The following is a 62,593-nucleotide window of genomic DNA, read 5'->3' as shown; positions in this document are numbered from 1 at the left end:
ACAAAGAGTTTATATGAAAAAGAGTTTAGGCTCCAATAATAAAATGAGAATAATCTCACCGAGTGTAGGTTTGCACAAGGTTCTTTTTCCTCTTGAGATGCCTTGAATAAGATCTTCACCTCCTCCTTGAGATGGATTCCACAAGCACTTCACCAAGACGGCTACCCTCTTTTTCTTCTCATCCATCCTCTAATAGAATAATAAACCCTAACCCCTCTTTTCCCTCTTTTTGTTTCCTTTTTTTTCTCTCTTTTTTTCTTTATTTAAATTGCTGGGTCCCACCTCACATAAGTTGGGACTCGGCCAACAATTCTTCTCCTCCCACCTTATGTGAGAGGCTCCACCAAGCTTACCTTAAGCATACAAATATTATGCTTCTTCTTAGGCAAAATTTTAGTCATCATATCCAATCCAATCTCATTGGTATGGATTTTCTCTAGATGCAAAAGCTTTTCTTCCAATACATCCCGAATCCAATGATACCTCACATCAATATGCTTCGACCTTGAATGAAAGCTAGGATTTTTGCTAAGATGAATGGCACTCTGATTATCATAATAGAGAGTATACTTTTCTTGTTTCAAGCCCAATTCTTGGAGGAATTTTTTCGTCCACAACATTTTCTTACATGCCTCTGTCACTGCAATATATTCGGCCTCTGTAGTGGACAAAGCAACACATTTCTGCAATTTGGACTACCATGAAATAACTACCCTTGCAAAAATCATCATGTATCCCGATGTAAACTTTCGAGTATCAATATCACCAGCCATATCTGCATTTATGAATCCTTCTAGCATAGTTTTTCCATTTTCAAAGCATAAGCAAGCTTTGGAAGTACCTCTAAGGTATCTAAGTATCCATTTGACTGCAGCCCAATGTTCTTTACCAGAATTCGAGAGAAATCTCCACACAACACCAACTGCATAGGCTATGTCTAGTCTTGTACACACCATGGCATACATCAAACTTCCTACTGCTGAAGCATAGGGAACATTTTACATCTCCTCTTTCTCCCTTTCATTTGTAGGACATTGCTTGTTTGTGAGTTTGAAATGATTTACAAGTGGAGAGAAAATCGGTTTAGCCTTTTCCATATTAAACCGCTCAAGCATCCTTTCAATATACCTTTCTTGTGATAGCCAAAGCTTCTTGATCTTTCTATCGCGAGAAATTCTCATGCCAAGCATTTGCTTTACGGGTTTCATATCTTTCATGGTAAAAAACTTGCTTAAGTCTTTCTTCAACCTATCAATTTTGTTAGTATCACGACCAATAATCAACATATCATTTACATAAAGCAATAGAATGATAAAATCACCATCACTAAACCTTTGCACATAGACGCAATGATCGGATTTTGTCCTTTTGTAGCTGTGGCCCATCATGAAAGAATCGAACTTTTTATACCATTGCCTTGGTGCTTGTTTAAGCCCATATAAGCTTTTCTTCAACTTGCAAACAAGATGTTCTTTGCCCTTAGTTTTAAACCCCTCAGGTTGCTCCATATAAATTTCTTCCTCTAGGTCTCCATGCAAGAAAGTTGTCTTCACATCAAGTTGTTCAATCTCAAGGTCCATACTAGCTGCCAAACCCAATATAATCCGAAGAGATGACATTTTCACAACCGGAGCAAAAATTTCATCAAAATCTATACCTGTCTTCTGACCAAAGCCCTTGACAACTAATCTTGCTTGGCACTTAGGTTTTAGGCCGCTCTCATCCTTCTTTAATCTGTATACCCGTTTGTTCTTGAGTAGTCTCTTACCCTTAGAAAGCTTTACCAAATCAAAAGTATGATTTTCATATAAGAATTTCATTTCCTCTTGCATAGCTTGAAACCATTTATCCTTGTCCTTATGATTCTGCACTTCTTGGATGCATTCTGGCTCCCCCTCATCTGTAAGAAAAACATAATCTGAAGCAGGATATCTAGATGATGCTCTGTGCTGTCTAGTAGACCTTCTGACCTCTGGTTCTGTCATTTCAGACTGACTTGATAGCTCACCATGTTCTGAAGCTTCACTGTGACCATTATCACCTGTAGAACCCTCACTAGCATCTGTATCACTATGCTCACTGTCATCCTGTACATCTCCCCTATCATCATCATGTACCATAGGTGGAGGAACTGGATCAAGATTAATTGGAGAACTGTTCAAATACTTCGGCTTCTCTTGGAATCACTGTGACCATTATCACCTGTAGAACCCTCACTAGCATCTGTATCACTATGCTCACTGTCATCCTGTACATCTCCCCTATCATCATCATGTACCATAGGTGGAGGAACTGGATCAAGATTAATTGGAGAACTATTCAAATACTTCGGCTTCTCTTGCTTTCCAAAGTTTTCAATAAACTGATCTTCAAAGAAGACAACATCTCTACTCCTGATCACCTTGTTGTCTTTTGGATCCCACAACCTGTATCCAAATTCTTCATGGCCATAACCTAAGAAAATACATTCTTTAGACTTTCCATCAAGCTTAGACCTTTCATCTTTTGGAATGTGAACAAATGTCTTGTATCCAAATACCTTCAAATGACTGTAGGATACATCTTTTCCTGTCCAAACTCTTTCTGGCACATCACCATCCAAAGAAGTCGATGGAGAAAGGTTGATCAAATCCACTGCAGTCCTCATAACTTCACCCCAAAATGGTATTGGCAATTTTGCATGAGAGAGCATACATCTGATTCTCTCTACAATTATTCTATTTATTCTCTCTGCAACTCCATTTTCTTGCGGTGTTTTAGGAACCGTCTTTTGGAGCTTAATGTCATAGTCTTTGCAATATTTTTCAAATGGCCCTCTGTACTCACCTCCATTGTCTGTCCTGATGCACTTTAGTTTCTTGCCTGTCTCTCTTTCAACCATGACATAAAAATGTTTAAATATATCCAAAACTTGATCCTTGGATTTCAAAGCAAAAATCCATACCTTTCTAGAATGATCATCAATAAAGGTAACAAAATAAAGTGCACCACCAAGAGTTCTACTATCCATCATGCATACATCACTATATATCAAATCTAGAATGTTAATTTTTCTAGATATAGGTGTTCTATGAAATGCAATTCTATGTTGTTTTTCGGTTAAACAATCAACACAAGTTTTCAAAGACACACCTTTGGTATTTGGTAGCAACTCCTTCTTGGCTAGAATTTGAAGTCCTTTCTCACTAATGTGCCCAAGCCTTTTGTGCCAAAGCTTTGTAGAGAAATCATCATCAATTGTATTCACCTCTTCTTTCTTTAGCTTTGCTTGCATCATGTAGAGAGTATTATTTTTCTTTCCTCTTGCTATCAACAAAGAGCCTTTCGTGAGCTTCCATTTTCCTTCACTAAAATGATTGCTATAACCTTCATCATCAAGCTTGCTGATGGAGAATAAATTGAGGCGGATATCCGGAACATGTCTAACATCTTTGAGTAGCAACTTACACCCTGTATTGGTCTCTAAACATACACTCTCCATGCCAACAATTTTGGATAAACCATCATTTTCCATCCTAGCACAACCAAAATCACCGGAAGTATAGGATGTGAAAAAACCACCATGTGGAGTGATAAGAAAAGAAGCACCGAAATCAATCACCCAGTTACTATCTTCATATGCACGGTTGACACAACCATCACTAACAACAATGACATCTGCATCAGCTGCAACTGCTGTAACATCCTTTTTCTCTGTCTTTGCTTCGCTTTTTTCTGTGTTCTGCTCTCTTTTCAATGCTCTGCACTCTCTTTGAATGTGTCCTAGTTTGCCACAATGATAGCATTTTATGCCTTTCCTTGACTTTGACCTACTCCTGGATTTATCTCTATTGTAAGGATACTTGCTTTTGCTTCTACCTCTTCTTTCCGTCACAAGAGCCTCAGCTTCAGGAGATATTCCCTGTTCCTTTCTTCTAACCTCTTTATTTAGCATGCTATCTTTTACCATATCCAAAGTGACCTTGCCGTCATGTGCAGAATTACTTAGAGACACCACAAGAGTCTCCCAACTATCTGGCAAAGAACTAAAAAGTAACAAAGCCTGCAACTCCTCATCTAGGACAAGCTTCATAGTAGTCAACTGATTCACCAAGCTTTGGAAGTCATTCAAGTGTTCTGTCACACTTCTCCCATCTTTATACTTCAAGTTGACAAGCCTCCTAATCAAAGAGGCTTTATTCTATGCAGTCTTTCTCTCATACATGGCCTCTAATTTCTTCCACAAAGAGAAGGCATTGGTTTATTGAGCAACATGATGAAACACGGTTTGATCAACCCATTGTCTAATTTGTGCAATTGTCTTTCTATTCATTATCTTCCATTTCTTGTCGGTCTTTTCTTTTGGCCTAGCCTCATCTCCATGAATAGGTTCATACAAATCCTTACAATAAAGGATATCCTCCATCCTAGGTTTCCAAATGGCATAGTTGGAAGATGTCAATTTGATCATGCCTTCCATAGAATCCTCCATTCGAGTCACACAAGAATTTTATCAAACACCTTGTAGGCACAAAACCTTGCTCTGATACCACGTGTTAGGAAAGACCCCTTCACTAGATGAAAACTTTCCTATCTTTGTGTGAGTAAAATAAGAATACCACAATAATTAATTGATGTAAGAACTACCAAAAAATCAAACCACAAGAAAGCGACAAGAATTTTTAGGTGGAAAACCCTTCAATATGAGGGGAAAAAAATCACCGGACCTAAGTCCACCACAAACCTCCACTATCTACAATAATGGGCTTACAAAGTATCTTCTCTAGGCTAAGCTAGAGGATCACATACATCAAGGATCTCTTCCTTGGATCACAAACAAAGAGTTTATATGAAAAAGAGTTTAGGCTCCAATAATAAAATGAGAACAATCTCACCGAGTGGAGGTTTGTACAAGGTTCTTCTTCCTCTTGAGATGCCTTGAATAAGATCTTCACCTCCTCTTTGAGATGGATTCCACAAGCACTTCACCAAGATAGCTACCCTCTTTTTCTTCTCATCCACCCTCTAATAGAATAATAAACCCTAACCCCTCTTTTCCCTCTTTTTGTTTTCTTTTTGTTTTCTCTCTTTTTTTTCTTTAATTAAATTGCTGGGTCCCACCTCACATAAGGTGGGACTCGGCCAACACATATGAGGGCACGATTCATACTTTGACTTGTCCTACCCAGCCCACTCCTAGGATTTAGCCTAGTTACATAGACACTTGGACTAATGCTCGAGAAAAGAGGATTTAATGGGGGCCAAAATACATGAGAGATGGCACTTTTCAAGTTTTGATTTTTGAACCCTACCTCTCGCTTATAAAGCGACAGCTGACAGGGTATATTACTGAACTAGAAGCTCAAACTTACATTCCACTAAGCATAACAAGATTTGAAATAATAACAATTATCAAGTTCTTGGGGTCTCCTCGTGTCCATGGCTTTTAATAGTAAAAATTTACAATATGTGGCTTTTATTCTATTACAATTGCCATTATGTACAAAGAAAAACTAGTGTTATTATATTTTGCCTGTTTATTAATGAAATAGTACTTATAAATTCAAACTTTCAATTAGCTGGAAAATATTTAGGTTTTCCTAGGTACTTCCTTGAAATCCGTATCCCATTTTTCTTGATGATGCAAACTGTACATTTGTTAATGGACAGCCAAGATAACCGTTTTGAAGGCAGGCTGTCGCCAGTTCAAAGGATAGGTGCCGAGTGGCAATTATTGTGATTACAAGTAAAGAAGAAGGGTATTTCAGTTTGGGTGCCCTGTGCACCTCTCCTCCCTTGACCTGCACGCATGTCCAATGCAGTGCTCTAACTCACTCCCTCAATCTCGGTCTGCAACCGTCCCTCAATCTCGGTCCGCAACCGGCCCTCTCTCTCATCTCCGTCCATGAGAAATTATATCATATATTTGGTGTACCAGCTCAACGGTACATTCATTTTTACCATATGGACATTCTGGCCGCTGCAGCGCAAGATAAAAAAGGCCAAGCACTTCGCCCCCTCCTCCCGCGAAAGGAGAATAAAAGAGAGGTATGTTGTTTTTCTTAAGGTGAACTTCGATAGCGATGTCAGTGAGGTCGGAGATAATGAAGATGCCAGATTTGTTATCAGAGATCAGGAGATTAGACTTATGGCGGCCAGAGGTCGACAGATCTTCGAGCAGACGTGGTTGGGGTGAAGGCCAGAGCTATGTAGGAGGGTGTCTCCTACGTGAGGCAAGTGCTAGGTGCGGACTGCATTACTCTTGAGGAAAATTCTGCTACGATGATTGAGTGGATCCAGAATTCGGACGATGTAGCCGGTGGGATGCGATTGATCCATGGCATCCGTCGACTCTTGGGTGAGTGCACCTTTTATCGGACCACTCATGCCTATAGAGAGGCAAACGTGTGGCTAATTGAGGGCATCCTTTGTGGCTCAAGATTCCGGAGGTTTTATTTGGGACAACCACTTCTTGGTTCCAGCGTTATTGTATTCTCTTATCCTCTTTGATTTTAATGGCTACACCCACATTTGTTGTTTGTGAGTCACCGTTGTACCAAAAAAATAAGAGGTATGTCGTCGTAGCCCATCGGCAGCAGAGGCGGCAACACTAGAACCAATAAGACTGCTAGTTGGTGGTCCAAATCATGGCTAGACTTGTCGGTCTCCTAGCTATGGTGCTCGCCCTCCACCACTGCCAACGCCTTCCTCAAACCAGTCACCAATGCCTGCACTGTGAGCACCAAGTCCATCGGCTCCCTCAACATCCAGCCTTCCCCCCTATGCTACACCTACTCTTGTCTCTTCCTTTTTGCCTCCAACTCTCTTGAACCCTAGTCCACAGTCTAGAAATCCCCCCTTCCTCCATCTCCATTCCTCCATGAGCTCTCTCTCGTCGTAGTCGTTGTCACCGACCCTCTATCAAATGCCCGTAAAGTGGAGATGGAGGAGGATATGTCGATCATGGATAGAGTCTTAATGAGCAACTCCGACTTAAGCTGATTGAGGTCATTGACCTCTGAGTTTGGATCGATCAATTGGTTGTAGTCCTCATTTTTGACTCATAATGACAGCGACAATAGTCTTCGCTTGCACCATCTGTGACAGCGCTGCCACCAACCACACCATCACAATTCTTCGACAAGTTGAGACTTATTCGATTTTTATAATTGCTTTATTTATGGATATGTGGTAAGATATTATTAGTTTGGTGTACCGCTGAGCTAGCACTATTTTGAACACCTATCATAGCTACCTCGTTCGCTAATCTAACATTCTCGAGATATTATTAATTAGACCGATCTACCAGCTCAGTTATACGTCGGGCCTATAATATCTCACCACATGTCCACAAATAATAAAATAATAAAAAACCCAAACTTTCTTACTATATCCTACACCTCTTCTCTCAAAGTCCCAGCCTACCTCTAACCGCCCGTCCCCATTCCACTTCCTTTGTGCCTTGCTTGAAGGTAAGGGCCGCCGCTGTTTCCCTCCACAGGCTCTTTTTCCCTATAATGAGCTCGAGCACATGATCCTAATGGGTGACATGGCCCGCCTCTTCACACCTGCGACATTCGTTCAACCATCATCATCACCATGCCACCCTCCTCCTCCTCCTCTCCCTCTTTGTCCTCTACTCCCGCCTCTCCTCCTCTTTCTCTCTCAGCCTCGGCCTCCGCTCCATTCTCCCCCGCCGCGCAGACCATCCCTTCCCCAATCTCACCCTTTCCTCGATGACACTAACAATGATATTACCCTTCCATTTAAGGCACAACCCTCTTCGTTACTCAAGCAGTGTGGAACTAAATTCCGGAATCCGCCCCCCCTCCTCCACAATATCTTTGATCACACCACCAACGACTGCATTAATGAGCTCGATGTTTTCGATAAGGACGACAATCAGTTGTGATCGACCCTCGCCAATGATGCTCCACCCCATCTAGCTCGGTTGCACAAAGGGAGTGAAGAAATGGGAGAGTAGCAACTGGATCTAGGGGTAGGTTGGGTTTGAGAGAAGAGGGGTGGCTCATAGAAGGGAATTTTGGGTTTTCTATTATTATAGGCCAGTCTATAATTGAGCTGGTAGGTCAGATCCATCTAATAATTTCTCAATATTCTCAATGACTTGGATGGCACTATAGCTGACGTCTTCTTTCTCTCAATCAGGAGAAATTATTAGTTAGACCGTCGCTACCAGTTCAGCGGTGGATCGGGCTTATCAGGAAGCATCTAAGCGTCCAGGGATCCACACAAGCCACCTGGTTAAGTAAAAAAGAGAGGGAAATGGAGTTCGAATGCGCTTTGCTTTCCCTTTCTTCTCTCCCCCGGTGGCGCTGCCGTCATTGCCTCGACCTCCACGTGCTCGAGCGGCAGTTGCTTGTAGATGGCGTTGGTGAACGTGGCGGCAATCACTATCACCGGTTGCGATGTGATGAGCTCCCCCACCCTCCCCGCCCCCTCCGACCACTTGCCCCTGCCTGCCCGCCGGCGAGGTAGACTGTTAGCCCAATGGCACCCGGCAGCAAGGGTGCCGGGAGGAAGGCCATAAATAGGGAGAGGATCTAGCTAGACAAGCGGCCATGGAGGTTGACGATGGCCCTGGGCGGTGTTGCTGGCTGGCGAAGAGTTACGGTAGTCACTACGCCACTACCGCTGAGAACAGAGATACCATGCTGCCACCGGCGAGCAAATATGGCGATGGCATCTATGATGTCGGTCCCATTAGCGATCTCAAGGACGTGGGAGTGGAGGGCATTCAAGCTCTTCCCGGTAATAATGATAAACAACTTCGGCTTGTTCTTTGGTCCGAGAGAGCGGCCGCCGAGGAGCACTGCCACCGGTGGATTTGGCCTCAATGACATCGAGGCCACCGAGAAGGGAGCTCGGGATCGGGTGGAGAGAGGGGCTCGAGAGGATGCTGCTGGTACACAAAACAGGAGAATGGAGACGCCGGGGAATGATGTCGCTGTCTATCTCTTAACATCGTCGTCAAGGCTGAGTTTTGCATCCCCGCTTTTCGTCACTAACATGAACTCCTTGACTGCCTATCGTCGGTGCTGACTCTTAAGTGATCGGAACTTCCCGATCGACATCCAGCTCAATGATCGATGGCTAGATCCCTTGCCCCTTGTTCGTCTCTACCCTCGATCTACAGCACCACCACTCTCCGACTCTCGGGCAGTTGACGATATCTGTTAAAACAGCAAGCTGAAGCACCTTGGCACAAACAGTAACCGATCTAGCACAAATAAATTTCTGCTATTTCTGTTAATATGGACAAGAAGATTAGTTATAGATTAACGGTTAGATTAGCTGTTGTAACAGTTTTCAGTCAGTTAAATTGTAGTTAGTTATTTCAGTTAGATCAGTTAGTAGAGTTGCTCTCGTTCTATTTAAACAGAGTATTGTAAATGGATCAAGATATCATCTTTCGAAATACAACTCTGTTTCCCAGACTCTATCCCATTCTTCTCCTGAACTCTCTCCCTTTCTCAACCTTCATTCTTTCCAATTTTAACATGATATCAGAGCAGAGGTCCTAATTCCGAACCCTATCTCCGCACTTTTTAATTCTATTATTAAAAATTTCACATATTGGGTTTATCCATTAAAAAAAAATCCGGCCCATATATGAGAGAGAGTGTAAAAAAATATAAAATATATAAATAAATTTATTTCATCCTATCAGCTTAAGCTTTTAGGATAAGTGGTGTTTTTAACAATATCTCCTCCACTCTTCGCCATGAAGGCTCCTCTATCTCCCTCCTCTCTTCGCCATGAAGGCTCCCTCAACCTAGACTCCATCCACAACAAGATTGTAGCCCATGATTGCTGCGCTAACTCCTGCACGGCCAACGACAACGTCATTGCAAGGCCGTCGGCGTTGAGATGATCCTTGCCAATCGCCACATTCTCTGGGATGCCGGCACGGAGCAGGGCGGTGTGGGAAAGACATAAGGTAGCAGCAAGGCTTAAACTTATGATAAAAAATGCTACCTCTCATCTGCCAAATTCCCACAATAACTTCTAAAAATCAATGGTCATGATTGATTCTCACATCTATTAAAATATTGTTTCTAGTAGTTTATAATAAATTCAAAATATTTTATCAGTTCGAATCCTCTCCGATCCGCATATGAAACAAAGCGACCACTTATTTAATCACAAGCTTCCGTGATTATCGTGACAGCGATGATTGAATGAGCCCTCCACGGTACATGAAGCCGCGGTCATGTGAGACTCTTTCAATCATGGTCCAACCATGAACGGCCATGGTTGGGCAACCTTCACTCAAAAAAATAAATAAATAAATAAATAAAAAGAAGACTACGGTTGGACAACCGACCCTCCACGTTTCGGTTCATATACGAATCTGGACTCATATTTAATACAACATCGCTATCTTTCTTTTTTGACATCTTTTATTCTCAATTATACCGGCATATACAACTGCCATAACAGATTATTTTATTCTCAAATAAATTCTCCCGGTGCTGCGAGGCTTTTTTTTTTGTATATGATTATAAGGTTAGAGCATAAAATAATAGCTTGAAAGCAGGTCCTTTGATCGGAGATTACGGCGTTACTGGTAAGTTGGACCAAGGCACGGGCAACCCAGTTGAGGTGATACCCTGATTTTTTTTAAAAAATCCACGTGTCAACATCATGAAAGCAGATCACCTATACATACTTTCGTCCCGTTACTAGTACTCCGCGATTCAAACTTAAAAAACTATCCCCCGACATGCCCCCGCCTCGCTCGCGCTCTCCCATGCCTCGTTCCCCCGTCCCCGTCTCCGAAACCCGTTCCCGTCACCACCTCCCAAGACCCCTCCCTGTACGGATCCCGGTCTCCCCTCTCTACTAAAAGTTCCTCCCTCCCCGCTCTCCATGGCCTTGCTTTACCACTCTCGCCATGCCTGGTTCCTTCCTCCTCCTCCTCCTCCTCTTTTCCTTACTCCCTTTCGCCTTTCCCCAAGCCTTTTTCCCCAACAAATGCGGCGAGAGGTGCGGCCACCTCCCCATCCCCTTCCCGTTTCACCTCAACTCCTCCTGCGGCCCCGCCATCGACTCCTTCCGCCTCTCCTGCTCTGATGACTCCACCCCGTCGGCCCTCTTCCTCACTCTGGGCTCCACCGACCTCCGCGTCATCGACTTCCTTCCCTCCGGGTCCCTCCTACTCGACTACTCCCCAAACTCAACCTCCTCATGTGACCCCTGGTACTCCAACGTCAACCGCTCCTCCTTCGTCTTCGACCGCAGCCCCTTCTTCGCCGTCACCGCCGATAACGTCCTCCGCCTCTACGCCTGCGAGGACTCCTCCGTCTGCAAGACCGGTTGCGACAGGATCGGCGTCGTCGGGGGTTGCGACGGCAAGCGGAGCTACTTCGGCTGCTGCTACCCGCTCTCCGATGGCAGTGTGTGGAAGCCGGGGGATGGGTTCTCGGTGTTCGCCGAGTACGGTTGCCGGGGGTTCTCGAGCTGGGTGGTGCGGTCCGCGTCCGGGGAGGATGCGGTGGCCGAGAGGGGGATTGAGCTCGAGTGGGCCGTTCCGAGGGGGTATAACGGCGGGGAGGTGTGCTCGGAGGAGGCGGTTGCGGTTAATTCGACGGCGGTGCGGGATGGGCTGAGATGTGCTTGCGGCGCCGGCTTCGTCGGGGATGGGTTTGCTGAAGGAATTGGATGCTTTAAATGTAAGAATAACCAGATCTAACTCTTCTTATATCAAACAAAAAAAAGTTTTTTAAGGAAAACTTTAAAAAAATGTATAGAGGGGCTGAATGATAGGAATAGACTGGATGCATTTCAAATACAGTACAAGTAAAATTCAATCTCTTTTTATTTCGGAATTTCGCTTTCTCGTTTAAATTTATTCTATTCTTCACTCTTGCTTACGTTACTTTCCAAGGTCTGTCTAAATGATGTGTGCGGTACAAAGTTCATGGTGCAGAACTCTTTTGATTCATCCTTTTGTTTCTGCTCATACAAAATAAATATGATCTTTTCCCAATTTGGGAATAGCAATGGAGCCCTTTTTTAAGGCCTATCCATAATACGAGATAGAGTCCAGTTACTCTGTTTCATCTAGAACAAAACGTAAACATGTTCCTTGACTTGAATTAAATCTTTTTGTTTTTTTGGTAGGCTCAAGTCCGTGTGTTTGGTTTTATGATTGAGTGCATCATATGCCTTGGTTAATTTTCTTTAAATGTGATGACTTCAAATTTTCTGATTTTAGATTGAATATATGTATTATCTGACACCTTTTCAAGCATGACGCCTTCTTGTTATTATTTATCTATCATTTTATTTTCAGAGACATTCAATGACTCTTGTTTTCTTTGGAGGAAACCTGATTTCCAAGAAATAGTGTATTTTGGTAGCAGATATGATTGTTAGGTTATATGATATTGTCATGGTTAGATGGTGAAACGGAATTGTGGCAACAAACTTAGCAGGGTAAGGGTATATGGACCAGTAGAACTACAAGCAAAATATATGGTGTTGATTTGGAAATCGAGGAACATGTACAAGGCCTACTCAAACTAGTAGAATTGATAGCTAGGAGATGCATGGAAAGTAGGTCATAACTTGCCTACTCAGACCAGTCAGAATTGACAGCTGAGAGATGCATGGGAAATAGGTTATAGCTTAGAACCTAGGTGCCTAAAGTGGCATACTTATCCAGTCATCCACATATCTAGATTCTAGTCATATGATTTTTCCATGTATTAGAGATAAATGCTTTTATGATGACCAAAATGATGCTGTCTTACGCTCATCAAGGCCATGCTGCAAGAATTAAGACCATAATGTAGATTTTGCTATCTGCTATCCAACAGTGAAGATTGGAAAAGTGATGAAAATGTGCATAATAGAATTAGCACAGGACGGAAGTGAAGGATATGCTTTACAATTATCAAAGCTCCTTTCTTATTTGTGAGAAAAATGTAGGAATAATAATAAAATGAAATTTGATGTTAAAATTATTTAAATTTATAAAATAATACTTAAAATACAATCAGAAGTTTATGATTTTTATGAAATATAGAATTGCATTCACACTAACTTAGCTTTACATTTTTTTTTTCAAAAACAATGACTGAATGCTTTTAAATCTTCACATTGAGTTCAATTTTGCAAAAAATTCTTCCAGAAGGTGTGATCTATCAATCACAATCAATATTCCACTTCTTTAACTGATAGAAAAGAAGAAAATACCTTAAGGATATGTTTGGATAGTCTTATAGAATTGGGTTGAAAATTCTGCAGGAATCGAGCATGTTGGCCTATCTAGCTCACACCTTCTAAGGGCCTATCCAAATCCAGCTTTTAGGTTGTAGGAAGGAATTTTTCTTTCTACAGAATTTGGGCTAGGAGGTGTTAGGTTGATAGAGCCATGCTTAAACGAGTGGCCTAATCCATAAATCTGCAGGATTTTCTGTCAATCCTATAGGAATATCCAAACAGACCAAAAATAAGGTAGGTTTGGCCAAAACCTACTTTTTAGTTTTGGTGAAAGAAACCATGCTCCTTTAGTGGAATTGCTTGTTTGATGCAAGTCATGAAAGTGTCAAGCAGGTATAATGATTTCACCAAAGAAATCTTATATTTGGATATCTATTTAGTTACATGCTTAGACTCTTGATCACACATCCATAACAATCACATGAAACTCAATTTTAATTTATTTTATGATGAATACATGTTTTGACAAAATACATTTAGCAAAAATTTAAAGAAAATATTTGTTTAATGCATAGTCTTCATGTTATGCATGGTAGCTTGAATCTTGTTTTGCACAGCTTGTAGCAATGATGGACAACCAAATAATGGCAAAGATTGCTGTAAGGGAAAGTTTTGCAGAAAGCGAGTTGCCATTCTAACTGGTATGCAATCTTTCATCCATCTTAATTTTGGTATATATATTCTCGAATTTTGTCACTATCCAGCTTGTAATCACGACAATTCCTGCTATTTCCGTTTGTGTTCCAGTTTGTAACTAATTTGCAACCTTAATGACGAGCCATTTGCTGGAAATTCACATATATTGCCTTGTTCTACTGTCAGAAAGATTTAGATGTGTGTGTGTGTGTGTGTGTGTGTGTGTGTGTGTGTGTGTGTGTGTGTGTATATTTGATATGGGACAATTTAATGACACTTCAAACAGGTTTTTGCATTCTTTCTAGCAGCAATAATCGCATTCTGTTTTTTATATTGTTGGCTTAATGCTGTTTTTTTTTCTACAATTGTTGCTTATTGTTTTCTTCCTCCAAATCTATCTGGCAGCATTCTAATTTGGTTTGGTTACAGAATCAGTTGCTTAATCAGCCTCCCTTGAGAAACCTGAAAATGAAATTATACTTTTTATTGTAATTTTTTCTTTATTTGATATAACTCATTGATGGATGACTTCATTACTCTTCCAAACAGGCGTGCTTGTTTCCGCTTTCTTTCTAGCTGCCACAATTGCATTATGTTTTATCTTGAGACAGCCCATCAAGGCAAACATGTGGGATCTTGACCTGTTCTGTCTCCCAAAGATCCTTGGAAAGGCATGCAACACACGACAATTTACATATCAAGAGCTGAAAGAAGCCACAAAGGGATTTGAAGAAAATCAGAAGTTTGTTCATGTTGACGGAACAGTCCATACCGGAGTGCTTAATGATGGATCTCTTGTGGCAGTACAAAAGGTAAAATGTGAGACCCAACAATACCTCAGGGAGATATTGGAGAGAGTAGAGCTTTTGTCTCAAATTTCTCACAGAAATATTGCCCGAATTATTGGATTTTGTTTTGATTCGAACAGCACACTACTTCTTGTTCATGAGTATTTCTCAAATGGGGCACTTGATGAACATTTGCAGCGAGAAAGAGGCAATTGTCTTAGCTGGTATTTTAGACTTAATATTGCTGCTGAAGTTGCATGTGCTCTTGTATATTTGCAGCATGAGATTTCTACTCCCATCTACCTTCAAGACCTCAAATCCAGTGAGATCTTTTTAGATATTGATTACTCTGCTAAAATCGTTGGTTTTAATTTCCTGAACCCTGGACTGGGAAATGGTTCCTGCTCATATGTGGCCAGTCATGATTCAGATGTTGTCTTCAACTTTGGTCTCCTTTTGTTGGAACTAATCACGGGTTCAAAGCATGGTGATCTTTCAGAGCAGGTCTTGCCAAAGATAAATGAAAAAAAGTTCCATGAGATTGTGGATCCATGCATTGGATTTAGTGAGCAATCACAAATCCAACGTGAACAAATAGAAAGGGTTGCAGGCCTTGCTGTTCAATGCTTATCAAGTAAGGAAGGTGGTGGGCCTTGTATGGTTGGAGTGATGCAGGAACTTTTATGCATTGTTAAAGAAAATGTGGGCAGCAGTAGTGGGACAGAACCTATATTGGAAGAGACATTCTCAAATTCAAGCCTACTTCAGATGATATCGATGTCTCCAGACTCTATACATCTCCCTTCAGGTGACAAGATGCGGTCTGGTACCATTTTGAGGATATCATAGGATGAAGGTACCTGTTAAAGAAATTTTATTTTAAGTGAAATGTGTATTGACTTCATCATCTTGAGAGTCTAAACGACATGCCTAGATGAATAGATGCTATATTTCTATATGTATATTAAGTTGTATCCTTTCAGTGACGACAGATAGTTTTAGTTGCCATCTTGTCGTTTGTTTGTCTTCAAAAGATATGGATTTTATCTTTTCCCGAAGATAAAATTATCCAGAACCCAGAAGTACATGAGAACTGATTTTCTTTTTAATTCCTCCCTTGCACCATCTTTCTTATTATCTACTATATGCTTGTGCTGTCTGTTTATTTATAGTTTTCTCTCCTTTCCATTGTAGGGTCATGGTTCATATTGCTGACATAGTAAGAAGTTCTAAGATTTGTTCCGTAGTGTCTATTTATTTTAATGTGTAACATGGGGACCTCATATGCACAACTTGCAGACAAGAAGCATCATTCCCAAACCCTTATCCCCTTTTTTCCTGCCTCCTCCCATCTACAACCTGACATAACCTCTTTATTCTCGTTCCACTTACCAAGCAAAGATTCATGCGTTAATCAGTTCTCTTCCCACATGGCCTTACCCCACTTCTTATTTTAGTGAAGGATTAAGAAACAGGTTAGTTTACGCCTTAAGGAGTGCAAGGTGTTGCATCTCTTCAGGGCCAACGGAAGGAACATGACACAGACCAAGGCTTGTAGATAGTCCTTCTATCCTTCTATTCTGGAGATCCAAATCTAAAATCAATTGAACAAATAAATCGCTAAATCTGGACTTGCAATGAGCCAGTTACATGCTTGGCTGAAGTTGCTCTCTCTCTCTCTCCACACAGAAAAGCACTGATGGTGTATGAACAGCAACAGTGTGCAATGGCTCAAAGATAAAACAAACCTCAAGTGGTCCTGTAGTCCTCTTTAATTTTGTGAGGTCTAATATGTAACCTAACCTGAAATGATGTCGAAGTAGAGACCTATGGGTTGGCAGAATGACATTTGCAGGGTAGATTTTGTTATATGTCAGCTAAGTTGAACGTGCTCGTACAAGTCAGACTAGTGGGTTAATTTGCAGGAGCATGTCACGAGCTGATGATGGAGCTGCTCCAGTATGATCTAAGGCTGCAAATGTTAACGATCAAAAAAATCCAACCCAAGGGTCCCAGCATCGCCCTAGATTCATTCCCGTGAGGTCGAATCTTAGCTGCCAGTGTTCAAATGGAGACTTCAGGTAGTGAAGTGCACGCCAGAGTCTGTTCCAGAAGTCCAAACCCCATCAAGAAACATCCAAAAGCATGATTAGCAGCAGAAAAGATTATGATGTAAGTTGAAAAGAATGCCACAATGGGAGTGTTTTCATAGGCCCTGATGGGGCGCAAATTTAAGACAACTTGAAAAATCTCGCTTCAAAACCAACTAATTTTATGCTTCGCAAAAGTATCCAACACATTGCTGATGGAAATGCGGCAAACTTCAACAAGACATCAACCAGAAATGAACCTAAACAGGTAGCGCCAGTTAGGCAGTGAGCTCCATGATGGCACTGACAATATCTCCATTGTGGGTCTTGAGAGCCTTAACAGCCTTCCCTCTAGACACGCCAGCCTGTGTCATAACAAGATCAATGTCACGAGGCTCCACTCCAGTCTCATCTATTTCCTCCTCATCCTCATCAGCTGGTGCAGCAGCAGCGGATGCATCTGGCTTGGCCATAACACTGCTGAGGTCCGGCATCCTGAACTGCTGGGCAGCTTGTGTTTGTAGCTGGGAGCTTAAGTCCTCTATTTTTGCCTCACCGAACATGACATACGTCTCAGAATTTGGGCTCTTGAAGACATCAGGTTTCGATATGATGAACAAGATCTAAGGTAGACGAGCAAAACATAAGAGATTGCGGTTGGATACAAATGACAATATGTCTAAAGGGGCATGCCATTGAAAATATGCCTTTTCTCATGATAGTCATGTGGTACCTCCTATTAAAATGATAATTTTGAGGTATTTACCATTTGCTTATGACAATTCTTTTATGTTGCCTCAATGTAATTCTTTACATAACTCCCACATGATTAACATCATATTCCCATTTTATGGAATAAACCAAAAAATTCCAATCCAATGTTCTCACACTACTTTGTAGAGTTTTTGACAATATGTAAGTTTTATCCTCCCAGTAGCACTGATGGAAAATATGTGGCAGTGTTTCACTAAATTGTGTAACATAATATCAGCTTTGAAGTGACCCAAAGGAGCATCAATTCAAATGCATATTAAAAATTTCCTCACCACTTAGAGGTTCCTTACGGCCAGTTTGATGGTTCATGTGTGAACTCTTCACCCTATGTCCAAAAATAGGCAGATTTGATCGGATGCTACAAGCTTCTCATCCATTTTATTACTGAATCTTAATTTGTTACAAGTCGTCATGCATGCATTCATACATATAAATGTTTGTTGATGCCTGTGAATGTGAACATGTGTATGTTGTTTATAGCACCAACCGTTTTAAATTTTATTAGACTCTGGAAGGAATTGATATTTACTTACATTTTTGGTTCTCTTAATGGTAACCCTGCTGACACCTGTAATAGGTTTCATCCCAAGCTTCAGCATTGCCTTGCGGCTCTTTTTCTCGCTCCTGCTCTGCTTGGAGCTGTCATTTGCACCTACTCCTTGTTCACCTGTGTGGAGATCAAAGGAAAAGATTACTTCCAGAGAAAAGCAAGAAAAATATATCACACAATGCATCCATGTGGATTATTACTAATCAGATCATATTATGGACTTTCAGTCACAAAACACGTCTTCTTTATAGGCAAAGAATTGCTAGTATCTTGTCTGGTAAAGATGATTGACAGAAGAATTCTGCAAGCTGAACTTGAACAGAAGGTAATTGATTAACATACCTTAAATAATAGTAGAACACTGATACTCAAGCTCATCATTCTTCCGATGGTCACAGCACACAAGGCAAAGAAGGAAACTGCCGAGCATAACAGCTGGCAAACTACCACGGGAGGCTACTATTTGAACATGCAATTGGAAATATTACATAAAATTTGAACAGTAGGTTGAGATGCACTTTTGGTGAATTAATAAGGTGAGATTGAGGATCACAAGCAAGTCATTTCAAAAGATGAAACCAATTCCCCATTTCCAGCCACTTTTTTCATCAAGCCATATCCGATCAAGTTATTTGTGTGAGTTCAAATTCTGAACTTCAGCCGCAGACCATTGACATGTTTTCTTATTCCTTGTCACTAAGACAGCACCAAACAGAATTCGAGCAGCCTAAGTAAATATGTTTGAAGGCATTTAAAGGACCAACAGGAAAGGAGGCGATGAAATTGAAATTCCCGAATTGTCCATGCAAGGGCTACTACATAAACATACTCATTGAGTCTAGGAGGAGTATGCAACTGATGGTATTGACTTCAAAAGTCTTAAACTTGTGCCAAAACAAGAACTAAGTTATTCAACATCACTAAAGACATCTTCCAAAATTAATGGCCAGCCCTAAGCATCTAAAATGATCTCTCATTCCAGTTGTGTGGTGAATAAGATTACTTCCCAAAAAGCCTTATGATTCCCCTTAAAAATTTTCTGGGATGCACTTGATGACACTTTAAGTTTGCAAATCATACAGCACACATTTTGTGGTGCAAACTAGTTCATATATCTGCAAAGATGTGGAGTCATTTACGTTCAGCATGCGATCAACAAGGAACAAACCTCTGTCATAGTTACCAGCTTTTCCTTGTCTTTCTTTCCCTTTTTTGTTTCTTCTTCTACAACTTATGCTTACTAGTCCTTTTTTTTTCCTTTCCCTTTTTTTGTTTCTTCTAAAACTGTTAAAAACAGGAAGTTATTTGGTCTAGAAGAAAACAAAATTGAAATTAAGTTTCCAAGCCATGGTTTCCATTATAATCCTGTATAGAGAAGATCTCACATACAAAATCCAGGAGTCCAGCTGCAATTTGCAATCAATAGAATGTGAGAAAGAGAGCATGGAGAGTAAACTTGGGAAATCTTGCACACCATAGAGCAAGAATAACCAATGACAACAACCCATGCTGACAAGATGACAGTTTACATCAACGAAGATGAACAAAAATGAGACAAGAGGCCAAAATATTAAAACTCATGCAACGCTAAAATCCAAATCCTAACAAGGATTGGTATTTATTAAGCATTGAGGGTTTGTGATGGAAATGAAAATTCGTCCACTAAGAGTTTTCTGAATGCCCTTACAAAAAGGTTCTGTAGAAGTTTCCAACATGAGGCATGAGAGGTGTAATAGATTGCCTCTTAGCTTTCAACGCTGGATTGAGCTGTTTAAAAATTAAACCTTCTGAGGCACTCTCCTTTATCAAGTTACGAGACCTTGTACTTGATCCTTCACCAAATGGATCCTTATTAGATAGCAGTTGAAGTGTTTTTGTAAGGCTTCATGCCTCAAGAGCAATAACAGGAATTCAAGTATTTGTTGTCATTTCTTTTATAGGCATTTCTATCTATATAAATTAGGTGGCGTGCTAACAGCATACTCAAATCCCACAAAAAACAGAAGCATATTTATGTGCATACACAATGTAATTACTCATGCTTCACAGGTAATAAATTATAATAACTCAATATACATATGTAACAAATCAGAGGAGATAATTAAAAAAAATAAGTGATGGTGTCGCTAATTTATCTCGAGGCGATGCTAAGTGGCTATAAGAGGGCTATCAAAGAACTAGCTGGTTGAATGAAAAGAAGCGCGCGTCTTTTCCCTATCAATTCCGTACAATGTGAATCCATCACCTCCTTGGGTTTGTATGCACAAACAACATGTAAATTTGATATAGCACGATTAATAATAACTGAAGTTCCAACCGAAACAAATGTCCGTTCCATTCTTCCTCTTCTTGATACCCTTCAAGACTCCCGAAAGAGTTATACACGAACTTAGCAATTTGACGTGAAATAACTTTGAATGAAAGACAATCTGAAGGGGCTAAATGACCATTTCCTATGAGAAGGGGGAAAAAAGCTATGCAATCTTCAGCGACGAATAGCAGGCGTCCAAAATACTAGGGTTTTACGTGGAAAGAAGACAGAAGAAATACAGAATAGAGCCAATAAAGAAACAAAGATATATGAAGGAGGAGAAGAAAGCGGGGGGGGGGACCTTGGGCTTCGTCATCGTCGTCGTCATCGTCGTCGTCGTCGTCTTCGTCCTCCTTGACGTCTTCGATGACGGGAGCATCGTCCTGGAAAGGGGGAAAAAAGAAATCAATCCATTTGCTAGTTTTGATTCCGGCGACTAAGAGACGATGAGAATGAAGAGGAGTTGTGGCGGTGGAAGACCAGCTGCTGTCGCTGCTGCTGCTCTTCTTCTTCATCTTGTTGCCGCTGCTCCTCCTCCTCCTCTTTGAGGGAGGAGATGAGTTGCTCTTCTTCTCCTTGGACGACGGGGCCCGGCATCTTCTTCGCTCTCCTCTTTATGGGCGGCGGCTGAGGCTTAAGAGGGAGAGGAGCGGCGACGGGTAGTCCACATAAAAGGAGCCCTTTTATCTGCTGCTCCTGTTTGCCACGTGGGTCGCACGTGACCGATGTTATATCACGTATCGAGGTATCATTTAGTGGGCGGTGATGAAGGCTAACCACAATACGGTGTGCCGCATGCGATGCTTTAGAATCCACGCCAAGAGTCGGGAATTTAATATAGAAACATATTTGATTGGTGAATGTTTTGTTGGATAACATCATGACCGCATGACCTGGTTTAAATGCTTTTGATATCAAGCTTTATAAGATAGTTTAGGTTTGCATTCCCCCTAGGATTAGAACTAAGTTGAGTGAGAACCTCCTTTCATTTCTAAATTCATCCTTTATCCATCCATTATGATAGTAAAGCAGCAATTAAATTGATAAATAGAAAAAAATTGAAATCAAAAGACAAACCGCCATATCTGTTTGAGAAATAAGTTTGTTAGATATCTGAAAAAATATTATGCGATATCACTAGAATTTGTTGGGTCACAAAAGAGCTTGATAGATTAGTTGAGCAAAGGTCCATATACAAAGAGAAGAGTTTTAGAATCATCGAGGAGAGATAGGGCTTAAGGCCCCGTTTGGCAGAGTTATTGGCAGTAGAGTTTTCAGAAATAGAGCTTTTATAAAAAATTATTTGTTATTTGGTAACTACATTTCTAAAGTGCTGTGAGATTTTAATATATATTTGGAAAACAAACTGAGAAAATATTTTTGGTATGACAAAATAACCATAAAGGATGTTGCATAGTATTATACAATAGAGCATAATAAAATATAATATATATTAATACAAAAATATATAATATATTATAATATTATTGTAATGCAATATAATATTATTATAATATAGTAATATAATATTGTATACTATAGCATAATAATATAACATAATTTGATATTATATAATATAATATATCAATGTATTATGATATAATGTAATATAATATTATAACTATAGTATAATGCAATAGTAAGGTATAAATATTATAATTATTATCATTACATATTAATATTATCATTTTTTGTAATTATTATATTTTATCATAGGTATTTTGTCTTAAAAATAATTTATAACTCAAAAACAGTTTTCTGACAGAGCCTAAAAGTACTTTTCTGGAGAAGCTCTAAAATAGATCATCTTCCAAAAAGCTATTTTAGCTTTCTAGTAAAGCTAAAATAACTTTCCGATTTTTTTACCAAACACCCCTATTCCATCTAAAGTGAGAGGATCAGAAAGTGTTTTCCGTCTCTTCAAAAGCTCTGCCAAACGGGGCCTAAATATATTATGTGGTCATTGAGAGTGAATACTTGACCACTATGATTGAAGATCCAGTAAAAAAAATTCAATGTGGTGGGAATGATGTTAGTTCAATGGTCCAGTTAGAGCACTATTTTGTGCATATGAGTATATCAAGCGTATGTATTCGCCTGTATTGATTAATGCTCATTTTAGTGAGCATAGTTTTCTATAATTGCCTTGCACTCCTAATGGTTTGAAAGCAGATTGTCTACGAAATATTAGGCCACAAGTATCCCTATAGGACTTTCTTATGTAGAAATGGTTGTGAAGATCGTAACTATTGGTCTGGGCAAACCTATCACCTCTCAAGAAAATCAAGGTACCAGTGCAAGGACATAATAGTGCTAATATGCTTTGAGACCCTTTTAATTTGTAATGTAAAAGTGAGTTGTTAAAATCTGAATGCAAGCTTAGTTGAAGGCCTAGCCCATGATAGCTTCGTCAATGATACAATCAGTATTAAGTGAGATTTAAGTTCAAGACTTCAAGTGACACCTCACTTATTGCCAGTATGGTTGCTTGGAAAAGGTAATATTTATTGGTTTTACAACTTTAATATTTGAACTTTTATTGGGGAATGCTAGATAATATTTAATTATTTAATATTTTTCTGATTTTTTTAGTTGGAAAAGTTCGACCATGTAAACCTTTATTTCTCATCTACTTCAATAAATTCTAGTCCCGTACAGGAAAAATTAATGCAAGACAAATTGCATTTGATACTTCCCAACTGATGGGCTCTAATTGGATATTTGGGCCTTTTGGCCTACTCTCCACGTATGGATGCACATGCATTGTGCTGGCTGATGCCTCATGAATGCAGGACAGGCTGGCCACACTTTTTTTTTTTTTTTTTTTGGTAGACCGGACTATATTAGCCGTGAATACACTTAGAATAATCACAAAGCAAAATACGCTCTAGTGCCATCGATATTTACCCCAAACCTTTCTATAGGACGGCCCTAAAATAGTATGCTGCAAATGAGGCGATCCAGTCTGCCATACTATTCGACTTCTGAAAGACATGCGTGACTCGTAAGGAGTCCAGCTCCCCCACAAGATGGTAGATATCATAGATAAGAGGGTGCACACTTTTAGATGCCTATCTTCTGCTTTCAATTATTTTGACTTAATATTCTAGAATTATTTGATATTTATTTTGGTTTTTTACGCTACAAAATTCGTCACACTGGCCATTGGAGTGGACATTATGGCCAGGCTGGTTGTGATCGGCCGTATGTAAAGGCCATGGTCCAAGCACTTTATAGTACAAACACAAATCAGAATTCTCTCTTTTTCCTTGCAATAGCCATTCTACTAATTCTACTACATCTACTACCTTACTTTTTCTCATATTTTGTATACTTTCAAAGTATTGATTTTGGACAACTGAAGAAGTTAAATTAGAGCAAAGCCTTCCACATCCTTATGCTGCATATGGGAGGAGCTTGGTGCATGGAATCAGGACCAATTATAGCTCCGAAGCATTAGATTGTTACTCTTAGTCTTAGGGCAATGCTAGCACATCTCATATATTGGTTCTTCCAATTTTCAGTTTGTTACTCATAAATTACATTTCAGATTTTATTTATAATTAGTTTGTCATATAATTTTTATTATTTCATTAATGCTTAATTACCACTAACGAAGGGCCTATATGGCCTTATCAAAATCTACCGTATGCACCAATTTGTAGTGTTTTTGTATTTTCGAAAAGATATACGTACTGTAGCCGCTCTAGTTAGAGCGTTAACCGAGGATCTTATCCCCCCTTCAAAAGAAAAGAAAAGAAAAGAAAAGAAAAGAAGAAGGATGTTTTGCTGAGATCGGTCCAGTTGGCAAGGATATCTGCTGTAGCCTTAGCACAGCAGGATTCCTGGTCCTGGCGTTCCTATTTTCATAAAAATGCGAAATTCCGAATCAAAACAAAACCTCTACACCTTTCTAGAGCATGACATTCCATCAGCTACAGTGGCACAGAGACGAGTCCTTCTATCTCCAGGGCCCATCTTCACTGTTTTTTGGCTCACCTCCAAGCTTGCGCCGACCCAAGGGCAAAAGATTCCACGTACGTCACCTTAAGTCCAACTTGCCACCTTGTACTGACCCTACCAGCAGTCAAACCATTTCGTCGCCACCTCCCTTTGCCAAATCTACCATCGAATACCCGGTACTCAACCAGTCAAACCTCACGCTGGAAGCATGGCCTACAATCGCGGTCGCTAATTGACGCCATGCAGCAACGTCGCCGAGCTCCGTCTTATTTTAATATCCCTTTATCGACCCATCCCCATGGTAACAGCCTCTATATACATGCATGGTGGCATCCACCTACGTCGACGTTGCCGTTTTTATATATATATTGACCACCTCCTCTCCTTCCTTCCACTCCACTCCACTAAGTGCATGCAATTGTGTTCAATGTTTATTAACATTATGGACCCATCTCACAATGCGCCGAGCGTCGTCTTGTGCCCGCATGGAAGGCCTTTTCCAAGCCCACCCGTCAACTGAGCTGCGATTCCCAGCGTGTTTCCCACATGCCACCCTTCCCCGAATGATGCCCGGCGCCTAATGAATCCAGTGTCTTTGAGCTATAAATAGGCATATGGTGAAGCTTCGTTAGTGGCAAAGTAAGAACTTGAGTTGGAATAGAGAGAGAGAGAGGGAGAGATGGGGTTTGGGGGAGAGATAGTGTTAGGAGTTTTGGTGGTTTTGTGCTTGAGTTCTCAGCTGGAGGCTCAGCTTAAAGTGGGGTTTTATGGCACCACATGTCCTCAGGCTGAGCCTATTGTGAAGCTTCAGGTTACGAAGGCACTTGCTAGTAATATCGGTCTGGCTGCTGGGCTTGTGAGAATGCACTTCCACGACTGCTTCGTTAGAGTAAGCTAACTTGTGCTCTTTGTTCATGCCTACCTCCTTCCTCGGTCCTTGATCTTTATAATAATATTACAATAGTATGCAATTTGGAAGTTGATAAAAAGTACGTCATTATTTTCTTGTTTCATTATGCAGGGCTGCGATGGGTCCGTTCTCATTGACTCAACTTCAACCAACACTGCAGAGAAGGATTCTTCGATCAACACCAGCCTCCGAGGGTTTGAAGTCATAGACAGTGCTAAGGCCCAGTTGGAAGCTACATGCAATGGAGTGGTTTCATGTGCCGATATACTTGCTTTTGCTGCGAGGGATAGCATAGCAATGGTAATCCTATATATCATAGCTTGTGTCGTCAATATACTAGAGCAATCTCTTTGGTGTGTATGAATATATATATTAGAGACAAATACAATTTTATAACGGAGGGTTGCCGACATAGCAGGAATTAAACCTAGTTATATGGGTTTCGGAACTTTGTACATCAACTTGGTAGAAGGCAAATATCGGTTGAAATTGGTAAAGGAAGGCCACTTGGGTTTTGGACAATACTGAATGCTATTGGTTGACCATGAACTGAAAACTCAATGACTATGTGCTTAATGGGCGCCCTAGCATGATTGGGCCCATGCCTTCCTTGTGAACAGCCCATGGGGGTCCTGCACATCATGGGCGGATTTTTTAAATGAAAACTTGTCCAAATTAGACTTTATCTCTTTGCTTTCTTGTGCAGACTGGAGGGATCTCGTATCAGGTCCCGGCTGGAAGAAGAGATGGAAGAGTCTCATTGGCGTCAGACACATTCGCTAATTTGCCAGCTCCAAGCTCTAACGTTGATCAGCTCACCCAGAGCTTTCAAGTTAAAGGGCTCACCCAGGATCAAATGGTCACCCTCTCCGGTAAGGCCCGGTCACTGACTCATGGGTTGGATTTGAATCTCCCTAGGTAGCTGTACACCACCTTATAATGCCCCAATCTAGTTACCAAGCCCAATAAAATTGGTTCGTATGAATGCACATGTGCATGAAAGCATGAATGATTCATAGGCGCACAATAATGTTCCAATTTCCAAAACATAATTTAGATTGTTGTTTAGGTTTTTCCTACTAGATCATGGCTAATTGGAATTTCGACTTAGGTCTCCCTCTCTATCTTTTACAAAGGGATATAGTTGATTCTTGCCGTTACTAACTTGTACATATAGGAACTATATATTTATAATGACTACTTTGTAAATTAAAAGGAATTAGGGAGACTCAAACTTAAATCAAAAATATATGATTGACTAGTGTGGGTAAACTATAAAATCACCGTGTAAGCTAAAGGCAAGATGGCCTAGATAATTCAGACCATTAATAACATAAACTTAGTTAGAGCATATTCCACAAATATTTGTCCAAACTTATGGTTAACTATATTGGTAAAGAGCCATATACAGATTACATAATTTCAGGGACTAATATATGCATTTACAGAATTAAGGAATTGACATGTAAATTGAAAAGACTGTAAGGGCTAATATCAAAAATTTCTTGTTACTTTGACTGGTGGAGTAAAACTTTAATCTCCAATTATTCAAGAATTAGTAAAAGGGATCTACTTTGATCATCGGTCTACATTCATAATAATCTTCAATCATCCTATGATAAAAGGATTTACCTAGTAAAAATTTAACATTGGCTTATGGTTGATCTGCATTTGTAGGGGCACATACTATTGGCCGATCTCACTGTAGCTCCTTCAGCAATAGACTCTATAACTTCAATACTACCGTGAAACAAGATCCAAGCTTGGATGCAACTTATGCTGCACAACTGAAGCAGCAATGCCCCCAGGGGAGCACCAACCCGAACCTGGTTGTCCCAATGGACCCTCCTAGCCCAAACATCGTGGACACCAGCTACTATAATGACATCCTTGTGAATCGAGGCTTGTTCACATCAGATCAAACCCTCCTATCGGAAGCTGCGACCGCGAGCCATGTGACGCAGAATGCTGCCAACTCCTTACTCTGGCAGAACAAGTTTGCTGCAGCCATGGTGGCAATGGGTCAGGTTGGTGTCCTCACCGGAAGCAATGGAGAGATACGTCTCAATTGCAGGGCCATCAACTAAGGAGTGCCAATTGCTTTTTTATCCCCCACAATAGGAAAAAAAGAGAGAGAGAATGACAGTTTAGTTCTCTGTTGGCTTGATAATAAGAGTCCATGTTCATGGATTAATCCTATGCAAAATATAAGATATGTATGGTCTTTTATATGTTGGCTTCAATGTAGGGGTGTTTTGCATGAAAAATAATGATGCAATGGAGGTGCTGTAAAATGATTAATAAAGAAATATGACCACCTTGCATAATGGCTAATGGCTCCGCATAATTGGGTTTTTGTCAAAGGGCTTTCCAGAGATGGATGCATTGAGAAATGTGTAAATTTTCACTAGGACAGACTGGCCCAAATAAATTTGGTTCATTTTGGTTGATTTATTTGTGTTTTGCCGAAAGGCTATTGAAAGGTTTTTTGGGGGTTTTGCATCTTAATCTGGAAGTCTTTTGGTTATAGCATGTAATCTGATGCCCGGTTGATAGGCATTAGGTAGTATGCTAGAAAGTTTCTTCTATAGTAATTTCAGGACTAAATTTGGCCGCTATTGATGATTAAGAGGAAAAGGCTCTATAAAAGCTTGTCATGTTGGGTTTTGTTGGGGAAGGTTGATGTGGGATCTTTACTTTTCCTTGTTCTCATCATTTCTCATCTTTTGCCCTTATCTTGCATGATGAAACACATGTGAAAGTGAATGAATGTTGCATCCATCAAAATGCGTACATTAGATTTCAATGCAATAGAGACCAAACAATGATATGGGAAAGGAAATTCAAATCAAAAAATGGCAATGATGCTGTATAATATCTTTTTATAGATAGTGAATCATCAAATAAATAAATTTAAATGGGCGCAAAGGTAGATAGAAGAAAACAAATAATTTGAATTTTTGAGGTTTAGAAGAATAAGATGAAGTCAATCAAATTATAGTTGCATCATCAATCCTTTCAATTAATCAGTCCTGCTGGAGTCACATTCCTATGCTTGAACTGACGCCAAATGTCTCTGTGTACGTCTCCTTGGTACTTTGCTAAGAAATTTCTAGCACCATATAGGCTGTAACTATATCACGCACTACAAAAGAAAAAAAATCTATTAGTAGGACTTGTGAGCCTCGCGGTAATTATACCTAGCCATGCAATATGTTGGTTAGGCTCAAAGTTAATTTCAAGTTGAAGCAAAAGTAGACTATTAAGCTAAGCTTGGTTAGGCTCATGCACACATGCATAGTCCATGTATATATATAAATATATGCATGCATGCATGCATGTATGTATGTATGTATGTATAGACACACACTTACATACATATATACATACATATAGGTGGATAAATAATAAAGGATCGAGCACTTTGAGTTGTGTGCAGACAGATGGATGACAAAGAATTGCATGCTTTGAGATCTACGCAAGCGGATAGATGATACAGAATGGGTGTGCTTTGAGATTTTTGTAGATGAATGGATTGCAGATGTTGAAACCCTTTGAAATCTATGTAGATGGTTGGATGATAGAAGAACCAAGTACTTTGAGATATCTACATGAGGATAGATATTATAAAAGATGGAGTGCTTGAAGATGTATGCAGATAGATGGATGAGAGAGGATGGAGCGGTTTGAGATTTGTGCAGGTAGATGGATAATAGAGATAAAGCCTTTTAAGATCTGTGCGGACGGATGGATGATAAAGGACAATGCTTTGTGATCGAGGATAGAGCGCTTTAAAATCTATGCTAGTGGATGAATCATAGACGATAGAATGCTTTGAGATTGCCTGAAAGCTACGGTCCATCTCCTCTAAATCCAGATTATTTTGGTCTTTTTTCTCGCTATGTTAACGATGTCTGGATTCAGATAGACTGCTGGGTCACATTGCAACGAAATGAAGTTTTGGTGGTTAATTAGAACTTTTTAAACTTTTGGGATCGAAGTGTGTCAATCAAACCCAGTCCCAGATTTGGTATGGGTTGACATTTTGAAGACTGCTTGGGTTTAGGTTGCTGAGTGAGGCTCGGAATCAGTTGATTTTACTGATTGGGTCGGGCCTTGGTGGGTATTTTCCCAGCCAAGTTGCTTAATCTGAGTCGTGCCTCTCTAGTTTAGGCATAATAAAGCTCCGTTGTCAAACCAACATGGTACATAGTACTGTCCTTTTATTTTTTTTGTCCCCTTTTTCTTTTTCTTGCTCAAAGTGTAGATTGCTGGCCATAAAATGCTATCCTGACGTACGTATAAAGTCAATGTCAACCTATTGAAGCTTTCAAAGCGATGGTGCAATGAACAACCTAGGGAGAGTCTGTCGAAGAATAAAAGAGCAGGATTCCTTCACCATTTGCTTACAAAATATTTAAGCGACCATGCTGAGGTGCTTTATTCCGATCTTGACTAACTCAAATAGTTATAGTGCTCGATTACGGATCATGCTTGGAAGATATGGTTGATGTCAAACATGACCACGTTCCTCGTAAAGTACTCTCAATTATTAATTAAATTAGGATTGTCTTGTAAAAACTATTGAATAAAGTATTGAAGTAAAAAGGTGACATGCTGCAAGACTACGGCCGGAACACCTTCAGTCGACACAAAATCCGGTTCCTTCACGTTTTTTTTTTCTTCAGAAAAAAATAGAATCTTATCATGATCTCTGTTTGGATTAGGGATGAAACGAAATACCTACTCAAGTGTGTGAGCCATGCAGTCATAGCCCGATCAGCACAATTGGTCGGAAACAGCTGGTACTGGTTGCTAGTTGTTTCGCCGGCAATATTATGCGCCGGAATCTATAAGAGAGATTTCCTCTCCTTTGTACTCTTTATTTTCCAGTGATTTGGTAGGATGTTCTCAAGCTAGAGCTATATAAATTGCTACATTTACCCAAAAAAAAAAAAGAAAAAAAGAAGAAAAAAAGAGAGTAGTGATGGGCAATCTATCATGGATTATTTTAATGGAATAAAATTTGCCACAAATCAAGACCATCTCCTCTCTGCTGGCCTCTATGACTTTTGTGGTATTATTTTAACATATATGATTTAAGTTTGTTCTATGGTTTGCTGAACAGCCTGATATATCTCGAGTATCTTTTGCTACACGCTACCCGCGTCTAAGACTTAGAATGGAAGAGTAATAAAACCTAATAATATGATAAACCATTTTTTACTCGTGGACTGCACACTTAGTGCATTTTAGATATCATCAGCTGCACACTCTCCATGTTTGTTTAAGATGCCCACAGAATCATGATTGACCGATGGTTAACACCAAAGATGTTTGTATTATAATATCTCCTGGTCCATATGAGTTAGAGAGTTGGCTCTATTATCATCTGTATCCATTGTGGATCTTACCAAAAAAAGCTAAAAAATTATTAATTAAAAAACCTTGACCTTGTTTAAATATCTAAGGCTTTTTAGGTGCGCACAGGATGCGAAACAAATACACATTTAAGCAGAACCTCATAGAAAGCACTTTATTTAGCCGTGCACCTTCAAAGGTGATGATCCTATATCATTTCAATCTTTTGAACAACACTTTGAATCGGATCTAGTTTGATTCGGTAGAAAATTGGATTCTTCCTTGTTTTCAATCGAAATAGAGAGATCTAATTATCAATTATAGAGCAGTATGTGATATACAAACGGTGGGTGATTGAGAATTGCAACTCCATGGTTGAACTGAACTAAGGAGGTCCTAAACTCGATCCTTAATTATTTCTAGCTTATCACTTATAATGGGACAGGTAATTGATTCGATAGCTTGAAGCTTCTCGGTGGAGCAAAGTAGTTTGCTGGGTTAGGAAAGATCTCCCAACAAAAGTAGTAGCAACCCATGTGGCGTTCCAGTATTAATCATGGACCGGTTAGCTACCTATCCGAGTTTTTCAGTTGGACTCCATCATAACATCGGAACCTACAATCCTCTTACCTTTTCATACCTCCGTGCACTTACCGCCCATCGAATTCCAAGTGATCAGAGTGGATGTTGATGAATAGTCTTACATTGAAAGTGGTAGAAATCGTTGTGGTGTTTTAAATATTCATGGATCCATCCACCATCCTTTGATCGAATGGTCAGGTTTGACAACTGGCTGCCTCTGGTTTTCCGACTTCAGCCTCTAGTTTCTCGTTTTCCCCTCCTTTTCTTTCTTCCTCTATTCATTGCATGCAAAAGCTCAGCCTAAGTCGGCGAGCAAGACCGAAATATATAATATTTGTTGTCCTCCCTACACCACCACACGCCTTGCCACTATTTTATACGTAGAGGTTCAGCTACTTAATTCTTCATTTGGATGAGCCGATCCACTTGGCACCACCATTTGGCCCCAACCACCATCCGGCTCCAGCTCTCTTCACATGGCCTCGCTCGCTAAATAATCAGCTCAATGAGTAAAATAACGGAACTTAATTCTCTGGCGTTCTTTCCTTATAAATGGTCATTCAATGCAGGCCATGATCATACCAAGTTCGTAGTCGGAGTGAGATAGGTAGAGGAGATAGCCATGGCTTTTGGAAGGGGAGGAGAGGTGTTGGTAGCCTTTGTGGTGGCCTTGTGCATGAGTGCCACCAAATTAGAAGCTCAGCTCCATATGGGCTACTATGACAAGACTTGCCCTCAAGCTGAGTTCGTTGTTATGGACGAGGTTAAGAAGGCTGTGGCCGGCAACATTGGCTTCGCTGCCGCTCTTGTGAGGATGCACTTTCATGATTGCTTCGTTAGGGTTGGTTCCCTGAGCTTCTCTCTTTGCTACTTGGTTTCTCTCTCTTTCTTGCCTTATTATAAAATGACTTCTCTTGGTAATATGGTGGAATTCTCAGCTACAGTAGACGTTTAACAAAAAATGCTGTGCTAGCTTGCCTTCTAACGTCCTTAATCTGTGTTTTACGTGGAATTAAAACTGGGTTCTAATGCCTCTTATATCTTCTTGCATTGTGGCTAGTTCTGTATTGGGGGAACAACTAATTACTGTCACCTATGTATTTAATAAATGACATTGGGATGCTATGATGTTAGGGTTGTGATGGGTCAATTCTCATTGATTCAACGCCAAATAACATGGCGGAGAAGGATGCACCACCAAACAATCCGAGCATGGTAGGGTTTGAAATCATCGACAATGCCAAGAAAAGATTGGAGGCAGAGTGCAAGAGAACGGTTTCATGCGCTGATATACTCGCGTTTGCAGCCAGAGATGCTGTCGTGCTGGTAGGTTCGCTTCACTTCCTCAGTTTGTCAATCCTATATATATACACCTATCAACACAAGCCTTGATTCTAGCAGGCATATTAACATTCCTAAAACTTCAGTAACGATAGAACGGAACGTAAAATTTCCGCAAGAGTATGATCGCAAACAATAAACGTTTAGCTGGCCAGCTAACTTAGGACACGGAGCCTACACATGTAAAAGCTTGTAACTTTGATTACTTCATATCTCATCTTGCACAGACTGGAGGATTTTTCTACAAAGTCCTTGCAGGCCGAAGAGATGGAAAGGTTTCGATTGCAAATGAGACGTTGACAAATCTCCCTCCTCCGTCGTTTGACCTCAACCAACTCACTCAAAGCTTTGCTCAAAAAGGGTTGAGCCAGGATGAGATGATATTCCTCTCAGGTATCGTATTAGAAGCACACACTTTCCCAATACCGCGGTGACTGCTAAAGCTCGAAAGGAGAATAATTATCTAAATTCTTGTAAATGCTTTTTATAGGAGCACATACAATTGGCCGGTCTCACTGCAGCTCCTTCAGCAACAGACTCGACAATTTCAACTCAACCTTCAGCCAGGACCCGAGCTTGGACCCGGCGTATGCAGGCCAACTAAAGCAAGAGTGCCCGAATACGAGCAGTGGTGCAAACCAGGTGGTGCCAATGGATCCAAACAGCCCAAACACGTTTGACACCAGCTATTATAGCAATATCTTAGCGAACCGTGGTCTGTTCACTTCCGACCAGACCTTGATGTCAACCCCGGCGACGGCAGCTAAGGTGAGGCAGAATGCAGCCGACTGGTTGGGCTTCCAGAAGAAGTTCGGAAAAGCAATGAGAAAGATGGGCAAGATTGGAGTCCTCACTGGAAGCGAGGGAGAGATAAGGTGCAACTGTAGGGTCGTGAACGGATTCTATTGACCGCATGCATGCACTACTCCACGGTGCCTGACGTTCTTTAGTATCTTGGCTATTTAGTAACAGTTGCGAGTGTTTTGAAGTTATATGTGTTTTAGTTAATTTTTCAGCATTTACTTTGAATCTTTAATTGAGCGATGTGAGGACTAATAATGATGGGTAATAATGATGTCGGAAGACATGTTTTTCTATGTAGTACAAAGCCATCGACGTTGTTGTTTTTATGTTGCAATAAGAGGCCTGAATCCTTCTCATTCGTATTATTATAGTGATTACATAATTGTTATTTTTAAAATATTAAAGAAAAAATAAAATGAGGGGCAATTTGAGTAAAACACCGAACTTCACTCATACCATTGATTGTAAGTTTCACGCTCTTCGTGGATCTAGCTTTAGTTAAGTGTGAAATTTAGGCATGAATGAGGGGCATGCACTATTAATGGTTTCAAATTAAACTTTCCTGCCTACGAGAAACTAGGCCATAAGAATCCTAGAAGCACTTGGGAGAAGTCGTGAGGACGAGACTATGAGTTTAGGCTAACCTTTCAACTGTCATGAAATTAAGCTACTGCTGCGAGGACATAATAGTGTTAATCTGCTTAAGTCCTAATTGATTCGTATTGTATTCATGAGTTATTAAAATCTAAACACAAAAAACTTGATTGAAGACCAAGCTTATTATTGCTCCTTCGCTGGTTATATTTATTATTGTTTGGGCATCTGCAGCTGAATTTTTATAGGAGAATGCTGGGCAATTTTTAATTATTTATGATTTTTTTTTGAATTTTTTGGTTGGAAAAGTTGAAGCATTTAAACCTTTATTTCACTTCCAGTTCAATATTAAATTTTAGTTCCATATTGGAAAAATTAATGGAAGACAGGTTGCATTTGAGATATTTCTTACCAATGGAACATAATCGGATATGTGAGCCTTTTGGGCTGCTACGTACCCTCCTATGCATGCACAAGCATTCAGCTGGTGTCCGCCAGCCATGCTAGGCTTCACGATGCCTCGTGAGTGCAGGTGGGCTGGCTACCCTTGTAGAAGCCAATCTTATGGTTTTGATTATTTTGACTCATATATTCTAGCATTATTTGATGTTTATTTTGGTTTTTAATTATGCTTAATTACAAGATTTTATCAAGCCAACCGTTGGAAAGGCCTGCCTTTGTGGCTAGGCTAGTCGTGAGATCTTCTCTATATATAAAGGGAATGGTCCAGGATCTTTGCACAACACAAGTTAGAATCCATACAAATTATGTATGATACTTCCATTCTAGCACAAAAAAAAAATGAAAAAAGAAAAAAAAAAGAAAAAAAAAGAGAAGACTAGGATGTTTTGCTGAGATCGGTCCAGTTGGCAATCGTGGACATCTGCTGTAGCTTCAGCACCGCTGGATTCCTTGTTGTGGCAATCCTATTCTCATAAAAATGCGAAATTCCGAATCAAAACAAAACCTCCACGCCTCTCTAGAGCATGATATTCCATCAGCTACGGTGGCACGCAGAAGTCCGTCCATCTCCAGGGCCCATCTTCACAGTTTGCATGCTCACCTCCGAGCATGCGCCAACCCAAGTGCAAAAGATTCCACGAACGTCACCTTAAGTCCAACTTGCCACCTTGTACTGACCCTACCAGCAGTCAAACTATTTCACCACCTCTCTCCGCCAAATCCACCATCGAATACCCGGTACTCAACCAGTCAAACCTCACGCTGGAAGCATGGCCTACAATCGCGGTCGCTAATTGACGCGCCTTGCAGCAACGTCGCCGAGCTGTCTTATTTTAGTATCCCTTTATCGATCCATCCCTATGATAACAGCCTCTATATACATGGTGGTTTCCACCAACGTCGACGTTGCCGCTTATATATATATATATTGACCACCTCCTCCTCTCCTTTGTTCCACTTCACTAAGTGCAATTGTGTTCAATGTTTATTAACATTATGGACCCATCTCACAATACGCCGAGCGTCGTCTTGTGCCCGCATGGAAGGCCTTTTCCACACCCACCCGTCAAGTGAGCCGCGATCCCAGCGTGTTTCCCACATGCCACCATTCCCCTTATGATGCCCAGCGCCTAATGAATCCAGTATCTTTGAGCTATAAATAGGCATATGGTGAAGCTTCGTTAGTGGCAAAGTAAGACTTGAGTTCGAATAGAGAAAGAGAGAGAGAGAGAGATGGGGTCTGGGGGAGAGATAGTGTTAGCAGTTATGGTGGTTTTGTGCTTGAGTTCTCAGCTGGAGGCTCAGCTTGAAGTGGGGTTTTATGACGCCACATGTCCTCAGGCTGAGCTTATTGTGAAGCTGCTGGTTACGAAGGCAGTCGCTAGTAATATCGGTCTGGCTGCTGGACTTGTGAGACTGCACTTCCACGACTGCTTCGTTAGAGTAAGCTAACTTGAGCTCTTTGTTCATGCCTACCACCTTCCTCGGTCCTTGATCATTATAATAATATTACAATAGTATGCAATTTGGAAGTTGATAAGAAGTACGCCATTATTCTCTTGTTTCATTATGCAGGGCTGCGATGGGTCCGTTCTCATAGACTCAACTTCAACCAACACTGCAGAGAAGGATTCTTCGATCAACACCAGCCTCCGAGGGTTTGAAGTCATTGACAGTGCTAAGGCCCTGTTGGAAGCTACATGCAATGGAGTGGTTTCATGTGCCGATATACTTGCTTTTGCAGCGAGGGATAGCATAGCACTGGTAATCCTATATACCATAACTTGTCTCGTCAATAAACTAGAGCAAGCTCTTTGGTACTAAATGCGTTCGCTTTTTCAGTGAAGATGGATCGCTCACACCTTTGTTTAAACATCACAATGCAGAAAATAAAAAATTGATGCCACGCATGCACCATCCCTGCTGAATGGCTTTCTAAAATGGAAATAGATGGGACGACCGAGTTATCCCTTGAGAGTTAATGACTATTCCTTGTCTTAGAAATATTTAACATGGAATTCGACCATGTAAATTAACTCATGCAAGCGACCAAAGAACAGTTGGTAAAGTCATTGTGTTGTGGTTAGGGCTGCAAGCGAGTTGGATTGGATCAAGGACAAATAGTTCGAAATCCAATCCATATTTTAATCAGGTCAAAAAATCGATCCAAGCCTAAATATTTAGTTCATTTTGGATTGGATCAGGTCAGATTTAGTAGTATTTTTATCAATCTAGCTACCAAATTTTTGGGATCAAAGTGGGTCAAAAATAATCACATATAATTATGTTATAAACGTATTAAACAATAAAATAATTGTAACCAATATGTAAACAATATCAAAAAATATATTTTGATAAAATTTGGTTGATGACCACATATAATTATAATCAACAATGTAAATTATTCACAAAATATTTGGCTAAATTTTTATATTCAAGGAGGATTTTGAAATATATTGTATGCTAGCTTCGCATCGGTTCAGGTCTATTTGGGTTTGAATTGGGAATTTAAGGTTCCAAATCCAAAAAGGCTCATGTTTTTTATCAGGTCTATTGGGTTTGAATTGGGTCTCTTTGCTTTCTTGTGCAGACTGGAGGGATCTCGTATCAGGTCCCGGCTGGAAGAAGAGATGGAAGAGTCTCATTGGCGTCAGACACATTCGCTAATTTGCCAGCTCCAAGCTTTAACGTTGATCAGCTCACCCAGAGCTTTCAAGCTAAAGGGCTCACCCAGGATCAAATGGTCACCCTCTCCGGTAAGGCCCGGTCACTGACTCATCATGGGTTGGATTTGAATCTCCCTAGGTAGCTGTACACTAACTTATAAACTAGACTTGCCCCAATCTCGTTACTGAATCCAATAAAAATTGGTTTGTATGAATGCACATGTGCATGAAAGCATGAATGATTCATAGGCGCACAATAATATTGTTCCAATTTCCAAAACATAATTTAGATTGTTATTTAGGTTTTTCCTACTATATCATGGTTAATTGGAATGTCGGCTTAGGTCTCCCTCTCTACCTTTTACAGAGGGATATAGTTGATTCTTGCCGTTACTAACTTGTACATATAAGGAACCATGTATTTATAATGACTACTTTGTAAATCAAAAGGAATTATGGAGACTCAAACTTAAATCAAAAATATATGATTGATTAGTGTGGGTAAACTATAAAATCATCGTGTGAACTAAAGGTAAGATGGCCTAGAAAATTCAGACCATTAATAACATAAACTTAGTTAGGACATATTCCACAAATATTTATCCAAACTTACGGTTAACTATATTGTAAAGAGCCATATATATACAATGGATTACACAATTCAGGGACTAATATGTGCATTTAAAGAATTAAGGAATTGACATGTAAATTGAAAAGATTGTAAGGGCTAATATGCAAAAACAATTTGTTATTTTGACTAGTGAAGTAAAACTTTAATCTCCAATTATTCAAGAATTAGTAAAAGGGATCTACTTTGATCATCGGTCTACATTCATAATAATCTTCAATCATCCCAAGATAAAGGATTTACCTAGTAAAATTTTAACATTAGCTTATGGTTGATCTGCCTTTGTAGGGGCACATACTATTGGCCGATCTCACTGTAGCTCCTTCAGCAATAGACTCTATAACTTCAACACTACCGTGAAACAAGATCCAAGCTTGGATGCAACTTACGCTGCACAACTAAAGAAGCAATGCCCCCAGGGGAGCACCAACTCGAACTTGGTCGTCCCAATGGACCCTCCTAGCCCAAACATCGTGGACACCAACTACTATAATGACATTCTTGTGAATCGAGGCTTGTTCACATCAGATCAAACCCTCCTATCGAAAGCTGCGACCGCGAGTCACGTGAAGCAGAATGCTGCCAATTCCTTGCTCTGGCAGAACAAGTTTGCTACAGCCATGGTGGCAATGGGTCAGGTTGGTGTCCTCACCGGAAGCAATGGAGAGATACGTCTCAATTGCAGGGCTATCAACTAAGGAGTACCAATTGCTTTTTTATCCCCCACAATAGGAAAAAGAGAGAGAGAGAATGACGGTTTAGTTTTCTGTTGGCTTGATAATACAAGTCCATGTGGATGGATTAATCCTATGCAAAATATAAGATATGTATGGTCTTTTATATATTGGTGTCGGTGTAGGGGTGTTTTGCATCAAAAATAATGATGCAATGGACGAGCTGTAAAATGATTGACAAAGAAATATGACCAACTTGAATAATAGCTAATGGCCCAGCATAGTTCGGTTTTTTTGTCAAGAGCTTTCGGGAATTGGACGTGTTGAGAAATGTCTAAATTTTCACTAGCTAGGACAGACTGGCCCAAATAAATTTGGTTCATTTTGGTTGATTTATTTGCGTTTTGTCGAAAGGCTATTGAAAGGTTTTTTGGGGGTTTTGCATCTTAATCTGGAAGTCTTTTGGTTATAGGATGTAATTAATTTGATGCCCGGTTGATAGGCATTAGGTAGTATGCTAGAAGGTTTCTTCTATTGTAACTTCAGGACTAGGGTTGGCCGCTATTGATGATTAAGAGGAAAAGCTCTCTATAAAAGCTTGTCATGTTGGGTTTTGTTGGGGAAAGTTGATATGGAATGTTTACTTTTCCTTGTTCCTATCATTTCTCATCTTTTGCCCTTATCTTGCATGATGAAACATGCTTGTGAAAGTGAATGAATGTTGCATCCATCAAAATTCGTCCGTTAGATTTCAATGCAATGGAGACCACTAAACAATGGCATGGGAAAGCAAATTCAAATCAAAAAATGGCAATGATTTAAAATGGTGCAAAGGTGGATGGAAGAAAACAAATAATTTAAATTTTAGAGGTTTACGGTAATAAGAACTACCTAAGATGAAGTCAATCAAATTACAGTTGCATCATCAATCCTTTCAATCAGTCCTGCTGGAGTCACGTTCATGTGGGCATCCTATGCTCGAACTGATGCCAAACATTTGTCTTTATGTACGTCTCCTTGGTACTTTAGTAAGAAATTTCTAGCACCATATAGCTAGGTTGTAACTATAGCACACTGCTGCAAAAGAAAAAATTCCGTAAGGAGGAATTATTAACCTGGCAGTAGCTATACTTAGCCATGCAACATGTTGGTAGCTGTTTCGTATAGACACAAGGACTCCATACAAAGGAGACCTAAGCGGTTTTGTAAAGCAGGTGGATCGACAACAACAACAACAAAAAAAGAGACCCAGAAATAACAGAAAAAGAATCCACCAAAGTCGTAGTTTCTAATGAAAAGAATAATACATAGTATATATACTTCATACTTTTGATAGCTCTTAAATAGAGAAGCCATCTATAGGGGTTTCAGGTAATTTGAATAACTCAAGCTCAACATGAAATCTAGGCCCAAAATTGATTTCCAGCCGAGCCTAATGTAGACTATAGTCGATTAAGCTTAGCTTGGTTAGGCTTATGCATACATGTATTGGTACACACACACACACACACATACATACATACATACATACATACATACATACATACATACATACATACATATATATATATATATATATATATATATATATAGAGAGAGAGAGAGAGAGAGAGAGAGAGAGAGAGAGAGACACACACAAACGTACACATACACTCACATATATATATCTCCAGAGGTCAATGGTGTTAGGGCCATTTCATGAACCTTAATTGGATGTTTATTTAATTTAGGACCTATTAAATATTAATTCAAATTTGAACAAAACTTAAATCAAACTTGAATTTGAGTTCGAACTCAGCTCGGTTCAAGTTTAAATTGGTTGTATCATGATATGGAGCCTATCTAATGGATGAACGTATATGATTTCTGTCGCCGTCATGCAAACTCAGTTTTCAAACTAGCACATGAGCTGGGACTTCATTAATTTGGCGTGTGTGATAGAAAAAACTAATCCGTGCCCTTCTCCTCTTACTCCCATCTCATCCTTGAGGACGGTTTTGGAGTCAAACCCTCGACCTGTTGCTCAAATGGCAAGTGGTGGTACCACCGAAACCAAGGTTTGGTGGTGGTGGGACCATGATGTTGTTCATCCATGTGATGTTTAGGCTTAGGCTTGTGTAGAAAATTGTCGACTTGGTTCGAAGTCAAATCGGGCATAGGCTACTTAGCCCAATCCAAAACTATCAACTAAAAGTAGTGACCTAGACCTTGGATTCTAAAATAAACTTTCCATCCAAATTTTACTTGCAGCATGACCAAGTCCATCCAACTCAATCAAACCCAGCCCCACACTCTGCATGGGCTGACATAAGTGGGGCCCTGGTGGGTACGTACCGAGCCAAGTTGCTTAATTTTGAATCGTGCCCCTCTAGTTTAGGCATAATGAAACTCCCTTGTCAATTTCAAACCAACGTGGTGGTACTATCCTTTTGTTTTTTTCCCCCTCTTTTTCCTTTTTCCTGCTCAAAGCAAGATGCAGAAAGTTCAAGGAAAAGCTGTAGATTTATGGCCATAAAATGCAATCATGTCATAAAGTCAATGTCAACCAATGAAGGCTTTAAATGTGATGGTGTAAGGAACAAGCTAGTGGGAGTCTATCGAAGGATTCCCTTCACCATTGGATTACAAAATATTTAAGAACCGGCCTTTAGCTGTATTATTCATAATTCATCATGAGCACGTTCCTTGTAAAGTACTCTCGAGACGAAAACTTGGATTTTCGTGTAAAAAATAATCGAATAAACTATTGAAGGAAGAACGTGACACGTTGCAAGACTAGGGGCCGGGATATCTTCAGTTGACACAAAATCTGATGGACGTTATTCCACGTTTTTTTTTAAGAAAAAAAAAACACTTATCACCATCTTTGCATGGATTGGGGATGAAACGAAATACCCATTCAAGTATGCGAACCCTAACCATTAATCCAATTTGTGGAAATACCCATTCAATATGAACGACAACGAGAGCATAATGCCAACGAAATTTGATGTGGTGGTGGGCAGTCTATTATGAATTGTGAAGAAATTTTGTTGGAATAAAATTGGCCACAATTTAACACCCATCTCTTCTCTGCTAGCTTCCATGACTTTTATGGTACTATATATATATATATATATATATATATATATATATATATATATATATATATATATATATATATATATATATATTATATAAGTTTGTTACATGATTTGGTCAACAGCAGAATGCATCGCAAGTATCTTTTCCTACACGCCACCTATATCTAAGGCTTAGAATGGAAGAATAATAAAGCTAATAATATGATAAACCATTTTTGCTTGTGGACTAAATATCCAGTGCATTTTAGAATCATCAGCCACACACTCCATGTTTAAGGTGCCCTAAGAAGTGTCCGATCACAAATATTATGACCGATCCATGGTAACACCAAAAATGCTCATACTATAATATCTCCTAGCCCGCATTATAATAAGTCATGAAGTTGGTATGATATCATGCATTTATATCGATCTCGGGTCTTACCAAGAAAGCTAAATATTAATTAATTAAGAACATTGGCCCTGTTAATTAAAGATCTCTGCCTTTTCGGATGCACACGTGATGTGGAACAAAATACACATTTAAAACAGATCCCGATAGAAACTACTCTGTTCACCCATGCACCTTCAAAGGTGACGTCGACCCTATATCATTTGAATCTTCTGACCAATACTTTGAATTAGATCTAGTTTGATTTGGCAACAAATTGGATCCTCTCTAGTTCATAATTGAATTGGAGAGATCTGTTTATCAAACATACACCATTATGTGATATGGAAATGGAGGGTGACTGAGAATTGCGACTCCATGGATGAACTGAACTAATTAAGAAGGTCCTAAACTCGATCTTTAATTTCAACGTTATCACTAGCTAATTAGATAGGTAATTGATTCGATAGTTTGAAGCTTCTCGGCGAGCAAGTTGGAAATATATTACAATAGTTGTTTGCGAAAAGTCATTCGATCCACCATCCGGCTTCAGCTTTGTCCGCACATGGCCACGCTCGCTAAATAATCAGCTCAATGAGTAAAACAAAGGAACTTCTTTCACGTTCTTTCGTTATAAATAAGTCATTCGACGCAAGCCATGATCGTGCCAAGTTCATAGGCGGAGTGAGAGAGGTAGAGGAGATAGCGATGGCTTTTGGAAGGCGAGGAGAGGTTTTGCTAGCCTTTGCGGTGGCCTTGTGCCTGAGTGCTACAAAGTTAGAAGCTAATTATGAGCTCCATATGGGCTACTATGGCAAGACTTGCCCTCAAGCTGAGTTCATTGTCCTGGATGAGGTTAAGAAGGCCGTGGCGGGCGACGCTGGCTTGGCTGCCGATCTTGTGAGGATGCACTTTCATGATTGCTTCGTGAGGGTTGGTTCCCTAAAGCTTCTTCCTTTGTTAAATACGTGGTTTCTTTTCTCTTGCTTGCCTTATAAAATGACTTGTCTTGGTTGTATGGTGCAATTCTGAGGTACAAAAGTTCGACAGAAGAATGATGTGCTGCTGCTTTGCCGCCTTCTAACATCCTTAGTTGGTGTTTTACATTGAAAACTGTGTTCCTAATGCCTCCTATATTTTCTTGCATCGTAGTTACTTTTCTTGCATTGAAAAATGATATCGGGATGCTGTGATCTTAGGGTTGTGATGGATCAATTCTCATTGATTCAACGCCAAATAACATGGCGGAGAAGGACGCTCCGCCAAACAATCCGAGCCTGGAAGGGTTTGAGATCATCGACAATGCCAAGAAACGATTGGAGGCAGAGTGCAAGGGAATGGTTTCATGTGCTGATATCGTCGCATTTGCCGCCAGAGATGCTGTCGTGCTGGTAGGTTCGCTTCACTTCTCAGATTGTCCATCGTGCATGCTCCAACCAACGCAAGCCGTGATTCTAGCAGACATCTTAACAGTCCACAAGAATTCAGTAATGCTTGTAACTTAGATCGATTCATATCTCATGTTGCACAGACTGGAGGACTATTCTACGAAGTCCCTGCAGGCCGAAGAGATGGAAGGGTTTCGATAGCAAATGAGGCGTTGACAAATCTCCCTCCTCCGTCATTTGACCTCAACCAACTCACTCAAAGCTTTGCTCAAAAAGGGTTGAGCCAGGATGAGATGATAATCCTCTCAGGTATCGTATTAGAAGCATACACTTTCCCAGTACCGTGGTGACGGCAAAAGCTTGAAAGGAAACGTCTAGTTATATCTAAATTCTTGTAAATGCTTTTTATAGGCGCACATACGATTGGCCAGTCCCACTGCAGCTCCTTCAGCAGCAGACTCTACAATTTCAACTCAGCCTTCAGCCAGGACCCGAGCTTGGACCCAGCGTATGCAGCCCAACTGAAGCAAGAGTGCCCGAATACGAGCAGTGGTGCAAACCAGGAGGTGCCAATGGATCCAAAGAGCCCAAGCACGTTTGACACCAGCTATTATAGCAATCTCTTAGTGAACCGTGGCCTGTTCACTTCCGACCAGACCTTGATGTCAACCCCGGCGACGGCAGCTAAGGTGTGGCAGAATGCAGCCGACTGGTTGGGCTTCCAGAAGAAGTTCGGACAAGCAATGAGGAAGATGGGCAAGATTGGAGTCCTCACTGGAAGCGAGGGAGAGATAAGATGCAACTGTAGGGTGGTGAACGGATTCAATTGACCGAATATATCCACTAATCCACGGTGCCTGATGTTCTTCAGTATCTTGGCTATTTAATAGTAGCTGCTAGTGTTTTGAAGTTAAGTGTGTTTTGGGCTGGCTTTCAGCATTTATTTTAAGTCTTTTGAGTGTCGCTAGAACTACTAATGATGATGCGATAATAATGTTGGAAGACATGTTTTCTTTTTAATCCAAAGTCTGTGACATTGTTGTTTTTATATTTCAGTAAGAGGTCTGAGTCCTCCTCGCACATATCCTTCTGGTGATTGCAGAATTATTATTTTAAAAAAAATTAAAAGAAGAAAAATAAAATGTGGGGCAATTTGGGCAAAGCACTGAACTTGATTCAGATCAAGGGTCATTGGTTTCATGTTCTTCGTAGATCTAGCTTTAATTAAGTGTGAAATTTAGGTATGAAGTGTTCTCTCCCCTAATAAAGAGAAGCTTTGCCATATACTTCTTCTCGTAATCTCAAGTTTTGGAGGTATACTCGATCTATTACATGCTAGCTAAAGGTCTGTTTGGGAACGATCCATCGGATCTGGCTGGCTCGGGAGGGGAAGAGAGTGCCAGATGGGGAGAGGAGGTGGTGGGAGCATGCAGGGAGTGCAAAAGAGCAAGAGCCCCAAGAACCCATGGATTGGAAATAAGAGGACTTGGGATTTTTTTATAAAAAAATATTTTTGCCAAGTTGGGACCCGCTTAGACTCGATCCAACTCTATTTAAAGGACCCATGGGGCCAGATTGGGTTCTTAATTGGGCCAATTTTATTTTTCAAGTTGGGTCTAGGTTTAATAAATTCTAACCCGACCTATTCCATTTAATTTTGGGGGCAATTTTGGATTTCCAATCTTATGACTCGACCCGACCCAACCTGAACCAATACACCATTGGTCTTGGTTTCGGAAGATTCGGAACTTACTAGGCCTAATTTTGATATTATAGCCTTCTCGGGTTATGGTGTTTGTGTATCATGGGCCTATTTAGCTATAACCATGTAGGCCCACGAGTTACTATACTAATTGTTGTTGGGGAGATTGTGGCCTAATAGAGAGGTTACATCTATGCAGTGATCAAATGTCACTGCGAAGCTAAAGGATACATCTCCACCCAGCCCTCTCAAATGCAACCCCCTACCACTTTTCTTCACCTCATAGCCCTTTCGTCTATGTTTCTTTCTCACACCACAATCCGCCATCACCCAAAACCAAGCCCAGTTAACCTTGGAACAGGATGAAAAAAAAGTTAAGTATAAAGAATGACAAGTACATGGATCCGATCAAGATCCAAATTTTTTGGTTGGGACCAAATTTTATATGGATCCGATCCGACCGGAATGACCCATTAGGTCAGAAATTTTAGCCGTGGACCCGATCCATCTCAACTCGATGTTCTATTGGGTTGGGTCTGGGTCTGGGTCTAACATTCGGACCCAACAAGAAACCGGGTTGGGTCGGGCACTTATGACCCGGTCTAACTTGACCCATTTGCACCCCATGACGATCTCCTTTCTCTTTTCTCTTGCTACCACCCTCACTTGCTCCTCCCCTCTTTTCCCATTTTGATCTTGCTGGATCTAGCGGATTATTCCCATAGACCCTAAATCATAATAAAAACAGGTTTCCTCTCTTTCTAACTATTTATTTCTAGGGTCAAGATTGAGAGAATTGAGGCCAATTTGACTTAGGTTTGCTGGTTGTCATTACTCCATGCATTTGCAAGGAAGAGGGTCATGATGTAGACCTATAGGATAAGGTGGTATTTCCATTCTCTTAAGGGTTTGTATGAATATTTTTTCAGAATTGAGCAAAAAATCTACAGAAATTGGATTTGTTGGTATAGCTAGCTTGCATTTTCTAACAGTCTATCCGAATCTAGCCTAGATCCTGGTTTTTGGGCTACAGAAAGGAAAAAAAAGATTTTTGGAGATCATTTTTTACTTCTTATGAGATTTGAGTTGGGTGGAGTTTGATTAACATATAGCTATGTTTAAATGGATAACCTAATATATAAATCCTACAGCATTTTCAGCCCTAAAAGATCCTAAAAGGTGCGGCCATCAATGGCCTTCGGCTTGGCCAGTGATCCACCCTATATCGGCCCAAAATTAGAGGGGACTGAAATATTGTGAGATGGGCCTGGGCTGAGCTCTCAGTTACAAATATACAAACGCTCTAATTTGGGCGTATACTGGCCCAAAGAGTCAGCCATAGTTTGGAAAGGCTCAGGCCAAGGACCCTTGCGCTTGATCCAGGCTAGGCACACAGGCGGCTTCAAGGTCGGGGCTTCTTGCAAGCCTTGGGCCGACCAGGCCTGACCCTTGTGCTTGATACGAACTACGAATCACTGCAATATTTCACTTATACCTCTCTTCTACTAGGTCCTCTGAATTTGATAGTAATTATATTATTTCTATCGAGTGTTCTAAATTTGGTAGGGATTATCTCTCATCACTCTCCTATTGGGTGCTCAAAAATTTTGGTAGTGATTATATTATTCGCATTGCAGCTTATATTATTCCTTTTGAGTGTTCTAGATTTGCTGAGGATTATCTATCTATCTTCTCCCTGTTTATGATCCCATTATCATCCCATCTATACATAATTGCAGTTGAAGGCAAACTAGTATTTTGCATTCTTTCTGTGAGGACCTGTGCAGCCATGTGTTTAGTCATATATCGGTTATTCACTGGGTAGACTTTAGATACTTATACAGGATCAAGAAAATCAAATAATACCTTCTGGCTAGCCATTTTGAGCGAGGTCCTAGGTTGTTACAAATAGTATTAGAGTAGACTCAGCCCATAACCTATGTGAACTAGGAGACACTACAGCATAAATCCATTAGCGCTAACCACGGGCCGATCATGGTGCCGGTAATTAAATTTGAACTCTTAGCTCGACGAGGATGTTAAGGCTTAAACGGAGGGAGTATGTAAGGACTTGTGCGGGCTTGTGTTTAATCCCACATTAGTTATTCGCTAGATAGATTTTGGGTTGTTACACCTTTCCTCTCAATAGCTCCATGCATCGCGATGATCTTTTCCAATTGGTATTAAGGCCCTATTCCTACACAGCACTGCATGCATAAGAGCTGAACCTGATCAGCTTGACCACCCTCCATAGCACACCATAACTGAGCACCTCGTCGGAGAGCAGTGCAGGTCCCACATAACCAACAAATAGGCTCCCACTGCAGCCCCTTCAACAGTAGTCTCTACGATTTCAACAACACTGGATATATCCCACCCTGGCCCACCCAATGCAGCTCAACTGAAGCCGAAGCAACAATGCCCACAAGGTGGCAATGACACAGCCGTGCTCGTGCCAATTAATGGATCCCGCTAATCCAAACCTGTTCGACACCAACTCTTGTATCAACCAAATGCCGAGAATTCTCAACTTCAAAGGAAAGTTTGGAGAAGCTATGGTGAAGATGGGTCAAACTGAGTTCCCTACTGGCAGCAGTGTTTTGATATGACTTCTTTGATGGTTTGTTCTTTTAACTTTGTGCATGTGCGTTTGGGCTAAGAACTTCTTCTCATTTGTTATGATTCCATGTTTAAGAAGAGAGGATGGAAATCAATATTGACAGGCATGTTTTGCGTAATTTAATTTGATGTATATTTCAGTGCTGAAAGCAGCTTGAATTCTGTCAGTTCGTTCATTGAAATGTATGTTCTTAGAAGAGAAAATTTAGTCGATCTGTAGTCCAAAGCACTACATATGGCTCCTGTCTTCCACTTCAACTGCTAAAGAATACAACCCAACTCTTTTACTTTTTTTATAATCATAGAAGCTAGATTATCCTTATGGTGTGAAAAGTCTGACCCTCCGAATACAAAAGTGACATTGATGCTGCCAAAGTTTTAACGAGTATGGACTGGGCACCAACCCCCTGGACTGGAGATGGGGTGTTTTGTCAAGCACAGCCATCCATGTATGGTGTTACGGTCACGGTCGGATGGAATCATGGAACCCTCACAAACTCACTATCCAACAGCAAACTGGAGAGGGGATTTGAAGATGAGCAGGATTTGAAGCCTACACCTGAATAATTGATAATTTTTGGTTGTTTCGAAACTTGGGGATGTCAGCTCAGTTGGTAGAGCGCTCACTTTAGTATGTGAGAGGCATGATGGCGAACAATGGTGTGACAATAATATTTTGTTTTTCATAGGTAGTGTAAGAGAAAATATAGTCAAACTTATGGTTGTTGTCTATATTATCATTATCTATTATCCTAAGGTTTTCTATTTGCAATAGTTGAAACAAGAAAAATAAGTTTGAGCAAAACCAATTGAATAAGTCTCATGTTAATCCGTATATCCAGGTTTAGATGAATAGCTGAGGAGATAGGTGCCGATCGGCCTTTCAGTCCAAAAATGCTCATCACTTAAACTGATGATGTTTGCTTAGGTGAAAATAAAGAATTTGAAATCTAGGTTTATTCTTGGTTAATTATGAACCAAGCAGGACTTTGGATGGAACGAAACATTATTGATCTCAATTACATTAATAAAACAATCATTAAGGCATATAACCTTGGGTAATGGTCTCTCTCTCACTCTTGCACTTAAGCTGCCTATTATTACTATATTACATTGTTATATAGATCAAAATATATAAATATACCTTTTGAGAATAAGAGGTGGAGACTCACCCGTACTATAATCTAAGTCCCAATATTTAGTATACAATCACGAGAGCAAGCCTCAGTTCATCATCAAATGAATATTTTAATTATAAATAAATAAATAGAAAGATTATCAGAAAGCTCTCCAGCTTTCCTTGTGATAGAGAGAAAGATTTAAGATTTCTGAAAGCCCTCGTCAACACCAAAGAGCATTTGACAATTTCTAATATTAGGAAAGGCACGAGTTGATAATACTTTTTTCAATAAAAAATAAAGTGCCAAGCTTGGAAAAGACAACCACCAGATGAAAATTATGTAAATTTTGCGACAGAATACTTATGAATTTTGAAAGACAAATCAAATACCGTGTAAATTCTTTACCTTCCCCACTATCTTCCCCCTTGTAAATATCATCTTCCCCGAGTAATAAAATGGGCAGCTGTGCCTCCTTTCATATAAAAAAAAAAAAAAATCCAAAAGACAAATTGATGGAATTGTTTGGATCCTCAAAATCCTATTTATGGAATATCCTTGAGACAAAAAGGAATTAACATTGGTCGCCAATATTGGGTTTTATAGGTTATACTAGAAGCCATATATAGAAGTCGCTGGTGATTTCTGATATACTCACCTCGCCTTCTCGCTAGAGAGAGGACTGAAGGCACCGTTCCCTAAAGGAACCTTTATTCTCCACAGAATGGCTTCATTTTGGTAAGAACAGGATGGCTTCGTTGGTGCAGAAGAGAGGTTTGGACATGGCATGGCTGTGCTGCTGTGTTCAACCCAACAGGAATTCTTGTGGAGCGAGATTCCCTCACTGTAATTAATCGGGTCAATGAGAGGGAGCTAATGAACAACAATGTCAATCCTATGCTACGAGATATCTGGCACATTAAAAGAACCATTTAGGAGTTTCAGGCGCATCACATTTGTAGGGAGTTGGCAGCTCAAGGAGCTTCTGGTAAAAATGTTTTCTATAATGGAAACCATCTCCAAGCCAGATTTTGCATACCTTGTAAATCCCAATACCTCTAGCTGTTTTTTCCCAGAATCGAAGAACCCCTGATGGCGACTCTAGTCGGAGTTGAACCCTTGAAGTTAAATTCTGTGGCCTGCAACATGCAATTCAGACTGACTAGAGTTTCTACCGAACAAAACATGAAATATAAACTTAGATATGAGGTCAGATATGGTGCCCCAAAAATGAGTCCAGATATTGCTGCAAAAAATATTGGTGCCCACTGAGGTGGTAGCCTAGTGAAAGCGTGGCCTTACTTCCAACTAAATGGTTCTGAGTTCGAAATGCACAGACGTCGATTAAATTGTAGAGACCGGATGCTCCCTGCTCAGACACAGGGTCTAAAAGGACGTATCGCTCTGCTGTAGCCTCGGTGGTGCCAGATGTGACGTACTCACAAGTGGTATTCGTGCAGAGCCCAAAGGAGTAACCGAGCCAAGCCCACGGGTGGAAAGGGTATGAGTAAAACCGGCCGGGATGCTCACCACATGGTCATTTCTGCCCGCATCGAGCATTCTCCTGGCGGGATGGGGATCCAGTAGGGACTGTTACGCAGGGGTGGCCTTGTCCCTTCCTCCCCCCTTCTCCTTTTCTTAAGCAAAAAAAAAAAAAATATTGGTGCCCAGAATGGTGAGAAAAGAGTTGCCCCTCCCTCTTTCTCAAGTTAGCCCAGAAGAGAACCCATGAAGTTAATAAAATCAAATTTGCATATTTTGATAACCAGGATTTGTGTGCAGTCATAAAAAGCAGATAAGCCGCCAAGCTCCTCCTCTAGAGACTGCCTGAAGTCGTTTAGAGTGACCATCTCTTGAAATATCTAAAGTTAACAAGGGGAACTGAAAAGAGCTCGGCTGATGATGCCAGTTGCCTCAATGTATCGATCCACACAACGGGAGATGCAACTGCTCTCACTCCCACTTAAGCTTGTTCCAGGCTTCGTGATGCATTTTGCAAAGCACTTGCTCCTCACAGTCTGTAATATGAAACAAACTAATAGTTAGATGAATCGCTAATTGCAAATATCAGCAACTAGAGAACATTAAAATTCGATTTAATCACTTGCAGCCATAAGACATTGATATATTGTGATAAAACTTCGTTCATTTAGCAAGGAACATATTTAATATAACTTTTCTACTAAGTTTTAAGTGCCATGTCTGTGTCTATGCAGGGGAACATCTAAGCTTCAGAGCATTCAAAAAATCTCCTCATATTGGAAACAAAAAAGAATGTGCTCTTGTTTTTCTGTTGGGATTATATGGTGCAGGAAAAGGCATTTTGGTCCTTTAATTGGTGCATGGATGCAAAATACATGTAACATAGCACAAAAACTTGTACAGAAGAACAATATGCCATTACGTCGTGGTTAAGCCTTAACAGCATCGCTTGGCAACATTAGGATTTCCAGAGTAAAGGTTTGGACAAAGCGTAATGGTTGTGCTTCTGGTAGATTGTGCATAGCCATTTAATTCCAGTACTCATCAATGAAATCTTTTGAACAATAATAACAGGCAAACACAAATACTAATGAAGTCTGAAACAAAAATGAATGGGCCCAACCATACTAAGCAAATATTCATGAAGTCAACAATGCAAATATGAATTAAGTCAACAATAATCATCTAAAGTAAAATATGTCCTTTCAAAGAATTCCACAGGAGCTTGTCTTCCCAAAGAAAGTAAACTGTTTAAGACTGACAAACAAATAAGCTGCCAATATTACCATACCAATGGCTTTTGGTTTGATAACCCTATTGACCAAGTTTATGATCTATAAGAAATACCAGAAAGATGTTATGTGTAATCCATATGAAATGAATGAAACATATTGGCATGCATAAATTAAGATGTGCATTCCAAGAATATATCAACTACAAGACATTGAAGAGTGTCTATACGTATTTCTCAACTTATAATAAATAATTGATTACATGAGGATCACTTCATTATCTTTGTATTTGTGCCATCACAAATCAAAACATGACACTCTCATAACACAAATAAATCATATTGCCGAGCCACAAATATTAACAGCTTATGGTTGGTGTTATGAAACCAAATACCATTTCAAATGTGACATGAAATGAAAGAATGGAAGATATTGCGTGCGTCAATTAAGATGTCTATTCCATAACCCCATCAATTACCAAGTTGTAGAGTGTTATTTTCTGAACTTATGATAAAGGATCAACAACATGCAAAGATTGCATTATGGCCTTGGTTCTTGTGCCAGAACAAGTTAGAACATGATATTCTCACAGCACAAATAAAAACGTGTTGCCCAGACACGAATCTGAATAGTTTATGGTGAGTGTTCTAAAACCAAAGACCATGTCAATTTGTTTATGACATCATACTTCCCCTCACACTTGTTTGATCATGGAATTCATACTAAGCCTTGTATATGATGAACTATCTCTAACTCTTTACATTTACAATTACATAGCTCACATTCATTTTCCAGGATGGTAGATGCACTCTTCTAAATATAGAATGAAGATCGAAATCCAAAATATAAGTTTTGGTTTTATCATTGCTGCGCTATAACCAACAGAAAACTTATGCACCGTAAGCAAAGGTGCATGCTGTGGCTTCCAAGTAAGAGGCCACATCAATCATCATAACAAAATACTAACAAGGCAGAATAATATAAAATACCAAGAAGTTGACCCAAACAAATGCTTATGACCTACTGGTCTCCCAAGATATTTCTAGAGATTATTTTGACGTATTATGAAGAAAAAGTCATCTATGAAGCTTTAAATCTATAAAATTTTACAAACTCTCAAGACTGGAATAAGGATTGCATAACCATAACTACCAAAAGGAGGAATTATTTTACTATGAATAAATTCATACTTATAAGCCTTTATGACTCTGGTTATAGGATCATTTCCAAATTTCCCTTTTCTTTACAGTTAAGCAGGTCTGTTTGGTCGAGGGAATGCATTACTACCACTTGTTTTGCTATACTGGTTAATGGATAACAAACAAATGCTAAGGGAAAAATCTGACCAAAAAATATACATTTTCTTCTAATTTAATGCTCTGTGCTGTTCAAGATCTCACAAATATTTTGAAACTTGCAGCAGAAAGGTCTGATCCAGGGATTTATACTCAAACTTCCCATCATTGCTCATGTAGCTTATGGCAACGTTCAATGCCAATTACTAGGATGTTAATCAACAAATTCCAAATATTCTACCTGGGGTAGGATAGCCATTACAAACATAACAGAATATGGATGCTTGGGCATTCGATGGTTGCATTATTGCATCAGGCTTTCATATTAAACTCCTTTTTATAGACTTCACAAGGAGCAATTCAGGAGGGATGGCTCCAGTATGTGAAAGCTTAGAGGTAAGTTCTAGGTAGCAAGATAGGAAAAATACTCCAGATTTGTCAATTTTATTCTCACAGGTTCCAAAGCCTGTGAAGGGATTCAGAAGATCACCAACTCAAACTTAACATCACTCAAGCCAAAGAATACATGCCTACAATCTAGTCTAGACTCTTCATGGTGGCAACATGTAAAGCAAAAGGGCCTTGAAAGAACCTTTTTAGAATAAAGGCCATTAAAGAAATTAACATCTTCCTGTGTAAGGCGTGTTATATAATACTAACTTATTAGGATTCTTTTTATTGAAAGTCCAAGTCACCCCTCTCAGTGCCCAAAGTACGAGAACTTGCATGAGTCACTCATTGATGTCATCCAGTTCTTGATCAAACCAAACAAAGACTTGATATAATTGTGTGGGAGATAAATTTCCATGCAGGATAATGAAGACAATCTTAAGAATCAAGGCAACACACTTCAAAAACTTTCTTGTTGTTTAGCTTATTAAGCCACAAAACCTCCAATAAAAAAACACATGCATCAAGCCTTTTTTATTTTGGCTAAATGCTATCTAGACCAGGTTGGTTATCTTGAATTAAGAATTGTAAGGCCCTAAATATCACAAACTATATTACTTTCACTAGTAGGACCAAGCTAAGAACAGGTTACTGCATAATTAATGCTATACGAGGTCACTCCACTGCAGATTTTCTACATGATCCAAAAGGCACTGGTCACTTGCATGACTACACTGCAGGAGGTAGTTGCTCGCATTAACTGCATTGTCCTCACTGACAGTACAAACTTGATCAAGTTCATTTAATAGAAGATCAATAACCCTCAATGTTCTCTTCTTGTCCAAGTTTAAGACATATCGATAGCAAAACCACCCATTACTCTGTCATGACACCACGAGCTAAAGAAGTCAATACATTAGCTAAGTGGTGCACAAAACAGAGAAGCTGAACTTTGGAATGAGAATTTCTCAAATGATATATCAAAAACAGTCAAATATAACTTTTGAATTATATGAACAAAATTGGGCCTACCACCCATCTTACCACCAAAAAGAAAAAAGGATAAAGGGTACAAGGATTAGATCCTTCCAGTGGAAACCTAAAAATTATAATATAGGAAAAGCTTCGTGCATGAAAAAACAACAGCAGATAACAATACACTATTTCTGATACAAATTTGACAAATTTCCATCTCATCTGTAGCCAAGGCAATTTTATGTGCATTCCAAGTATGCCAATTTTTTCAGAAAAAATCAGCAATTTTAAGTTTACTCTTGGTAATCTAGGTGGCTGGCGGCTTAAGTCAAACAGGGAATGAGACAAATGTCTTTTATGTTACTAAAAGTAAACAACTAATACATATAGTAATAAGCTTAGATTTGAACTGACATTTCTATGCTTTTAGTAGATAAGGATTTGCCATATACGGTCAAGGTCCTACTGCATCTCTAGCACAGCATAGTTCGGTTTAGCTTTTATTCCATTTCTTTTGTCTGTTTATTAAGTTCATTTTCCAATTTTGGCATTAGACTAGTTGCCATTTGAACCAGGGTGTTGATAGGTTTCCAACATATTTTTCAAATCACCATCTGAACTCATATTTCATGATTTATGCTCGTTTTACTTTTACCTGTTATGTGAAGGATCCACACCCACATAAGTTGTCACATGCTTGTCACATGATTATTTAAAAAGCATTGCATGACTTATGATGTGGCAAGAAGGAGCACCATCATAATATTATCTAATGGTCAATATTAATGCTGTTTAAGGTGATCTAAGGGCTCTAAAGCCACAACTTAACAAGGGGACTGATGTTGCATATATCTCTGGCAGCCTAGTCTCTTTTCCTCTCCCCTTTTGGCAATATTCCCCTTCTCGAGCATTGGACTCCTATACACCTTTCTCACTTATTTCTCTCCAGCCGGCACCCCTCTCCATTTTTTCTCCTTGACTGCCAGCCATCTTTTCCTTTGTTGTCTCCTAATGCCCTTCTGCAAAAAATGCCAAAAACATATAAAAGATTCTAGTGTTTTAAATGAGAATCCTGCTGAAAACTCTCAACTTATAAAGGCTTTGTGTTCTCTCTAACATCTTTTACTCTCCTTCGCTTCTTTTTCCAAAATCTGTCATTTCTGTGAAATGCATGGGAGACTGTAAGTGCCGTCCTGAGCAGAAAATTTCATATTTCAGTAATATCTTATTCTTTTCCCTTAATTTTTCTTCCTACATTCCATTGGATCTTTGTTATAGTCACGGTCTTTTTAATTAACTGTTCAGTAGTTTCATTTCTATCAATAACTTGCGGCCCTTTTGCTTACTTTTATGACTACCTTTTGTTTTCATATCCTCTTATATTGGTATTAATGATTCCTTTATACCTGAATTTTTGTTTTCTGGATATAAGTTATTACATGAAAAAATAATGAGACTGAAGCATGTTTTCTGTTCCCCAGAATTTTAGTAACTTGATACCTAAGGCTGCATTAGTTTTGGGAATAAGAAAAATGGGAATAGTAAAATTTATACCTATAGGAATAGTTATGCCAATTCTTGTTTGGTTCCACCTTTTAATAGCAAAAGGTACCTTTTTTAGAATAACTTTTGAATGATGATTTTTTCCCCATAAAAACATAAAAACTAGGCACAAAATGTGTCTTTATGCCAAGGAATACCTTATGACAGCCCTCCCTTAGAACAGTTATGCCTGGCATAAGCAAGTTAGACCAACATAACTATTTCTTGGTTATGCCTACCTTCTGTTTGGCAGGCGTAAATCTTACTCTAAGCCTTATGCCATCTCATGCCTGAACCGAATGCAACCTCAGTGTTCCTCCTACTATCTGGTGAGACTTGACTTTAATAACCTAGAACAATTTTAGAGGCTGTTTTTGATGAACTCAAAATTTTGAACCTGGCTTCAAGCATTGCTGTTCTCCAAATTAACTTTACAAACCTACTGGTCAGATTTAACTTTAATAACTTAAAATGATTTTAGGGATTGTTTTTGATGAACAGAAACTTTTGAACCAGGCTTTAGGCATTGTTGTTCTCCAAATTAACTTTAAAAATCTACAGATCCAAGGGATTCATTACAAGCTTAAAATTTTGAGAAGTAATAATTTCTCAAAATAATCATAAATATCAACACCTGTCCCAACTATTTAGTGTCAGCTACATGAATATTTTAGTTGCCAAGTATTCCTACTTAGGGTTACCTCTAATGTTGTTCAATAGTTTTACATATCCTTTTCCACAACTGTATCTATGATTCCTTAGGTCTTTCCTTTTTCTTCCTATATCCTTCAACAAAGATTAAAAAATCCCTCCTTATAAGAGCCACCCTAAAATTTCTATCTTACAAACCCATACCATCTTAATTGTTTCCCCATAATTGTGTCCTAAACTTGTGCAACCCTATCAACTCCTCAAATCTACTCATTTCTTTTTTTGTGCTTCCTATATTTATCATGCATCCATCTCAACTTTTTATTCCACTACATTCAACTTGTTCTCTTGAAACCTAGATATTGTCCAAAACACTAAATCATACATTTAAGGCTTCTTGTCATTTTATAATTTTTTTTCTAGAGTCACCAAAGTATATGTGAATCGCTAGAATATCTCTCCAATTCATCCAACCAACTATAATTCTACTCAATACATCTTTATTTATCAATCTATTACTTCATATAATAGATCCAACATAACGAAATTTATTTCTCTGAGGTGTCCCTTATTCATCATATCTTGATCTTAGCCTCATCCTCTATTTTTATTTTCACTAAAACTACATTGCATATGCTCTTTATTCTATTGATTTTAAGCCCTCTTCCTCCAAAGCTTTCTTCCACAAATCCATTTAGCACATAATAAGTCCTTTTCTTACCAAGTAACACCACAATATCTGCAAACGACATACACCATGGTATATTTTCTTGAATATTTGCCACCAGTTCATCTCAAATTAGAGTAAAAGACATAGGCTTAGTGCTGATGTATGCTGTAAATCAACCCACTATGACTAGAAATACACCAATTGTACTACACCAATTGTAACATACTACCAGACCTATAACTAAAGCTTGTCACCAATCCAACATATTCTATAATGTCAAGTTACAATATATGCACACCTTGCCTTCATAAAGCCCATGAAATTACCTTTCTGGGTCTCTATCATAAGTTTTTTCCAAGTTAATGAAAATCATAGAAAAATTTTCCACTTGTCTCTTTGTTTTTATATTCATTGCCTTAGTAAGAAGAAAGCCTCCTTTTAACATCTTTAGCACAAAATCAAATTGGCCCTCGGAATGCCATCATTTTCTTTTAATCTTTGTTTAATTATACTTTCCAAAAACTACATACAGTTGCTCATGATATCAATTCCTCAATAGAGCAATTTTGTACATTCCGATTATAACAGTTCAAAAAATCTGGTAGCAAAACCAAGCTAAAGTGTAAATAGTAACCTAGGTTGGTCACCTAGTTATCAAGGATATGTGAATCTTACGCATCAAATCTGAAAATCGAACATATATAAGTGTTAAAGCAACATACAAAAATATGTCTAAAAGAAACAACAAGCACCAAAATACTATTAAAAAACAAACTAGAAGGGCAAGAAATAAACAAGATAGGGCATGCAAGAAAGCAATCAAGCAGCATGTATGCGTGATTAAAAGTTACAAAAAAGTCTGAAGAACTAAAGAGATGTGCCAACTACTTCAAACGATAAGTAAATAGATCAAAGGGGAAAAACAATAGTTGAGAATTGAGAATACAAGGAACGGTGCTACGAGGGCAATGAAGTCCACCACTCTAGATGGCGTTCATGCAGTCTTCCAAACCTCATGTAGATACGATGGCCGACAACTTTGTCATGTCACTCAATCAAACAACCAGGTGGAAAGACAGAAGAACAGAGGAAGAAGAAGAAGATAGCAAGGGCAGACAATCTCAATGAAAGAAATAATCTAGCAAACTAAGACCTAAGGGTCCCTTAGTTAACTTCAGGACATTATCCTGCAAGGAATAGAAACAGCAATCAAAGAGAGAGAGAGGGAGAGAGAAAGAGAGAGAGAGAGAGAGGAGACAACTAGCTACAAAAGGGAGAGGAAAGGAAGAAGAAAGGATGCTGACTATGCAAGAATAAGAGAGAACAGACAATAGGAAGAGGCACATGATGAGAGTTGGTTGTGACAAGGAGGCTGTCCAGGATAACAAAAAGGAAAAAAAAGGAATTTACTTTTAAAGGATTTGACATCAGGCTCAAGACCAGGTTGTGCCTTCGAAGCCCTAATACCACTCTTACTCATCCCATTTTGAGCTTTCAGATCTTTTATGATGGTGCTCCTATAAATCAAGTTGCATGCATCACTCCATAAGTACCATGTTACTTTTTGTCATGTGACAAGCAGATGATTACTTAAAGTGCATGGATGCACTGCACAATATAAGTAGAAATAGCCATAACTTGAATAATATGAGTCCAAATAATTCACCGAAAGGTGTGTCCAAAAACTAAAAACATCCTAGATCTAAATAGTAGTGTCACATGGATACAAATTTTGAACATTGTGAACCTTATTAATTATATATTATAAACATTGTGAAAATTCTCATCTAAACTCAAAATTAACTTAAAAACATAAGAATCATGATACTTTGCAAAATTATTTTTACAGCTACATCCGTGATCAATCGTTGGAAAGAACAAAAGCCTTCATATAATGTTATTATGGTGGGCCAAATGTATTGTTGGAAGATTCCAACTCTCCAACTGTCCAACAATCTACGAAAGGTAGAAGAATTTGATAATATGTGTATCTAATGTGTAACTAACTTGCTGATAATGATACAACATGGACCCTTTGAGTTAGATGCTAATCCAGAAAATCGAGGTTCGCCGTCTCGGTACCGGACCCCATACCAGTGCCATGCTAGTACAGTGTCAGTACAGTACGGTATAAATTTTTTTTTGGTGTACCAAACGTCGATACGACATCCGTATCGGATACCGGCACCCAACCGGTACGGTACGCCCCGTGCCATCCGGTTAAAGCCGGTATGACATACCATGCAGAAAACATAAATAAGCAACTGATACACCAAATTGGAAGTGGGCAGCACAAGATAAACTAGAGTAAAAGTGAAGTACACGACCTCCCGAGCAAGAAGAGTCATGGATGACAAAGATGACAGTTTAAACTGATTCTTATGCATGTCACATGATCTATGTATATGTAACAAGCATTCATACACTTATCCTTATCGTTTTCCTTTCTCTTTGAAAATCATGTATGGAGTACTGTAACTAGGAACTGCAATATCCGTCTCGTTATAAGCATTTTCTTAGTGCAATAGCAGTCAAATAATGGTGAAACATATCTTAAGCTTTGAGGCCAAATGATGAAAGACAACAGGATCAATAGAATAGAAGAATATGTAACTTAGAAAAAGAGAGAATCTGAGGTATATGGTTCAGCTAAAAGAATTCATTGTAGTACATAGTTTTATGAAAATCAAATGTGTTAAGCTACTCCTCCTTATACAGGTTTTTTGCATCAAAAATACAATCATAATCAACTTTCTGAAAATGCATTTTAAAGAATCACACAAACAATTTTCTTGATAAAGATATACCAATGCACCAAACATAATCGATATAAGAGTTTTTGACGTCCAAAACTAGGTTCACAAGTTAGACCAACATGGACCTACCACCTCACATGTTGCATACAACTAAAACAAAGAACCTGAGTGACAAACAGATAAATTTTTAAATGCACGAGGAAACAAGGGATCTATCCAAAAATTATGGGACATTAAACCCATGATCCCACCCCTTCGTAAACTCGAACTGCCACCAACTCACCAATACAAGCACTGAGAATAGAAATATAAGTTCTGACTGCTATATTAGCTTTTATCGGTAAAAGATTCTACTCTGGTATCAAATTCATCCAAATAAAAGTGGGCGGGAAGACTAAAACACAAGCACTCTCGATTCCAATGGCTCGTCCTACGTTTCCAATCATATTTGGGTCAAAATTGGTCTCAAGAGACAATAGTAGACGTAGAAACAGCTGAAAGACATTAAAAGCTCATCTACTAGAGGGCTCGAGAGGAGAGGGGTTGAGGAGTTCATGGACCTCCAAGAACTCTTCGGCGTAGGCCTGAGCGAGCTGAGCCTTGAGCTGGTCCATCAGAACCTCCGTGGACTGCCCCGACGAGCCGTTCGACGACGTCGACGATGATGAGAAGGAATCCATTAGCTCGACTTTCGGCTTTGACTCTCTTAAGTAGTCTTCACAAAAATCTTTCTCACGCGCGCTCTCTTCCCGGCGGCGAAGGCAACACGAGCAAGATTAAAAACCCTAGTTGGCGGGTGCGCGTCGCATCCTGATCCGACCCGAGCCCGTGGTTTCGGCCCAAAAATACCAATCTAGAATCAGGTCCAACGAGTCGGACCACTATTGGGCCAGGCCCATATTTTCTGACCCGCACTTAACGGGCATTTTGTGCTGATAAGTTGAATCAGTTAGAAAGAAGCCTGGTTCCATACACCACAAATTATATCATCAAGTCTACTCTTGTGCATTATTACCAGAAACAAACCTGAACTCGAAATGTTATATGGGTCTATCTTTGCACCCATGACAAATATATGGGTTCTAGACATTTATAACAGGTTTGAATCATGTTGACATTTCGGTCGAGGTCGTGGTAGGTTCGCCGCCGGTCATCAAAACTAACACAAAAACAACCTAAATCACTCCTCTAAATTTGTCTTGAACCAATGCGGATAACAAGATTGATCCATCTTATGTGTTGGATAAATGCGAATGCATGAAGCCAGTCAGATGCGCTACCCTTTAGCTAAGAAATTATTTAAGAGGCGGCCCAAGATATACAGAGTGGGCTGTGGGCTTGATGGATCACAGTTGGACCGTTCGAGCAAAAGAGGGATTCACCTTTCTTTGCATGAATCCACCATCAGATTACCCACCACACAAGTCTCAAAGCAATCCAAACTCCATCATCCACCTGCACAGATCTTAAAAGCAATCAGTGGATGATCTAATGGCGGATTCGTGTCAAGGACGGTGTATCCTTCTTTCACGTGAAAGATACACCCCCTATCTAGATATATTCTGCCCTAATCTTGGGCTAAGCACAGTCTCGTAGAAGAAATATTATCATGTCAGGGGCCAAGCTGTCCCTGGAAATGCAATGGTGGACATGGTCTCATCCACGTGTACCTTTTGTAATATGCGATTTTAGTCTGTGCCGTTTCATAAGGTTGGTTAAATCTACAAGGAGTAGGATTGTAAGTTGAAGTAAAGATCCAGGCTTGAACTTCTGAATAGCTTTATGGACCATCAAACAAAGTTCGAAACATGAAAGATTATGTGCTTGGCCCATATCCACTGAGCACTGGATCAAGCTATGGATAAGATATGCATCAAGCACGGCCCAAACTTGAACTGATCCCGACTATTTTTCTCAAACCACTGAGTTCTAGAAGGCGCTGTACGATCTTTGATCAATAGTGTGGGAGGGGAAACATACAAGTTCAAATGGCAATCTATCATCTCATTCATAAAAAGGTGATGCCGGCGGCGGCGTGCAACTCCTTCATTGGCCATTTTGTTAGCCGTTGTTTCCGTGTGAGGTATGTTCATTGCTGATTAGTGGTCCAATAAGGGAGTTAGGCATCAATCGTGTCACTTTTTTGACATGAGAATTCTCTGTTACACAGAGGCATTTTCCTTCATAATAGATTCACAAGCGTGGACCCAACCCTATACCTTCCCCATATTAACATCCACAAAAGGTGGACATGTCTAAATCAACCAAGAACAAGACCTTTTGCTCTAAAGCAAATAAGCGATAGCCGGGCATCCATGCACACCGACTCAATTCACAAAATCATGCTCATGATCATGCTTCTACAACACCACCACGACCCTCATTGATAGCACCACCTCCATCATAAAGAAAATCGAAGTTAAATTCCCTGGAATCATCTTGCAAGGAATCCAGCACACAAAAACCTCGCTTTAGGTGGCCGGTGCCAAACCAACTAACCTGCGAATATTAGGCTATTAAAACTGCACTTGACCAATGAATTTAGGCCCACACCCCTGTTTCCATCACGTCACAACTACAGAGTTTACAGTGCTATCGTTTTGTGGATCGAGACGAATCCAAACTAGTGACCCAGGATATGGTCGGCACCTGCCAAACAACAGCCAATGGAGTTCCAATGTCTTGCTCAAGCCCATACCTCGCTTTTCACTCTCTCTCTCTCTCTCTCTCTCTCTCTCTCTCTCTCTCTCTCCACACATGCGAATCATTGGGACTTCCATTGGCTGAAAATAATGGGAGACAAGTTGGGATGTTGAAGGCATATATATCTGGACTCGTTTGATTCAAAGCCTTGGAAATAGACCGTTCACAACTCCAAAAGCTAAGGGATAACAAAAGAGGAAGAAGAAGCAGTGGTGTGATACCAATCAAAGTCTCCCGCAGCTTACTTTTGACC

At 39.7% G+C, this 62,593-nt stretch overlaps 7 protein-coding genes across 8 annotated transcripts; 5 read left to right on the top strand and 2 right to left on the bottom strand.

The window, feature by feature from the left end:
- Nucleotides 1–10,697: 10,697 nt before the first annotated feature.
- LOC103720391 (Protein kinase superfamily protein) lies at nucleotides 10,698–15,779 on the top strand. The gene is made up of 3 exons (XM_008810072.6): nucleotides 10,698–11,675; nucleotides 13,788–13,871; nucleotides 14,416–15,779. The coding sequence occupies exons 1-3, from the start codon at nucleotides 10,898–10,900 to the stop codon at nucleotides 15,501–15,503; spliced, it is 1,950 nt and encodes a 649-aa protein (XP_008808294.4). The 5' UTR covers nucleotides 10,698–10,897; the 3' UTR covers nucleotides 15,504–15,779.
- A 1,024-nt stretch (nucleotides 15,780–16,803) lies between these two features.
- Nucleotides 16,804–21,055, bottom strand: LOC103720377 (nascent polypeptide-associated complex subunit alpha-like protein 2). The gene is made up of 4 exons (XM_008810047.5): nucleotides 20,860–21,055; nucleotides 20,681–20,762; nucleotides 18,052–18,185; nucleotides 16,804–17,367 (listed from the first exon to the last, which is right to left on the bottom strand). The coding sequence occupies exons 1-4, from the start codon at nucleotides 20,974–20,976 to the stop codon at nucleotides 17,023–17,025; spliced, it is 678 nt and encodes a 225-aa protein (XP_008808269.1). The 5' UTR covers nucleotides 20,977–21,055; the 3' UTR covers nucleotides 16,804–17,022.
- Nucleotides 21,056–24,970: 3,915 nt separating this feature from the next.
- Nucleotides 24,971–27,586, top strand: LOC103720376 (peroxidase 5-like). Its single transcript, XM_008810046.6, has 4 exons — nucleotides 24,971–25,231; nucleotides 25,364–25,552; nucleotides 25,959–26,124; nucleotides 26,930–27,586. Exons 1-4 carry the CDS (start codon nucleotides 25,022–25,024, stop codon nucleotides 27,337–27,339), a joined length of 975 nt encoding a protein of 324 aa, XP_008808268.1. The 5' UTR covers nucleotides 24,971–25,021; the 3' UTR covers nucleotides 27,340–27,586.
- Nucleotides 27,587–31,769: 4,183 nt separating this feature from the next.
- Nucleotides 31,770–33,705, top strand: LOC103720374 (peroxidase 5-like). The gene is made up of 4 exons (XM_008810045.5): nucleotides 31,770–32,036; nucleotides 32,330–32,521; nucleotides 32,764–32,929; nucleotides 33,027–33,705. The coding sequence occupies exons 1-4, from the start codon at nucleotides 31,818–31,820 to the stop codon at nucleotides 33,443–33,445; spliced, it is 996 nt and encodes a 331-aa protein (XP_008808267.2). The 5' UTR covers nucleotides 31,770–31,817; the 3' UTR covers nucleotides 33,446–33,705.
- A 1,815-nt stretch (nucleotides 33,706–35,520) lies between these two features.
- Nucleotides 35,521–38,630, top strand: LOC103720392 (peroxidase 5-like). Its single transcript, XM_039115497.3, has 4 exons — nucleotides 35,521–35,839; nucleotides 35,972–36,160; nucleotides 36,987–37,152; nucleotides 37,979–38,630. Exons 1-4 carry the CDS (start codon nucleotides 35,630–35,632, stop codon nucleotides 38,386–38,388), a joined length of 975 nt encoding a protein of 324 aa, XP_038971425.3. The 5' UTR covers nucleotides 35,521–35,629; the 3' UTR covers nucleotides 38,389–38,630.
- Nucleotides 38,631–42,473: 3,843 nt separating this feature from the next.
- Nucleotides 42,474–44,253, top strand: LOC103720378 (peroxidase 5-like). The gene is made up of 4 exons (XM_008810048.5): nucleotides 42,474–42,750; nucleotides 43,017–43,208; nucleotides 43,349–43,514; nucleotides 43,617–44,253. The coding sequence occupies exons 1-4, from the start codon at nucleotides 42,526–42,528 to the stop codon at nucleotides 44,033–44,035; spliced, it is 1,002 nt and encodes a 333-aa protein (XP_008808270.2). The 5' UTR covers nucleotides 42,474–42,525; the 3' UTR covers nucleotides 44,036–44,253.
- A 4,842-nt stretch (nucleotides 44,254–49,095) lies between these two features.
- Nucleotides 49,096–60,396, bottom strand: LOC103720379 (uncharacterized). Of its 2 annotated transcripts, XR_015976359.2 has the most exons (3): nucleotides 60,198–60,391; nucleotides 49,684–50,662; nucleotides 49,096–49,488 (listed from the first exon to the last, which is right to left on the bottom strand). XR_015976359.2 is itself a non-coding variant. In XM_008810050.5 (2 exons), the coding sequence occupies exons 1-2, from the start codon at nucleotides 60,315–60,317 to the stop codon at nucleotides 50,513–50,515; spliced, it is 270 nt and encodes an 89-aa protein (XP_008808272.2). In that variant the 5' UTR covers nucleotides 60,318–60,396; the 3' UTR covers nucleotides 49,096–50,512. The 2 variants fall into 2 exon arrangements, 1 of the variants encoding a protein (XP_008808272.2); XM_008810050.5 differs by having other exon boundaries at nucleotides 49,096–50,662; nucleotides 60,198–60,396.
- Nucleotides 60,397–62,593: the final 2,197 nt, after the last annotated feature.

This window comes from Phoenix dactylifera, chromosome 3 (assembly GCF_051530095.1).
Source record: "Phoenix dactylifera cultivar Ajwa chromosome 3, Ajwa_hap1_PhDact_Kaust_v1.1, whole genome shotgun sequence".
Classification (NCBI taxonomy): domain Eukaryota; kingdom Viridiplantae; phylum Streptophyta; class Magnoliopsida; order Arecales; family Arecaceae; genus Phoenix; species Phoenix dactylifera.
The sequence above is the reverse complement of the archived record's forward strand: the minus strand, read 5'-3'. Positions and strand labels throughout refer to the sequence as shown.

What these genes read in the sequence shown, in the direction of transcription:
- LOC103720391 (XM_008810072.6), top strand. Translation starts at nt 10,898, where the DNA reads ATGCCTGGTTCCTTCCTCCTCCTCCTCCTCCTCTTTTCCTTACTCCCT. An exon ending in AGGAATTGGATGCTTTAAAT is followed by an intron (nt 11,676 to 13,787) that starts GTAAGAATAACC and finishes TGTTTTGCACAG; the next exon opens with CTTGTAGCAATGATGGACAA. An exon ending in GCGAGTTGCCATTCTAACTG is followed by an intron (nt 13,872 to 14,415) that starts GTATGCAATCTT and finishes TCTTCCAAACAG; the next exon opens with GCGTGCTTGTTTCCGCTTTC.
- LOC103720377 (XM_008810047.5), bottom strand. Translation starts at nt 20,976, where the DNA reads ATGCCGGGCCCCGTCGTCCAAGGAGAAGAAGAGCAACTCATCTCCTCC. An exon ending in AGCAGCAGCGACAGCAGCTG is followed by an intron (nt 20,763 to 20,859) that starts GTCTTCCACCGC and finishes CCCCCTTTCCAG; the next exon opens with GACGATGCTCCCGTCATCGA. An exon ending in CCATTAAGAGAACCAAAAAT is followed by an intron (nt 17,368 to 18,051) that starts GTAAGTAAATAT and finishes CGTCTACCTTAG; the next exon opens with ATCTTGTTCATCATATCGAA.
- LOC103720376 (XM_008810046.6), top strand. Translation starts at nt 25,022, where the DNA reads ATGGGGTTTGGGGGAGAGATAGTGTTAGGAGTTTTGGTGGTTTTGTGC. An exon ending in TCCACGACTGCTTCGTTAGA is followed by an intron (nt 25,232 to 25,363) that starts GTAAGCTAACTT and finishes TTCATTATGCAG; the next exon opens with GGCTGCGATGGGTCCGTTCT. An exon ending in CGAGGGATAGCATAGCAATG is followed by an intron (nt 25,553 to 25,958) that starts GTAATCCTATAT and finishes TTTCTTGTGCAG; the next exon opens with ACTGGAGGGATCTCGTATCA.
- LOC103720374 (XM_008810045.5), top strand. Translation starts at nt 31,818, where the DNA reads ATGGCTTTTGGAAGGGGAGGAGAGGTGTTGGTAGCCTTTGTGGTGGCC. An exon ending in TTCATGATTGCTTCGTTAGG is followed by an intron (nt 32,037 to 32,329) that starts GTTGGTTCCCTG and finishes CTATGATGTTAG; the next exon opens with GGTTGTGATGGGTCAATTCT. An exon ending in TGAGATGATATTCCTCTCAG is followed by an intron (nt 32,930 to 33,026) that starts GTATCGTATTAG and finishes TGCTTTTTATAG; the next exon opens with GAGCACATACAATTGGCCGG.
- LOC103720392 (XM_039115497.3), top strand. Translation starts at nt 35,630, where the DNA reads ATGGGGTCTGGGGGAGAGATAGTGTTAGCAGTTATGGTGGTTTTGTGC. An exon ending in CGAGGGATAGCATAGCACTG is followed by an intron (nt 36,161 to 36,986) that starts GTAATCCTATAT and finishes TTTCTTGTGCAG; the next exon opens with ACTGGAGGGATCTCGTATCA. An exon ending in TCAAATGGTCACCCTCTCCG is followed by an intron (nt 37,153 to 37,978) that starts GTAAGGCCCGGT and finishes CTGCCTTTGTAG; the next exon opens with GGGCACATACTATTGGCCGA.
- LOC103720378 (XM_008810048.5), top strand. Translation starts at nt 42,526, where the DNA reads ATGGCTTTTGGAAGGCGAGGAGAGGTTTTGCTAGCCTTTGCGGTGGCC. An exon ending in TTCATGATTGCTTCGTGAGG is followed by an intron (nt 42,751 to 43,016) that starts GTTGGTTCCCTA and finishes CTGTGATCTTAG; the next exon opens with GGTTGTGATGGATCAATTCT. An exon ending in TGAGATGATAATCCTCTCAG is followed by an intron (nt 43,515 to 43,616) that starts GTATCGTATTAG and finishes TGCTTTTTATAG; the next exon opens with GCGCACATACGATTGGCCAG.
- LOC103720379 (XM_008810050.5), bottom strand. Translation starts at nt 60,317, where the DNA reads ATGGATTCCTTCTCATCATCGTCGACGTCGTCGAACGGCTCGTCGGGG. An exon ending in ACGCCGAAGAGTTCTTGGAG is followed by an intron (nt 50,663 to 60,197) that starts GTCCATGAACTC and finishes TTCATATTACAG; the next exon opens with ACTGTGAGGAGCAAGTGCTT.